The 61229-nt window shown below is 43.9% G+C and overlaps 1 protein-coding gene across 3 annotated transcripts; it reads left to right on the top strand.

The window, feature by feature from the left end:
- The first annotated feature begins 2333 nt into the window (after positions 1 to 2333).
- On the top strand, positions 2334 to 24988 carry LOC100554057 (carbonic anhydrase 15). Of its 3 annotated transcripts, XM_008117341.3 has the most exons (9): positions 2334 to 2515; positions 8137 to 8450; positions 14289 to 14324; positions 15868 to 16038; positions 17580 to 17740; positions 20521 to 20613; positions 20940 to 21006; positions 23080 to 23246; positions 24216 to 24988. In XM_008117341.3, the coding sequence occupies exons 2-9, from the start codon at positions 8399 to 8401 to the stop codon at positions 24423 to 24425; spliced, it is 957 nt and encodes a 318-aa protein (XP_008115548.1). In that variant the 5' UTR covers positions 2334 to 2515; positions 8137 to 8398; the 3' UTR covers positions 24426 to 24988. The 3 variants fall into 3 exon arrangements, with proteins under 3 accessions (XP_008115548.1, XP_062814519.1, XP_062814518.1); XM_062958449.1 differs by lacking the exon at positions 8137 to 8450 and having other exon boundaries at positions 2340 to 2515; XM_062958448.1 differs by lacking the exons at positions 2334 to 2515; positions 8137 to 8450 and adding an exon at positions 13702 to 13917.
- The last annotated feature ends 36241 nt before the right edge of the window (positions 24989 to 61229 follow it).

Genomic DNA, 61229 nt, shown 5'->3' with positions numbered 1-61229 from the left:
TTTAATAAATCAAACACAGAAATAATCCTTAGAACGAGCTCTTTAACTACCACTATTCACTTTTCCACGTAATCACCAGACAATTGGATAAATTTCTGCCGACAATGAACAAGTTTTCTGAAGCCGTCACGGAAGAAGTCGACACTCGGTTTCCGCAACCGGCGTCACACAGGACCCATCGTATTTTAACAACACAACTGTTCAATGCTAAGGCTTCCATACTTGACACTTTAACAACACAACCGTTCAATGCTAAGGCTTCCCCGTCTGCGCAGGGCTCCATACTTCGCACTTTAACAACACAACCGTTCAATGCTAAGGCTTCCCCGTCTGCGCAGGGTTCCATACTTTGCACTTTAACAACACAACCGTTCAATGCTAAGGCTTCTCCGTCTGCGCAGGGTTCCATACTTCGTACTTTAACAACACAACCGTTCAATGCTAAGGCTTCCCCGTCTGCGCAGGGTTCCATACTTCGCACTTTAACAACACAACCGTTCAATGCTAAGGCTTCCCCGTCTGCGCAGGGTTCCATACTCCGCACTTTAACAACACAACCGTTCAATGCTAAGGCTTCTCCGTCTGCGCGGGGTTCCATACTTCGCACGTTAACAACACAACCGTTCAATGCTAAGGCTTCCCCATTTGCACAGGGTTCCATACTTCGCTCTTTAACATCACAACGAGTTACAAAGGTGGAGGCATTACTTTTCATTCAACTCTCATATTTTTGACATACAATGACCCTTCTGACCATGTGTGTGAAATATCTCTGAAGCATCAGTCCATTGGGTGTCTAGACTTGGGTCCCATTTCTAAGAGATCTCACAACAAAGGTTCAAATATTCCAAAATAGCTCAAAATCTGAAATGCCAAACACTTCTGGACCCAAGCATTTCAGAGAAGGGAGACACAACTACTACTGACCGGGCCACAATCCGTCTCGCTTGAAAGCATTCCAAGGTGGGTCAACCATGTCTGTTGGTTGGAGGAAACCCAACAAGGCTTCCGGTAGCACTTGAAAAACTGTCACATTTAATTGAACTTTTGTGGACTTCATGCCTCTGAGGAAGCGGGCTGCAGTCTCGGAAAGTCCATGCCAAATGAAACCAATTACGATGTCACAAGGCTCGTTCTGATATTTCATTCATTTGGATGCTCTCCAAAGCCAAGGTACCAGCCGTTGCTTTTTTGTTGTTATCTGTGGGGAATTGGAAAGCACTGGAACGAGAAGGGCCAGAGCTCAGCAGGCAGTACAGAAGGCAGTGGTTTCAATCCTTGTCCTTAGAATCGTAGGATCACCAAGTTGGAAGGGTTCCCAACTCTGTCATTGCAGGACTCCACCGATGAAGCAACCCCGAGAGGTGATCACCAAACCTATGTTCACACATGGTTAAGGAAAGAGGGTCCTTGATCTCTAAGGAAGTCTACCTCATGTTGAACAACTGGAAGAGGAGAGTCTTGGAGATGGAAGAGGAGAGTCTTGGAGATGGAAGAGAAGAGTTTTGGAGATGGAAGATGAGAGTCTTGGAGATTGAAGAGGAAGGTCTTGGAGATAGAAAAGAAGAGTCTTGGAGAAGGAAGAGAAGAGTCTTGGAGATGGAAGGTGAGAGTCTTGGATATGGAAGAGGAGGGTCTTGGAGATGGAAGTGAAGAGTTTTGAAGATGGAAGAGGAGAGTCTTGGAAGAGGAGAGTCTTGGAGATGGAAGAGGAAGGTCTTGGAGATGGAAGAGGAGAGTCTTGGAGATGGAAGGGGAGAGTCTTGGAGATGGAAGGTGAGAGTCTTGGAAGGGGAGAGTCTTGGAGATGGAAGAGAAGAGTTTTGGAAATGGAAGATGAGAGTCTTGGAGATTGAAGAGGAAGGTCTTGGAGATGGAAGAGGAGAGTCTTGGAGATGGAAAAGAAGAGTCTTGGAGATGGAAGAGAAGAGTCTTGGAGGTGGAAGGTGAGAGTCTTGGATATGGAAGAGGAGGGTCTTGGAAATGGAAGTGAAGAGTTTTGAAGATGGAAGAGGAGAGTCTTGGAAGAGGAGAGTCTTGGAGATGGAAGAGGAAGGTCTTGGAGATGGAAAAGAAGAGTCTTGGAGATGGAAGGGGAGAGTCTTGGAGATGGAAGAGAAGAGTCTTGGAGGTGGAAGGTGAGAGTCTTGGAGATGGAAGGTGAGAGTCTTGGAGATGGAAGGGGAGAGTCTTGGAGATGGAAGGTGAGAGTCTTGGAGATGGAAGGGGAGAGTCTTGGAGATGGAAGGTGAGAGTCTTGGAGATGGAAGGTGAGAGTCTTGGAGATGGAAGGGGAGGGTCTTGGAGATAGAAGGGGAGAGTCTTGGAGATGTAAACAGACCCAAGGACCATCTAGCCCAGCCTTTGCCATGTAGTAAGAACACAGCAGAAGTGCTCCTATGAGATAGCCATCTAACTTGGGCTTTAAGACCTCCAAAGAAGGAGAGTCCACCAGTACCCAAGGCAGTCGGGAATCCACCACCAAAGTGCTGTTGAATTTTTTTCTAAGAGTCAGGTAGCGTCTAATTTTTTCCTAATTTGGAGCCGTTGGTTTGTGTCCCACTCTCTAGAGCAGCAAAAGATACTGAAAGGTGTTGGCCAGAACTCATGTTGAGATCTCTCAGCCTTCTCCAAGCTCAACCACCCGTAGATTGTGAGCCCAAGGGCAGGGACTAGTTTTTCTCGTTCTTGTAAAGTGCTGTGTTTGGTGAACACCGTATAAAAAAAACGAGGATGGTGGTGATAAACAGGCTGACTCTTCAGCTGTTCCTCACAGGACTTGGTTTCCAGCCCATCTTGAGTTGGAGACAATATTCCAGGTGAAGCTGGACCATAGCAGAATAGAGAGATACAAGGCTTTCCTTTGATCTAAATCAGTGGCTTCCAACTGTTGGTCCTCCAGGTGTTTTGGACTTCAGCTCCCAGAATTCCTGAGCATTGGACAAGCTGGACAGGACTTCTGGGAGTTGAAGGTCCAAAGGTTGGACATCATTGATGTAGATGCAACCGATTTAGTGATGTGGCCTGGAATTGGCTGGCCTTTTGGGTCACTGTGGCTCATTGTTGAACCCTGTTCAGTTCAAGGGTGGCTTGGGAGGATTTTTCAAATGACGCTAGTGACCCCATTGTATTGAAGCAAGAGAGATCAATTGGCGAGCTTTGAACTGGTTGGCTGTGGTCATCCCGGCCAGCTGAGAGGTGGGGTTCCAAGCTCTCAAAAGAAGGCTTTTGTCTCACTTTCTGGGCAGCTGCAAAAATGGCCAGCTTCCAACGCTGTGGGCACAAAAGAGCCTTTCATTGGCTGGGGATGATGAGAGCTGTAGTCTGACACATCTGGTGAGTGACTTGACAAAGAGGAGTTCTTGCATCCCTTTGGGAGATGAGTCTGAATTCAAAAGAAGTCATCCAAAGTTGAGGATATGTCTCAGCACCATGGAAAGCTCCTTCAAAATTTTGACCACGTTTTGGTCCTCCTGGTATTTTGAGCTTCAACTCCCAGAAGCCCTTGCCACCTTGGCCAATCATCAAGAATTCTGGGAAGTGAAGTCCAATATATATATATGTGGGACCAAAGTTTGGGATTTAGCCTAAAATCAAGAGCTGATTCACTGCTCTGCTAACATGAAATCCATCAGAAGGCTGGGATATTGGATGATGACCCTAGAAGACGAAGGTTTTGAGACAATGTCTTCAAAAGGCTATGGTTTTGGAGAAGGTCCCCAGATGATGGCTTCAAAAGGCCAGGGCTTCAGAGAAGGTTCTCAGACAATGGCTTCAGAAGGCTAGGGTTTCGGATAAGATCCTCTGAAGATGGCCTCAGAAGGCTTGGTTTTTGGAGAAGGTCCTCAGACGATGGCTTAAGAAGGCTAGGGTTTTGGAGAAGGTCCTCAGATGATGGCTTAAGAAGGCTAGGGTTTTGGAGAAGGTCCTCAGAACCTCCTCAGGCTTAAGAAGGCTGGGGTTTTGGAGAAGGTCCTCAGACGATGGCCTCAGAAGTCTATGTTTTTTGGGGAAAGTTCTCAGACGATGGCCTCAGAAGTCTACGGTTTTTGGGGAAGGTCCTCAGACAATGGCCTCAGAAGTCTAGAATTTTGAAGAAGGTCCTCAGGAGATGGTTTCAAAAGGTCCGGGCTTTGGAGAAGATCCTCAGACGATGGCCTCAGAAGTCTATGTTTTTTGGGGAAAGTTCTCAGACGATGGCCTCAGAAGTCTACGGTTTTTGGGGAAGGTCCTTAGACGATGGCCTCAGAAGGCTAGGGTTTTGTAGAAGATCCTCAGACGATGGCCTCAGAAGTCTAGAATTTTGAAGAAGGTCCTCAGGGATGGTTTCAAAAGGCCAGGGCTTTGGAGAAGATCCTCAGATGATGGCCTCAGAAGGCTAGGGTTTTGGAGAAGGTCTTCAGATGATGGCCTCAGAAGGCTAGGGCTTTGGAGAAGATCCTCAGATGATGGCCTCAGAAGACTAGGGTTTTGGAGAAGGTCTCAAGATGATGGCCTCAGAAGGCTAGGGTTTTGGAGAAGATCCTCAGAGGGCTGAAGCTTTGGAAGGTGGCCATGGAGGACTATTTCAGAAGCCTGGGCTTGTAGACATGGCTCTTAGATGATTCAGGCAGGGTTATGTAGGAACTGCTACTGGTTCTTACTGGTAGTAGTAGTGAGGCTGAAGTCATACTCTTTGGTCGCAATCTCTAGAGCAGAGCCGGTGCCGGCTGAGGACCACATACAGATCTCGGGTGGCCATGAATAGAAAATCCCCCTATATTTCGCCCCACCCTGTCCTTCCTCGAAATTGTTTTGTCTTGCTTTCGAGGAAGCTGTCGGGATTTTCCTCCACTTGTCAGACTTCACCGGATTATTCTAAGTCTGTATTTCCCAACACAACCCTCCGGGGCATCATTAGGAGGCTCTGGTTCTTATTTCAACTCCTTCTGCTTTTTGTAGCTTATTTAATAGCTTTGCTTCCAGTGGTTGCAAAACCGGGAAAGAAAGAAAACCCAACAGCCCCAAAGCAAAGAGAAACGGATTATTTCATTATCCACAGTGCGCCAGAAACGGAGAGAAGCGCCGGAGGATGGACACACTTTTCAAGGCAGCGCTCTCGCTCTTATTTTCCTCCCCAAGGCCTGGATATTCAGGGCCTGTAAATCCACTGTGTAAAAGGCATTATGTGTACTGTAATCTGCTCTGAGTCCTTCTGGGGAGATAAAGCGGAATATTAATAATAATAATAATAATAATAATAATAATAATAATAATAATTGCAGCCCAGGAGCAAGCCATCAGAACAAATGTAATTAAGGCCAAGATCGAAAAATCAGCTGATGACCCAAAATACAGATTGTGCAAGGAAACTGACGAAACCATGGATCATATCCTCAGCTGCTGTAAGAAAATCGCACAGACAGACTACAAACAGAGGCACAACTCTGTGGCCCAAATGATCCATTGGAACTTATGACTTAAGAACCACCTCCCAGCAGCAAAGAACTGGTGGGATCACAAACCTGCAAAAGTATTGGAGAACGAGCGCGCAAAGAGACTGTGCAAGAAAGTCGACGAAACCATTGATCATATCCTCAGCTGCGGTAAGAAAATCGCACAGACAGACTACAAACAGAGGCACAACTCTGTGGCCCAAATGATCCATTGGAACTTATGACTTAAGAACCACCTCCCAGCAGCAAAGAACTGGTGGGATCACAAACCTGCAAAAGTATTGGAGAACGAGCGCGCAAAGAGACTGTGCAAGAAAGTCGACGAAACCATTGATCATATCCTCAGCTGCGGTAAGAAAATCGCACAGACAGACTACAAACAGAGGCACAACTGTGGCCCAAATGATCCATCCGAACTTATGACTCAAGAACCACCTCCCAGCAGCAAAGAACTGGTGGGATCACGAACCTGCAAAAGTATTGGAAAATGAACATGCAAAGATACTGTGGGACTTCTGAATCCAGACTGACAAAGTTCTGGAACACAACACACCAGACATCACAGTTGTGGAAAAGGAAAAGGTTTGGATCATTGATGTTGCCATCCCAGGTGACAGTTGCATTGACGAAAAACAACAGGAAAAACTCAGCCGCTATCAGGACCTCAAGATTGAACTTCAAAGACTCTGGCAGAAACCAGTGCAGGTGGTCCCGGTGGTGATGGGCAGCAAAAGATCTCAGCCGGCATTTGGAAACAATAGACAGTGACAAAATTACGATCTGCCAACTGCAAAAGGCCACCCGACTGGGATCTGCGCACATCATCCGAAAACACATCACACAGACCTAGACACTTGGGAAGTGTTGGACTTGTGGTTTTGTGATACGAAATCCAGCATATCTATCTTGTTTGCTGTGTCATAATAATAATAATAATAATAATAATAATAATAATAATAATAATAATAATAATAATAATAATACACCTGTGTGGAATCATAGAATAATATTCTAAGAATCATAGAATAATAGAGTTGGAAGAGACCACACTGGCTATCTAGACCAACCCCCTGCCATACTGGAAAAGCACAATCAAAGTATTCCCGACAGATGGCCATCCAGCCTTGCCAAACTACGTCTCCCAGGATGTCACAGCAGTGAGTCATGGCAGCTCAAGTGACGTCCAGCTGAATTTATTCCAAAAATGCTCCGAGAATCAATGGTTTTAGCAAGTATCCCTGAGAGGGAAGTGCTATTAAGCAGCTAATTTCCAGATTGAGTTTCAAGCTAATGGCGTTTTTCCGGCACGCTTCCAAGGGCCGGCTAGGCCTTATAGGGGAGATGTAGTTCACCTAACCCCGGAGAGCACTGTGAATCCAAACAACTATGGATCGCGACCATATTTGGTACAAATACCTGATATTGTGAAATTTGAATACTGGTGGGGATTGATTTTGTCATTTGGAAGTTGTAGTTGCTGGGATATATAGTTCACCTACAATCAAAGAGCATTCTGAACTCCACCAATGATGGATGTGGACCAAACTTGGCACGAATACTCAATAGGCCCAAATGTGAACAATGGTGGAGTTTGGGCGAAATAGACCTTGACATTTGGGAGTTGTAGTTGCTGGGATTTATAGTTCACCCACAATCAAAGAGCATTCTGAACTCCACCAAACTCGAACCAAACTTGGCATAGGAACTCCCATGACAAGAATAGAAAATACTGGAGGGGTTAGGTGACATAAACCTTGAGTTCGGGAGTTGTAGTTCACCTACATCCAGAGAGTACTGTGGACTCAAACAATGCTGGATTTGGACCAAACTTTACACAAATACTCAATAGGCCCAAATGTAAACAATGGTGGAGTTTGGGCAAAATAGACCTTGACGTTTGGGAGTTGTAGTTGCTGGGATTTATAGTTCACCTACAATCAAAGAGCATTCTGAACTCCACCAATGATGGATCTGGACCAAACTTGGCACGAATACTCAATAGGTCCAAATGTGAACAATGGTGGAGTTTGGGGGAAATAGACCTTGACATTTGGGAGTTGTAGTTGCTGGGATTTATAGTTCACCCACAATCAAAGAGCATTCTGAACTCCACCAAACTCGGCACACAGAACTCCCATGATGGGAACAGAAAATACTGGAAGGGTTTGGAAGGCATAAACCTTGAGTTCGGGAGTTGTAGTTCACTTACATCCAGAGAGCATTGTGGACTCAAACAATGCTGGATTTGGACCAAATTTTACACGAATACTCAATAGGCCCAAATGTGAACAATGGTGGAGTTTGGGGGAAATAGACCTTGACATTTGGGAGTTGTAGTTGCTGGGATTTATAGTTGTGAACACTGGGTGAATTTGGGAATTTGGGAAAATAGACCTTGACATTATATGTGTTTTATGATGGTCTTTGACACCCTCCTCGTGACCCCCCAGGGGTCCCGACCCCCAGGTTGAGAAACGCTGGTTTAGTGTTTCCGGGTCTGGGACCTCCGAAAACTAGTGTTTTTTTAGGAAAGATCTCTGAACTTTCAGTGTCAGTGGATTCTGAGCACCGGAGTCCCAGAGAGGGACTTGTTTGTGTGGTCGAGGGGCAACAAGAGTGCCAGGTTTGTGGTATATGTATGTGTGGAAGCGGGAGAAAAATTCTCCCCTTGCCTAGCTTGTTCTGCTCGCTTTTGTTCCAGTGGCCTCTTCTCAGGAGAGAAGGAGTTAAAGACTCAATCCCGGTCTCCTTGTGATGAATATTTAACAGCAGCCAGCGCACGGTCTGGAGCTTTGGATTCTCCTCCGCTTGTCTTGACGGCAGTGGCTCCTCTGGTCGGAGGAAAGCGGAGGAGGAGGCGGTGGAGGAATCAGCAAGCCGTGGGGCATCTCTGCCTCCTGATGTAGGCAGAACCCTCCTTGGTGGATCTCCAGAGCAATCCGTGGCCGGTTGAATTGTCCCCGATGATGAGGATCCCGCTTCTTCTCGGGATAACTTTGCCGTTGGTCCTTGCAGGTGAGTGGGTCCGTGGAGTCAGGGATGTGAGGTTCAATTTATTTGGAGAATAAATGGGATGAACCCATTTAGACACCTGTTGGTCCAACACCCCGATTCACCCATTGGTTCTTAGCCAACTCATTGCCGGTTTCTTCTCACCGTAAGACGTCCATCTGCCCCACAAGTTTGGGTGCTGAATGGAAGGTCTTCTCATCCAGGACACACTCTTATTGCAATGAACCGGTTGTCCTCGCCGTTCTTGGCCGCATGGGTGTCAAATCTGATTAAGCACCGTGCTTTGGCGGGCACCGCAAGGAACAGTTCGGTTGCCAGAAGTTCCCAGAGGGGAAAAGTCTCGTCTGTGCCTCTGGGTGGTTTATTCAGTGGTGCCATCCTTGGAAAGACTTGGGTTCGAAATCACCAAGGTAGGACCTCCTGTGTCGGAGGTGTTCAACCCAATGTGAAAAACTTCGCAAACGCTTTCCAAAGGCTGCCTGAAGTCTGACAAATTTGCAAGTGTGCAGAATTACCAATCGTCCAGAGATACCGATCATCCAGAGATACTCGTAGTATTTTCGCGTGCCAGAATCTCCAACTCTTTTGTAGTTGAGCACAAGCTCTTTTGTCAATTTAATGGGTCTTAACTTAAAGAGAAAGAGCTCTTGTCTGTTGGAGGAAAGTGTGAATGTTGCCATTGGACACCTTGATTAGCATCGAATAGCCTTGCAGCTTCAACGCCTGGCTGCTTTGAAGCTGCAGTTTATTTATATCCCACTCTATCTCCCCAATGGGAAGGTGGTTAGTGCTTGGATGGGAGACCACCAACAAATACAGTAGAGTCTCACTTATCCAACATAAATGGGCCGGCAGAACGTTGGATAAGTGAATATCTTGGATAATAAGGAGGGATTAAGGAAAAGCCTCTTAAACGTCAAATTATGATTTTACAAATTAAGCACCAAAACATGTTTTACAACAAGGCTGCCACTTGTGTTGTTGTTGGGTGCGTTGGTCCACCGCGCCTAGAGAAACAGCTGTGGATCCAGGCGGGAGGCAATTGCGTTGGATAATACAGAACGTTGGATAAGTGAAGGTTGGATAAGCAAGACTCTATTGTACTGGGATCCGTAGGCTCTATTTCCGAGGAAGGAATGGACGAAACCAACTCTGGTCATCCCTTGCTCGAGAAAATTTTATAAAATCTGCGGGTTCACCAATGAAAGAGGAGAAAGAGACGCCGGCGCATGAACCGTGTGATATTCCTCCTCCACTACCATTTGAAGAGCATAAAGAATTCAGTGGGGCAGGGAGGAGGAACGCGCCAATGCTTTCGTTGTTAATATATCACGTAATATTACTAATAATATTACAGTATAGTGGCATAGTTCAATATAGTAATATATAATGCTATGCTAATAATATCATATATTGTATATACAGTAGAGTCTCACTTATCCAACATTTGCTTATCCAACGCATTTTTGTAGACAATATTTTCAATACATCGTGATATTTTGGTGCTAAATTCGTAAATCTGGTTATATCAGTATGCATCCCGTATTAGGTTGCTGTGAGTCTTCCGGGCTGTATGGCTAATCAAGGCCGTATATTGCTTCAAAAGTAACGAAAATAACGAATTAATAACGGGTAACGGGGAAATCGAATTATTTGAGCAAGCCTAATGGCTATGTTCCAGAAGCATTCTCTCCCAACGTTTCACTCACATCTGTGTCAGGCATCCTCAGGACTGTTGGAAACTAACAACAATACCTGTGGAAGGTCCAGGGTGGGAGAAAGAACTCTTGTCTGTTTGATTCTGGCCATGACAGAAACATCCGAATCTCGCAATTGCATCATTGCAATGTCATTAAACACAGTAAGTGTGACTTTTGCCAGTTTATTTGCAGGTGAGATGAATGGGGAAACGCCAGGCACGATTCTATGGTCAGTTTTCGGCGTTGTTCTGAGACAAGCTTTTTCTTGAAGTTCAGCATCAAAGGCCCACATGAAGCTGCTGGGTTATGCTGGCAGAAAATTGAGTTAAGTGGTAGGCACCACTGCTACCAGTTTCATTAAAACTAAACTAATTAGGATCTTAATGGCTCTTTTGAATACTGTCTTGCCTTTTCAAGGCATTCTGACCCCCTTAACTGGACTGCTTTCCCCCATCCTTTTTATCTGCCGTCTATAAATAATAGATCTGAAGAGCCTTTTATTGCGAGTTGAGAGAGCTGCTTGTTGTTCGGCATCCAATATTTGCTTTTCTCCTCTAATTATCCCTCAAAACTGCCTGCATTTATTTCCGCAGTCACGGGCTGAGAGCAGAAACCAGTAAGTTCTAGTACAGATGGAAAGAAAACATTGTTCATTTATGGATCATAGGCTGGACTCTAAGCAACATGTCAATCCAAATTGGAGAAAATTTCATCTCACGCATCAAAATCAGCCAACCCATGTCCAACTGCTCTCCAGTCTTTGTACCATTGGGTCATTTGAGTTTCACTCCAAAAAGACCAGACATGTAAGTAGGACCAAACTCCAAAAAAATGGGTCCTATCATCAGGATGGAATATGCAAACATATCTATATATATAAAAGGGTAATGACATTTCGGCCTAGGACAAAACAACAAAACTACACATCCCAGAAACACTAAACTTGGCAGCACAACCCCTCATCCATGCCTCTACGTTCATACAACAATAAGAAAAGAAAAACAAAGTCCTAATTAGAGGGAGAGGAATAATTGTTTTTATTCCAATTGCTGCCAGTTAGAAGGCTAAGCTCTGCCAACTTGGTCTCCTAACAACCCACTCAGCCCAGGGGACAGGCAGAGTTAGGCCTCATTTAGGCCTCTTCCACACTGCCTATAAAATACAGATGATCTGATTTTAACTGGATTATATGGCAGTGTAGACTCAAGGCCCTTCCACACAGCTATATAACCAATTTATAATGGACTTAATGTCAGGGGAAAGCCTTTACCCTTTACGTTAACTACCAACAATTCCTCAGTACTTTATTTCCCATACCACTATACTTTGCCACAGCAACGCGTGGCCGGGCACAGCTAGTACTTTATAAGAGACCTATTCCAGAAAATTAGAAACATCGGAGGTAAATTTCAGGCAAAAATGGGCATGATAAAAAAAGATGGCAAAGACCTAACAGAAGATGAAGAGATCAAGAGAAGGTGACGAGACCATACAGAAGATCTGTATAGGAAGGATAATAATATTCAGGAAAGCTTTAACAGTGTGGTGAGTGAATTAGAACCAGACATCCTGAGGACTGAGGTTGAATGGGCCTTAAGAAGCATTGCTAATAACAAGGCAGCAGGAGACGATGGGATCCCAGCTGAAGAAATCAAGAAAAGGTGGCAAGAATATACAGAAGATCTGTATAGGAAGGATAATAATATAGAGGATAGCTTTGACAGTGTGGTGAGTGAATTAGAACCAGACATCCTGAGGAGTGATGTTGAATGGGCCTTAAGAAGCATTGCTAATAACAAGGCAGCAGGAGACGATGGGATCCCAGCTGAAGAAATCAAGAAAAGGTGGCGAGAATATACAGAAGATCTGTATAGGAAGGATAATAATATAGAGGATAGCTTTGACAGTGTGGTGAGTGAATTAGAACCAGACATCCTGAGGAGTGAGGTTGAATGGGCCTTAAGAAGCATTGCTAATAACAAGGCAGAAGGAGACGACGGGATCCCAACTGTTTACAATCTCGAAAGAAGCTGCAGGTGGTTACGGCCAACAGGGAGCTCTGGCGTGGACTGGTTTAGGAGGTCACGAAGAGTCGGAAGCGATGGAATGAATAAACAAAAAAAAATTAACAATGTTCCTCTCTGAAGGATAATATATGACCACGTCAGCAAAATTACTCCATGTCCAATTGCAGAAGGACGCAATGGCTGAAGATATATGACCCAGACAAGATGGACAAATGGACCATTTTGATTCAGGCATTTAAGTAAGATTGGACACCATTCATTGCACATTTAAGAGACCGTTGTAGTAGGTCATCCATCACGGCCTTTGAAGGATGGTCAATATCCGTAGAAGGAAGCTTCTGTTAGCTAGTTGGAAGGTTACATAACAAAGCAATTATGTTTGTATTAACTAAGAGAACAAATAGTACCATCGTTCAGGTAGTTCTTCCATCCCCATTGTCTTCCATCCTCATTTTCTTGGCCGGATTGGTTCAATTGCTTTCCTCCGAGGCTGAGAGTTTGGGATTGACCCAAGCTCAGCCAATGGGTTTCCACGGCTAAGTGAGAACTCTAACCCTGGTCTCCAGAGTGTGACACTTAAACCAGTATGACGTGTTAAAACAACATATTTGTGGTAAATCCATGGTGCGTCCCCACTCTCTCTTCCTGCCTGAAAAGCTAATATTTCACAACGGATCGATCGGCAGAGAAGAGCGAAGAATTTTTATGAGCTCGGCTCTGTTATTCGTCCAGTGATTGGGATTCATTCCAGTCAATCATACTGATGGTAAGTCCTTCGATGCCAATTGTGCAGATTGAAGGAGGAGCCGACGGAGAGACGGCGAATCTTCCCCAAGCATGACGTGCAGCGATATATCTCTGCACTCTCTTGATATATCTCTGCACTGATCCACAGGGCCGGACCTAGGTAATTTTCAAGTGTAAGCGAACAGAATTTTGGTGCCCCACCACCCCAAACCAATCATTGAAAAATAAAAGCATTGGACACGCACGTGGGAGCACCTCAACTGCGCCCCCTAGAGGATGGCGCCACAGGCAACTGCCTAATTTGCCTCACGGTTGAACCGCCCCTGCTGATCCATCAGATTCCTAATCAATGACACACCGTTTCTTTTCTAACCTGATTTGAATTCTTATCGTCTCAGCTGGATTTGGTAGGAGCAGGCTTATATTTATGTTGGACATCAGTCTCAAAAAACCACCCTTATCTTGCCTTGATCATCTTATTAAAATGGACAGAGATATAACATTGTATGTATTTTAAAAAATGCATACAATATTATTCACAATTTTGTCAATGTCCGAACCACCAGGAAGCAAAGTATATCCCGATTTTGGATTTTGGAGTATTTCCGAATTCCGAATTCCGACTACAGGATGCTTGTAAGAGTGAATAAAAATACCGATTCCCGATTGGCTAGTTGACCTTCCATCTCCTCCTATGATTTGCGGTGCGTTGTTCTATGCTGTTGCTAGGGAGGATTCCTCGATGGTCCAGTGTGTCTTTGTTCCAGTGGCTCAATAGGAATGCTCACTTCTGGGACGACTGGCATTCCATCATGGAGTGAATGGTGGCCTTTGACTCACTGCGCTGCCGTTTTTGAATCCAAAACTGGGCAAATTTCCCAAATTTCCGACTCATGGGATTTGCAAGACCAGGCTCAAGTCTTCTATTTTTTCTCCTCTTTTTCTTGCCCCTTTCCTTTGTCTTTACATCTGATATAACTAAGCTAAAAGGCACAGGTACGATTTGGCGTGCTGGCTTGGTGACTTGTAGAAGTGTCCTTAATTCAAAGAGCCTACATTAGCTGGGACTACCAGTTGGATTTAGCCTTTATGTGGCCCTCCAGATAGTCTTGAACTGCAATACCCAGTGCTCTAGCCATCATAGACAGTGGTGAAGCATTCTGAGAGTTGCAGAACCAATCTGCAATCTTTGAGAGGTGTGGACTACAACTCCCATACTCTCCTCTCATAGGCGATGGTCAAGAATTATGGAGGATGAAGTCCTCAACATCTAGAAACATAGTTCCCCCCACCTCTGGTTTAACTGTTGATTCTTCTTGTCCTCTCTGCTCATATGTTGCCTTCCTTCATTTGTGTTCCCCTTCCAGGTCCTTGGTGCTACGATGGACAAGATTCTAAATGTGGTAAGTATTCGAAACAAGACTTTGAAAAGGTTCTTTCATACTTCTTGAGGTCCTTCAGGGACATCTTCTGGATTTAAGGTATAGCAGATATCTACTAAACAGCTGTAGGTTTGTGTGGGATCTTCCAGGACTGATGGATCATGTTCTTACGTTGGGTTGACCAAGCTTGGCTAGATTCAGAGTGAGGGAGGAAGCATTGCTCTCATTCCACGTTGGCTGGGGGACAGTATTGCATAGGCAAATCTGATTGGACTACCTTCTTACCTTGTGGTGGCTCATACAATGGCACGCAATGGTTTAAAGCAGTGGTTCCCAACCTTATTTTGATCAGGGACCACTCTCCAACATTAGTACCAAAATGGTTATGAATCAGTTTTTGGTCAACTTTCGATTCGGTTTGGTTATTTGGTGTGCTGATTCAGAAAACTGCATTGGATAGACCACATCCGCTCTAATTTTTGATACAGAACCTATGCCATCCAGTAGTCGCCATCTACTCACCCACAGAAAACCATATTTAATAATCTAGAGCTGATGTGGTCTATCCAATGCCATTTTCTGAACCAGGACCCCAAATAACCTCAGGAACAGACCTAAAAACGAAGACACCAAGGTGCTTCCAGGCGCCACGTGGACTGGCTCTGCTGAGGGAAAGGGAGGAGGAGGAGAAGCAGCAGTCAGGAGGCTTGTTGTTGCACCTTTCGTGGATAGTCAGCCTCTTCCCTCCCGACATCCCTGTTGCCTCGGCACTATACTTTTGCAAGACCATTCACTCTCATTGCAACGGTGTAGTAATGGTGAGACTGCAGACCATATTTTAGTTCTCGGGGACCACTGGTGGTGCACGGACAACAGGTTGGGAACCACTTGGCTTAAAGCATTGCCTGCCCTCCTGTGTTCCCTTTCAGAGTGAGTTTGGAAGCATTCCCCTTATTCCAAGTTAGCTTGGTCACATCATCATACAGACCCATCTGATTGACTCTGTGACATCGTGATGCGATAGCATCAAGGGTGTCCTCTTTCTAACAGACTTCCCAACAGACAGGCTTTCCCAGTGCTTGGAGGGGCAATAAATATAAACAGGATCAGAATAGAAGCCGCAGTTGATCTCCGGAGACTGCAAAAGCCCTCAGGACGGCTTGTTTTGTCTGTCAGACCAAATATAGACCCGGTGAGGAAACCCTGTTGAATTATTGATAAGAAAACCCCCGCTCGTGCTTATTAATGAAGGGCATCTCAGCAAGAGGGCATCTCCGCTTCACAGTAGGAACACCACTGGGCAGCTAATGAACATTTTGGCTGTACCACAGGCCTGCTGGCAGAGGTGTCGGTTTTTCCAGTATCCCTTAAGGAAAATAATCAATGTAAATGGTTTCAATTGAGTCAAAAAGAGGGGAAGTCAAGGACTTGATCAAAGCTGTCTTCAGAAGGAACAACGAAAGAGATCGGGTAAATGTAGACGGGCGATAGAGAGGGAGGATTGTGCCGAAACAGTGGTGGGCATGTTGTTTGAGTTACGCCTTGTTATTCCTACTCCCTTTAGGACCTTTACACTGGAAAGAAATCATGCCAGCCTGTGGAGGAGATAACCAGTCACCCATTAATATCGTCCGGAGGAAATCTCAGTGGGACAAGGACCTCGATGAGATCTTGTTTGAAGGGTATGACCAGGCCCCACCCGGCAGGTGGAGATTGCTGAATGATGGGCACACGGGTAAGCTTGGAAGGTTCACTAGATGCCACTTTGAGGTTGCCACCCATTCATCCATGTTTGCTTTAATGTGCATTTGGATATTAAATTCTTGCTGCTGTCGTCATATAGCGGAAGATTGCTCATCTAATAATCATAGTAATCCTGGATCTTCTCTCTTGTGCTCTTCTCTGTCCACTCTGCCCTTACGTGGAGATGATGACAAACCATCTCCCAAGCTGGGCTTAGACCAGTGATTCCCAAAGTGGGCGCTACCGCCCCCTGGTGGGCGCTGCAGCGATCCAGGGAGGCGGTGATGGCCACAGGTGCATTTGGGGGTGATGAATAACTGTAAGGGGGCAGTGAAAGCATAAAAGAAAGAAGAGAAGATTAAAAAAATGATTTATGTATGCCGCTCGTAGCGGGGCGTAGACAGGGTTGAACCTCTACCTCTCTCTTGAGGCACCTATTAGGACACAGGGGCGGGGCCAGGGGAGGGGCGGGGCCTCTTCCCAAGTGCCGGAGACAGGGCTGAGCTCCTGAGGTGCCTGTTAGGACACAGGGGGCGGAGCTAGAGGAGTGGGCGTGGCTTCTCCCCAAGAGCCCGAGACAGGGCTGAGCATCTATACCTCTCCTGAGGTTGGGACACAGAGGGCGGAGCTAGGGAAGGGGGCGGGGCCTCCTTCCAAGAGCCCAAGACAGGGCTGAGCCTCTATACTTTTCCTGAGAGGCCTTTTAGGACTAAAGGGCAGGGCTAGGGGTGTGGCTTCTTCCAAGAGCCCGAGACAGAGCTGAGCCTCTGTACTTCCCCTGAGGCACTTGTTAGAACACGGGGGCGGGGTATAGAGGCTCAGCCCTGTCATGCACTTGGGAAGAGGCCCCGCCTCCTCCTCTAGCCCCTCCCCCTGTGTCCTGGCAGGTGCCACAGGACAGGGATAGAAGCTCAGCCCTGCCTCAGTGCTCGTAACTCTGCCCATCCTAGTCCTGGCCCTGCCTACTTTCCCCTCCCAGCCCTGCATCTTGAACTAGGGGAGAGGCTCAGCCCCGCCCTCTTGAGCAGGAGCCACACCCAACCCTCTAAGCCATGCCCCCTTTCCAGGGGGCACTGAGTCATATTTTTTCTGGAAAGGGGGTGGTAGGCCAAATAAGTTTGGGAACCACTGGCTTAGACACAGCATTGGTGGCCTCATGGAAACGGATCTAAGAATATAAGGTCTATGCCGGTACAATCCAAAGGCCTATTTTGTCTAGCATTCTGTACCTGGATCACCAACTAGGTTCCCAATGGAAAGTCTAGAAGAGCAACATCTGTTTTGTGTTCCTCACCCAATGATGTACAGTGATACGTTGCCTCTGATGCTAGAGGTAATATAGGGTAATAGTAACCACTGAGAAGCCGCTTCTCCTTGGAATAGTCCAATCCCGTTCTAAGATCATCCAAGTTGATGGCCATCTTGATGTCTTGTATTTAGAAGGAGTCAAAGGCCTGAGCTCGCTAAAGTTGTCAGAGTTGGTGATGCATTTCTCTTGTCTTATTTTCTATATTTATCTGGCTTGCTTTGCAGTCGTGCTAAACCTGGGTGGGGCCCCTGCTGCAGAGCAGATCAACATCACCAAAGGAGGACTTCATGGCACGTACCAGGCCTTGCAGTTCCACTTCCATTGGGGGGATCTCAACCACAACGGATCAGAACATACCCTGGACGGGATCCAGTACCCCATGGAGGTCGGTTCCGCTTTCACGTGTTTTCCTTGCTTTTCTTTTCCCACCAATGATGGATCTAGACCTAACTTGGCACACAAGACCCCCATGACCAACTGAACATACTGGAAGGATTTGGTGGGATTTGGCCCTCCCATTTGGGAGTTGTGGGTACTGGGATGTATAGTTCACCTTCAGTCAAACAGCACTGTGATCCCCACCAATGATGGATCTAGACCTAACTTGGCACAGAAGACCCTCATGACCAACTGAACATACTGGAGAAGTTTGGTGGAAACTGACCCTCATTTCTGGGAGTTGTAGTTCACCTACATCCAAAGACCCTTTGTGAATTGTGAATATATGGCACGTCGCTTCTGGTGTGAGAGAATTGGCCGTCTACAGAGACGTTGCCCTGGGGATGCCGGGATGTGTTACTATCCTGTGGGAGACTTCTCTCATGTCCCCGTATTTATTTTTATGTATTTATTTACATCATTTATATTCCGCTCTTCTCACCCCGAAGGGGACTCAGGGCGGATCACATTACACATATTAGGCAAACATTCAATGCCTTTTTAACACAGGACAAAGACGAACAACATAGCTCCGAGCGGGCCTCGAACTTATGACCTCCTGGTCAGTGACTCATTGCTCTCCCGTCTGCGCCACAGCCCCGGGCTGGGGAAGCTGGGGCTGACAGACGGGAGCTCACCCCGTCTTATAGATTCGAACTGCCGATCTTCAGGTCAGCAGTTCAGCCGGCATAAGGGTGATGCAGTAATGACTTTTTTCAGATAACCTGGGCAACGCCGGGGACATAAGCTAGCATGTCATAAAACTTCAACCCCTTCTCTGTGTTTTGCACGAGAGGCTATTAATTAAGGGGAAATCCTCAACTAGATCAAGCCGAGGATGGACAATCCAGCTATTCATCATGGCAGGAAAGCAAAACCAAGACGACATGAAAGGGCTTTTGATGCCCCCGGGACAATCGAAAGAGGCCTGCCAGGTCTTCCCAATTATTTTAATTGTTGGATAAGGGACCTGGAAAACATTTCAGGCCAACTGATTGAAAATCTTTGCCTTTGAAGACCAATCAATCTTTTCAGGGGAGCGGCAGAGATATGACCCGCATTCCAACAATTGCACCCTTTGAGAAAAACGTAACTTTCCAGCAGATGTGAAATTGTGTGCAGATCAAAGTTCTCCCCCATGACTCCTATGTGAAGCGATCCCTAGAAAAACACACTCAAATCCTTTCCTTTGCCGGCCCTTTCAAAATGGCAACAGGGCTTTTGTATATACGAGGGTTGAATGAAAAGTAACGCCTCCACCTTCGTTACTTGGGTGTGGATAGGAATCTTTTAATAAATCAAATGCAGAAAGAATCCTCTTAACTACCACTATTCAGTTTTCCACATCATCACCAGACAAATGGATACATTTCTGCCAACGATGAACAAGTTTTCTGAAGCCGTCACGGAAGAAGTCGACACTCAGTTTCCGCAACCGACGTCTCACAGGACCCATCTTCCGATAGCCAAGCAAAGCAATAATGTGACCTACATGTTCTTGTGAAATGCCAATTATGCTTGAAATGTCTCTCCGAGTGATACGATGATCGTCCTGAATCAATCTGTCAACCTTTTGCTTGTGAAACTTGGTGGTTGCTGTCATGGGACGTCCAACTCTTTGTTTGTCATGCAAGTCAGATGTTCCCACCTCAACATCTTTAAACTTACTTGCACAATGACGCACAGGACTCACATCAACACAATCACCATAAACAGCTTGCATTCTCGGATGAATCTCCTTTGAGTTGACACCTCCTGCTGTCAAGAATTCAGTGACTGCTCGTTGCTTAAGTCGCATTGACCGACCGTTTGTGCAGGGTTCCATACTTGGCACTTTAACAACACAACCGTTCAATGCTAAGGCTTCCCCGTCTGCGCAGGGTTCCATACTTCGCACTTTAACAACACAAAACGTTCAATGCTAAGGCTTCCCCGTCTGCGCAGGGTTCCATACTTCGCACTTTAACAACACAACCGTTCAATGCTCAGGCTTCCCCGTCTGCGCAGGGTTCCAAACTTCGCACTTTAACAACACAACCGTTCAATGCTAAGGCTTCCCCGTCTGCGCAGGGTTCCATACTTCGCACTTTAACAACACAACCGTTCAATGCTAAGGCTTCCCCGTCTGCGCAGGGTTCCATACTTCGCACTTTAACAACACAACCATTCAATGCTAAGGCTTCTCCGTCTGCGCAGGGTTCCATACTTCGCACTTTAACAACACAACCGTTCAATGCTAAGGCTTCCCGCCCAATGGAACTGCAGAGGAGAGTCTACTGAACAAGCCTGTACCTGCCGCAGACCAGAACTGCCATCTGTTGAGGAGTTACGAAGGTGGAGGCATTACTTTTCATTCAACCCTCGTAAATATAAATATACCTTGTGGTATATTTTTGGTGGGTTCATGTGTTTGGCAGGGAGTGGCGCAACGTTTCGGGACAAAAATGGCCCGCAAAATTGTGGGGTTGGGTGGCTTTTGGGTTTCAGGGGTGCAAAAATGGAATCCAGGGGTCACATGTATTGTGTCCATGACAAAGATGGTTATTTTGAGGTTCGTCCTCTCCTTAGGATCTTTTAAATCCCAACATGAAGATGTGCACTTCAATTCTAATATCAACACATATACATAAACCAGACATCCTTGAATATATATGCTCTTAATATAATTATAGCTGGCCTGTAGACATCATCAAAGGCAAATACTATTTATGTTTTTTTCCCCCACAGTTGCACATCGTCCACATCAACTCCAAGTACAAAACCATCAGTGAAGCCAAAGGACATCCCAACGGACTCGCAGTCCTGGCCTTCCTATTTAAGGTATCTGATGCACATTCACGTTGAGTCAAACTACGTTCATCTAGAACCAGTGGTGTCACGGGAGAGGGTTGCGGACCATATCCGGTGACACCGTTGGAGGCAGTGACAGCAAAAAACTTTGTGTATTTCTTTTTTATTAAAATATCAGCGATAAATATAACCATGAAAATGTTTTCATGTATTGCGTTAATATACCTACAAGGCTAAAACTCTATCCAAATTTGCCCTTTCAACCTTCTAATGTACATATCCTCTGGTCGGAGCTGTTGTCATTAACCCAATGACAATGATATTTCAGATGACGTGGACTTTTCTTTGTGATGCAGGTATCTGATGCAGATAATACCAATTATAACACAATCGTAGCAGCTCTGAAAAACATTTCTCAAGCAGGTAAGTGCCATGTCTGAGTTATGCATCCGAAATGCTTTCCTTGCAGATACTAGTCTTGCCTTTTTCGGTTGTTAGTGTGGGTTCCAATTCTCTCCTTGTTTCCTACCAATCTGCAGGGGATGTTAGAGAATCATACACTGAGAAAATTGGACTGATAACCTAGTTGTCTCTGATCTGTTAGGAACAGAGATTATGCCAATGCACAAAATATAGCAAGTTCTATTCTTTTCACTGCCCCAAAACATCTTCATGCTCTCAAGAGACAAAGATAAAATAGGCTTCGTTAAAAGTAATGTATCTGGTTTACTCACAACCTTCATGTATTCATCATACAGGTACATAACTTGTCAATCCATAGTTTTGAAGTAGTTTTGAAGTACTGTATATACTCGAGTATAAGCCTAGTTTTTCAGCCCTTTTTTAGGACTGAAAAAAACCTCCTCAGCTTATACTCGAGTGTGGGTCTTGGTCGGTTATACTCGAGTATATATGGTACATTTATTATTTTTCTCTATTATTATTGGTATTATTACATGTATTATTTTACTCTATTATTGTTACTATTACATTTATTTTACTGTATTTTTATTATTATTAATACATTTATTATTTCACCCTGATATTATTATTGTTATTACATTTATTATTTTACATAATAATAATAATAATAATAATAATAATAATAATAATAATAAAAAATACATAAGGGCATTTACATCGAAGAAGATGAGAATAATGATTTAATCAGAGTCTTGTCTTAAATTAGAGTTTTATGTAAATATTCAAAAACCGATGCCTCAATTAATGTAATTGGTATCTACAGTAGAGTCTCACTTATCCAAGCTAAACAGGCCGGCAGAAGCTTGGATAAGCAAATATCTTGGATAATAAGGAGGGATTAAGAAAAAGCCTATTAAACATCAAATTAGGTTATGATTTTAGTACCAAAACATCATGTTATACAACAAATTTGACAGAAAAAGTAGTTCAATACGCAGTAATGTTATGTTGTAATTCCTGTATTTACGAATTTAGCACCAAAATATCACAATATATTAAAAACATTGACTACAAAAATGGCTTGGATAATCCAGAAGCTTGGATAAGTGAAGCTTGGTTAAGCGAGACTCTACTGTATTTTTATTTCTGAAATTTCAGCTTATACTCGAGTCAATGTTTTCTCAGTTTTCTTGTGGTAAAATTAGGTGCCTTGGCTTATATTCAGGTCGGCTTATACTCGAGTATATACGGTAGTTTCTCCGTGCAGATAACACAGGGTATCTTTCTTATAATCAGTAGCAACATGAGTTTGCTCTTAACAGTCCAAAGTTTAATAGCGTCTCTGTGTTTTAAAACGGGAGTCTGAGCTCTGAGCAGTCTCAGATCTGACCATGTGGTCTGCAGCCCCTCCCACAACCTCAAGAAACATAGAGCAAAGGGGAAGCTGCATACCAAAATATACATATACAATACAGTAAGTAAACAGAATCATCTGAGGTCGATATGACGTGAATCAAGGTGCACACGAAGGTGTTAGTGGACAAATTTAACTATACACACATTTTAATTTTTATAATTCATGGTTTAATAGAGTCTAATGAGAGTTTTAATTGATGCGGTACTGTTTTATTGTTTATTGATATGTCGTTGTTTTATCGAATGTATTTTGGGCAACGTAATTTGCCGACTGTTGTAAGCCGCCCTGAGTTCCTCCGGGTGAGAAGGGCAGGGTAAAAATGATGTAAATAAAATAAACAAACAAACAAACAAATAAATAAATCATATTACTAGTGGAGGCTTGAAGAAGGTTGCTATTTCCAAGCATACTATCGAGTTGTGCTGGAGGACCTAGAGGTTTTGTTGAGAGGTATCTTATTGCTCACCAATTCCTTTCGGAACAAAACTAGCAAAAAAATTACAACCCTACTTTGTATTTTTTGGGATGGACTAAGATACTGTCACACATGTTTAACATGAGGGATGTCTGTTGTGGTTTGACAAGTGCCCGTTCACCCACCTCTTCTGCATAAATTCTTCCTTTCTCGCCAACGATTTCTGTTGCTCACTGCCTAGACAATTACGTCGACTTGGCCTCCACGTTTCCTTTGAGCAACCTCCTGCCCGACATGCCCTTACTCTCCAAATACTACCGCTATAAGGGTTCCCTCACTACTCCAAACTGTGATGAAGTTGTCACCTGGACTGTGTTTGAAGAACTGATCCCACTCAGCAAGTCGCAGGTAATAAAAGCAACTCTTTCCACAATTTGCCAAAATGGCTTCCACCCTCAGCATCTAATTGCATCATCATCATCATCATCATCATCATCATTATTATTATTATTATTATTATTTCTATTTTATTATGACACAGCAAACAAGATAGATATGCTGGATTTCATATTATTATTATTATTATTATTATTATTATTATTATTATTATTATTATTATTATTTGATACAAAACAAGATGAGTCCACAGCAAACAAGATCACTATGCTGGCATTGGATCACACGTCGGACACTTCCCAAGTGTCTAGGACTATGTGATATATCGACGAACAATGTGTGCAGATTCGAGTAGGGTGGCCTTTTGCAGCTGACAGATGGTCATTTTGTTAGCGCTGATGGTTTTCAAGGTCTTGAGGCACTTCACCCAGTGTGCCGATCACTGGCTTGTGTCAGAGTTTTTGCAGTTCTATTATTATATCCAGGTTTATCTCTCCACATTCAAAGAGACTATTGGTATCTTCTTATGGATCTTTGGTGGAACTCCATCTTTATGTTCTGCCACAGGAACATTTGGTGGAGCCATGGAACAAGCACATTGTGGACAATGTGAAAAGCTGGTTAGGTTACCCACACTGTTCAAACAGACCCACCTTTAGATTAAAAATAAAGAGTCTATGCCTCTTGAAACTTGATTTTTGCAGTGACTCAAACAAGATGAACTGAGTTCTATAGTAATCGGCCTACAGCTGGTTAATTTTGGTGAAACCCTCTGTGGACTGGCGATCAAACAAATCAACCCGTAAGCAAAATCTAGACCTACAACTTATCTAAAAGAGACAGTTCCTTGGGATCCTTTGAGGTTCACTTTTAAGGGGCTTGGAAAGGGTGGTCGAGGAGTCCAGAGGGCCACGAGTCACAAAAATAACCTTGGGGGTCTACCACTGCTCTAATGATCTTCTCCCGTTTTTCTTTGTCCAGTTGGATGCCTTTAAGAAAATGCTTTACTTCAGAAAGATGGCTACCACATCTCGGATGACCAACAATTTCCGTCCCATCCAGCCTCTTCACAGCCGCAAAGTCTATGCGTCCAGAGATGCCACCATCAGCTCTTGCTCTCGGCTAGCTCCCAGTTTTGTTATTCCTCTGTTCTTGTATGTTTTGGTTGGTCTGTTCTCAGGCCCATCCTAACTATCTCCATGGACAATTGAGATCCACCACAATCGATTGATCTTTCACGGCATCTTCATAAACTATGCTTCTTCACTGTGATTTTTTTTGAGCCATTGTTTTGGGTCTAAACTCGATCCCGTAGACCCCTTGAAATCAGTATGACTTCCAAAAGTCACACTGTCCATCTCTCATTGATTTCAAGAGGTCTACCCGAAACGCGATTGAATCTGGATCCCCCCCACGGAGTTGGAAGACAACTGATCGCGGGGAGAATACGATGTCTAATTGCTCTCTTTCATTGATGTCCAAAGACTTGCTTTCATCCTTCTAAGACCCACCTGCTCTTTGTGTATGATTAGTCAATAGGTTTGCTGGAATCAAAGGAACCCCATGCTGCTGGTGTAGCATGATGGGACGGATGTGGGATGAGGGCTGTGCACATTTTCAACATGGCTGGTTCTGGGGATTTGTGGGGACCTGATGTATCCAAGCACCTTCCCATCAGAATGTGAAGCCAATGCTACAGTGGTGTAACCTGACACAAATAATGAATAAATTCAGAGTTCTTAATTTTTCCATGATCGGGGCCAATGCCGCAGTGTCAATGCCTTGCAAACCCAACTTCATCTTGTGAGCGAATATATTGTAGAACCTTGGGAAGAAGAGGAAAATCCCCCAGAAACCATACTCGTGGGCAATATCTCACCAAGGAACCTTCAGAACTTTTATGTTCCTCACTAGAACATGCCATGATTCTAGACTTCCAATAGTGGATTAGGAGATTCAAGGATGGGGACAACAAGAAGTCCTGATGGAAGTTCTGACCTACTGATATAGTCATTGCTTAGCCTCCCCACATAAAGTGGTATCTAAATTTCCTACTCGACAGATGCAACTGTCTTTCGGGTTGCTTAGGTCAACAATGAGCTAGGCTATTAAATGGTCGGGTGCTCAATCCGACCCGGGGTTGGTTTCAAACTCATGCCTTCTTGGTCAGTAGTGTTTAGTTCAGCTGGCTACTAACCAGCTGATCTGGACAATAGATTTTGCTTAATGACATCTATAATAGCACTGGCTTCTTTTTGTTGCTGCATGACACTCTTGGATTCAGTCAACTTTTGAGTGCCACCAAACTTTGTCACTCTGGATGTAAAGAGGCCAAAATAAAAACAGTGGGTGGGAGACGGGATGCAGTCGAACGAGATGGAAAAGCCAGCTCCTGTAGTTTCAAACAGCTGTGACGCAGGCCATACTGGGTATTATGCTGTAATTTAAGGCGCTCGACAACTGAAGCTGTCGGACTGGGACATGCTTCATATTAACCTTGCCTCTGCAAAATTGATGTCGTGAATCTATGAGTATCTCGCTGAATGTCAAGTTGAAACAGCCTATATAACACTTTCACAATTGAATCTTCTCCAGGGTGGATATGGGGATCGTACTCTGAGTGTATGTGAAAATCGGACAGCCAAAAAAGTGGGATGGCAAAGAGTTAATTGGAGGTATTCCTCCCAAATTGGGACAGTTGGAAGGGATGCTTTTCAAAGCTGCATTACAGTAGTTTGGATGACTGCGGTTGTATAGACGAGGGGGCCTCTTGGGACTTCTTTCTGGCCGCGTCAAGCCAAGAGATGATGAATCAGTGGTCCTTTAAAAAGAACTAATTACCAGTCCAAGGGGACTGCACAGCAATGCGAGCGTCGCCGTGAAAAATGGATGGAGTTGTCATTTCACAACCTACCCCAGGACAGAAGGGGGAAGGGGGAGAAAATACAATGATTTGTTTCCTTCAGTTCTCCTTTACTGTTGGAAGCAGCCTAGGAAAACAAGAAGGAGAAAATGTCCAAAAGGTCCAGCTGATTGCCGAGTAAGGATTGGTCCTTACTCAGCATTTGGCTGCAGGCCCTGCGAGGCTCGGGTGTGTAGGCCCTGTGAGGCTCGGGTGCGTAGGCCCTGCGAGGCTCAGGTATGTAGGCACTGCGAGGCTCGGGTGCGTAGGCCCTGCGAGGCTCAAGTATGTAGGCACTGCGAGGCTCGGGTGCGTAGGCCCTGCAAGGCTCGGGTGTGTAGGCCCTGTGAGGCTCGGGTGCGTAGGCCCTGCGAGGCTCAGGTATGTAGGCACTGCGAGGCTCGGGTGCGTAGGCCCTGCGAGGCTCAAGTATGTAGGCACTGCGAGGCTCGGGTGCGTAGGCCCTGCAAGGCTCGGGTGTGTAGGCCCTGCGAGGCTTGGGTGTGTAGGCCTTGTGAGGCTCGGGTGCGTAGGCCCTGCGAGGCTTGAGTGCCTAGGCCCAAAGCCTGCACCCATAAGCCCAGAAGCTTTGGGACTACACACCCGGTCCTTGCAGGGTCTACAGCTGATCGATCTGAAAGGCAGACTTGAAGCCGATATCGGCTCCCGACTGCTCTTTGTTTCGAGTCAGTTGTTGTTTCATTGTGGATCTTTATGTTTCGTGCCATCCGAATGGACGATACGAAACAGAACCACGAATGAAACAAATGAGACAAATACCGTGCACATCTCTACTACATACGACGTTGAGGGAGTGCAGAAATGAATCTTGTGGCCCGTACTGGGCTCACTGTTGTCTTCAAGGGTCACGGATTCTCCAAAGCCTTGTCTCAAGGTGTTCCTAATTGATATCTTCCGGAAATGCATGATCCACTGCACTGTATCACACACTATTATAGCTCTGCCTGTAAGACTGTTCGTTCCAATCTACAGAAGCCCAGCCAACGGAACAACAGACAAGCTGCCTGATTTATTGAGTCCGCATAGAGTGTTCTGTCAAGAGTGTCAGAAATTCCCCTGTGATCTATTACTCACCCAGTGGCACTCAGACACTTTTAACTGATGTAACAGAAACATATCGACAGTGGCACTGTGCCCGTAATTATGTGTTCTATGCCATGGTGACAGAACTGGTCTTGGCGGGCTGATGTGCAAACACACACTGGCACATTGGCATGGGAGAATAAATCTTCATTGATCTTGTTTTCAATGCCGGTTCTGCATAGCTATATGGGCTGTCGTTCCCATCCTGACCCCAACGACAATTTTGTGCCAATATGTTCAGCCTGGTAGAGCCCAGAAACTTATATTTTAATCAGAAATTAGAGTCATGGCAAGATCCTACGGTGAAGCTGTGCATTTACACTGCTTTATTTTTCCTCTAGATCGGGTACCCGGCGTTGCCCGGGTTATTTGGAAAAGTGTATTTTTACTTGTACATGTGGGTGAACTACAACTCACATCGTACCAGGTTAGCCCCAAAAAATTCCATCTGAATATAGACTAGCTGTGCCCGGCCATGCGTTGCTGTGGCTTATGGGAATACTTTATTGGCCAGGTGGAATAGCAGTGTATAGCCTTGCAGCCTCAAAAGCCTGAACCCTGGCTGTACCCCGGAGACATTGTGGCTGAAGGGGTTGCTAGGTGATGAAGTGGGCGGAGCCTAAAGGGGGCAGGGCCTACCCATCTGACCAGCAACCAGGGTTGAAAACGGCTCTTCCTCGTTCTCTAATTTGGACTTTATTTTCCAGGTTTTTTTGTTTGAAAGACATAGATTAGATGACTATGCCTTTTGTGGCCAAATTTGGTGTGATTTGGTTCAGTGGTTTTGTTGTTTACTCAGTCCTACAAATGTACATTACATCTATATATATAAAAGGATAATGAAATTTCGGCCTAGGACAAAACAACAAAACTACACATCCCAGAAACACTAAACTTGACAGCACAACCCCTCATCCATGCCTCTACGTTCATACAACAGAAAGAAAAGAAAAATAAAGTCCTAATTAGAGGGAGAGGAATAATTGTTTTTATCCAATGGCTGCCAGTTAAAAGGCTAAGCTCCGCCCACTTGGTTTCCTAGCAACCCACTCAACCCAGGGGACAGGCAGAGTTAGGCCTCACTTAGGCCTCTTCCCCACTGCCTATAAAATACAGATTATCAGATTTGAACTGGATTATATGGCAGTGTAGACTCAAGGCCCTTCCACACAGCTATATAACCCATTTATAATCTTATATTATCTGCTTTGAACTGGATTATCTTGACTCCACACTACCATATAATCCACTTCAGTGTGAAGTCGGACACAACTGGACTTAATGTCAGGAGAAAACCTTTATCCTTTACCTTAACTACCACCAATTCCTCAATACTTTATTTCCCATAACACCAGACTTCGCCACAGCAACGCGTGGCCGGCCGCAGCTATATATATAACTATATAATTTTACTTTTCTTTTTGTTGTATGAACGTAGAGGCATGGATGAGAGGTTGTGCTGTCAATTTTCAAGGTTGTGGGGCGTTTAGTTTAGTTGTTTTGTCTGGTGCCGTGATTCCATTACCCTTTTATATATATATATATATATATATATATATATATATATATATATATATATATAGATAGGCATCTGTGATTTTAAGACGCGCCCCATTTCTAGGGATGTCTATATAGGGAAAAAGAGTATCTTCAAATGGAAGAAACACCGTATTTCCATTGGTTCAGGACTCTTCCGAAAGAACACGGAATGCTCTTACGTTTCGCCGGCAGCTAACCATCCAGATGCAAAAACAACCTGAAGGTCTTTGAGAGGTACACAATTTTAAAGAGGCGAAAAGGATGCAGGAGGAAAAAAAATAAGCCAATTTTTCGCGTTATCGTTTGCCCTCCCAGGACAACGACAGCACAGATGGTTAAGCTGCGTGGCATTGCTATTTGGAAGAGCTGATCCCTCTGCAGGCAACGAGCCAAGCATGGCATCGACTCCTTCGAAACGGGCCCTTGCGTTGCCTTTTAAGTGCCTCGAGCTTGACAAACTCCAAAAGCTGGAAGAGATCACCCAAGGCTCGCAAGTGGGACTATTCAACCAGAGCCTGAAACAGCTGGCCACTCAAAAAGGCTGTCGCTTGGAGCTGGGAAATGGGGCAGACCGAAACACTACAGTTCAATTTCCATTTTTAACTAGAGCTTGGAAAGTTATTTTCAAAAAGCAATTAGTTGCGGTGGTAGTTCCGAACCCATAAATGGAGTTAGAGATAGCTAACTTTTTTTTTTGGTGGGATTCGACACCTTGCTCTTCTAGGGTTGCTGTGAGTTTTCCGGGCTTTCTGGCCATGTTCCAGATGTTTCGCCCACATCTATTGCAGGCATCCTCAGAGGTTGTGAGGTCTGTTGGAAACTAGGCAAGTGGGGTTCACATCCTTGTGGAATAATGTCCAGGGTTGGGGAAAGAACTCTTGGTGAAGTTGTTAGAGAACTGGATGAACATTTCGGTGAGGGCTGGAAATTGTTGCTGGATTGCAGGTCCCATCAGGCATAGCCAGCTTAACCATTTTTTTTTTCGTGTCAGGAGCAACCGGAGTTGCTTCTGGAGTGAGAGAATTGGCCGTCTGCAAGGACGTTGCCCAGGGGACGCCCAGATGTATTTGATGTTTTACCATCCTTGTGGGAGGCTTCTCTCATGTCCCCACATGGAGCTGGAGCTGAGAGAGGGAGCTCATCGGCGCTCTCCTCGGGTTGGATTCGAACTGGCAACCTGCAGGTCAGCAACCCAACCTTCAAGTTATGAGGCTTTTATCCCCTAGGCCTAGCTTAGGGGATAGCTTAGGGCTCCTAGCTTAATCAATGATGGAGGATGATGCCAGACCAGTGATGGTCAATCTCTGACACACGTGTCAGCACTGACACGCCTAGCCATTTTTGCTGCCACGCTGCCACATGCAAATTGAGTGGATGACTATGTCTTTTGTGGACAAATTTGGTGTGATTTGATCCAGTGGTTTTGTTGTTTACTCCATGGGAATTATGCACATTACATTTATATATATACTAGCTGTGCCCGGCCACGTGTTGCTGTGGCGAAGTCTGGTGGTATGGGAAATAAAGTATTGAGGAATTGGTGGTAGTTAAGGTAAAGGGTAAAGGTTTTCCCCTGACATTAAGTCCATTATAAATGGGTTATATAGCTGTGTGGAAGGGCCTTGAGTCTACACTGCCATATAATCCAGTTTAAATCAGATAATCTGTATTTTATAGGCAGTGTGGAAGAGGCCTAAGTGAGGCCTAACTCTGCCTGTCCCCTGGGCTGAGTGGGTTGCTAGGAGACCAAGTGGGTGGCGCTTAGCCTTTAACTGGCAGCAATTGGATAAAAACAATTCTTCCTCTCCCTCTAATTAGGACTTTATTTTTCTTTTCTTTTTGTTGTATGAACATAGAGGCATGGATGAGGGGTTGTGCTGCCAAGTTTAGTGTTTCTGGGATGTGTAGTTTTGTTGTTTTGTCCTAGGCTGAAATTTCATTACCCTTTTATATATATAGACTAGCTTTGCCCGGCCACGAGTTGCTGTGGCTTATGCGAATCCTTTGTTGGCCAGGTGGAATAGCAGTGAATAGCCTTGCAGTCTCAAAGCCTGGCCATTTTCTGGAGTAGCTGGAGCTTTTTGTTGTATGAACGTAGAGGCATGGATGAGGGGTTGTGCTGCCAAGTTTAGTGTTTCTGGGATGTGTAGTTTTGTTGTTTTGTCCTAGGCTGAAATTTCATTACCCTTTTATATATATAGACTAGCTTTGCCCGGCCACGAGTTGCTGTGGCTTATGCGAATCCTTTGTTGGCCAGGTGGAATAGCAGTGAATAGCCTTGCAGTCTCAAAGCCTGGCTGTTTTCTGGAGTAGCTGGAGCTTTTTGTTGTATGAACGTAGAGGCATGGATGAGGGGTTGTGCTGCCAAGTTTAGTGTTTCTGGGATGTGTAGTTTTGTTGTTTTGTCCTAGGCTGAAATTTCATTACCCTTTTATATATATAGACTAGCTTTGCCCGGCCACGAGTTGCTGTGGCTTATGCGAATCCTTTGTTGGCCAGGTGGAATAGCAGTGAATAGCCTTGCAGTCTCAAAGCCTGGCCATTTTCTGGAGTAGCTGGAGCTTTTTGTTGTATGAACGTAGAGGCATGGATGAGGGGTTGTGCTGCCAAGTTTAGTGTTTCTGGGATGTGTAGTTTTGTTGTTTTGTCCTAGGCTGAAATTTCATTACCCTTTTATATATATAGACTAGCTTTGCCCGGCCACGAGTTGCTGTGGCTTATGCGAATCCTTTGTTGGCCAGGTGGAATAGCAGTGAATAGCCTTGCAGTCTCAAAGCCTGGCCATTTTCTGGAGTAGCTGGAGCTTTTTGTTGTATGAACGTAGAGGCATGGATGAGGGGTTGTGCTGCCAAGTTTAGTGTTTCTGGGGTGTGTAGTTTTGTTGTTTTGTCCTAGGCCGAAATTTCATTACCCTTTTATATAGATAGATTATATCATTCTATTATTATTCTGTTATTATTATTGTAGTATATTATCATATGATTACCATTATATTATTATTATATTATTCATGACTACATTGAAACTAGAATAGAGAGAAATCAGCGTGGAAACTGCAAGAGGTACCATAGATTGTTGTACATGGAAATAATGGTAGTAAATAGTTTTTGATTTATTAAATTCAGTTATATATTGCAACTAGCGGTGCCCGGCCACGCGTTGCTGTGGCTAGGATTTAATTTTACTTTTCTTTTTGTTGTATGAACATTGAGGCGTGGATGAGAGGTTGTGCTGTCAATTTTCAAGGTTGTGGGGCGTTTAGTTTAGTTGTTTTGTCCGGTGCCGTGATTCCATTACCCTTTTATATATATAGACTAGCTGTGCCCGGCCACGCGTTGCTGTGGCGAAGTCTGGTGGTATGGGAAATAAAGTATTGAGGTATTGGTGGTAGTTAAGGTAAAGGGTAAAGGTTTTCCCCTGACGGAGCTTAGCCTTCTAACTGGCAGCAATTGGATAAAAACAATTATTCCTCTCCCTCTAATTAGGACTTTATTTTTCCTTTCTTTTTGTTGTATGAACGTAGAGGCATGGACGAGGGGTTGTGATGCCAAGTTTAGTGTTTCTGGGATGTGTAGTTTTGTTGTTTTGTCCTAGGCCGAAATTTCATTACCCTTTTATATATATAGATTATACATTTTTGTTATTTAAACTATACATATTGCGAAATTATGGGGTTTTTTTTTCTCAAAGTGACACACCACCCAAGTCATGCTAGGTTTTTTTTGGAGAATTTTGACACACCAAGTACAAAAGGTTGCCCATCATTGTGCCAGACGCTGCCCAAGAATATATGGAAGGTAATACAGTTCCCGTGCCCGGCTTTTGAGAGCAAGGTCAAAGTTCTCGTTCAACCAAGAAAGCTCACCGGGGGACTGCAGGGTAGTCAAGCTCACCGAGCCACAGCTAGGCTAGCAACGAGAAAATACAATTTCTTGCCAAAGGCGTTATTTAAAAAGTGCTGCCGTCTCCATTCTCTTTTATATTACAAATGTATCATTTTATATTACATTGGGATTTTTTTTGCCTTGCCGGATGAAATTGCAGTTGATCGGGGCTCTCTCTTATTTTATGTAGGTCCTCTCCTGGGCGCTCGGCTCATGCACGGAGCAATTATAAGCAAATAGCCTCCTGTACTCTTTGTGCAATGTTATGAGCCACAGTTCAAAATGTATGAAATGATGCAGCAAGAAGAAAGCTCCCAAAGGCCACGTTTCAAATATAAATTGGCAAGACGTTCCGCAAGGAAAGCTCTCCTCCTTCGCCCTCCTCCTCCCCACCGATGCCTCAGTTGCTATTGATCTGCGGAGGTCATGCGCATGTGGAGGTAAGCCTCCTTGAGGTCTTACATCGGGGTCATGTGGTGTAAATCTCCACATGTCGAGTTGGGCGGTCATGGTGCAAGGCAACCCTTAAGTTAAATGGCAGTGCCACACAACGAATAGAAGATCCACACTTGCCATTGCATGCACGCAAAGTTGGTTTTTGACTGTTTCAAGCTCTTTTGCTTGTGTTATGAAGCCAAGGTCATCAACGTATATAAAGCTCTTCGTGAGTGGTGGTTATGGCTGATCATTAGTAAACATCTTAAACAAGGCCTTGAGGTTGACCATTCCTTTGCCTCCTCCATCTCGTTTTCCTGCCCTGAAACTCCGCATAGAAGCTGCAGATTTCTAGAAGGGTCTGGATAATTTTTGTAAAATCATAGTCCCGGGTGATATGGTAGACTTTATGCATCAATTTCCTATGTTGCACCATGTCATAGGCTGCTATAAAGTCCACAAAAACTGTTCCAATAATGCAACCTTTCTCATAGCTTTCCTCAATATACAGTGTTCCCTCACTTATCGCGGGGGTTACGTTCCTGGACCACCCGCAATAAGTGAAAATCCGCAAAGTAGGGACACTATATTTATTTCAATATGTATATATTATTTTAGTAGTTATACACCATTTTAAGTCTTTATCAACCAATTATGTGTTGATAAATCACCTCCGTCTCCTCCTGTTGCCCCTTGAGCTCCTTTTCTCTCCCTTCGGCTTCTCCTTCCTCCCTTCCTTAGGCTGTAAATTGTAATTTTTTATGATCTATATATATAATAAAAGTCAGTGTTTGTATGTATGCGGGTATGTATGTATGTGGCGGTGTATGTGGCAACTTTCTGATTGGCCGCCACTTACACGGACAACTACAACCGCCACGAATGACGGATCTGGACCAAACTCGACACACTTAATCCCCATGATGCATTTTACGTCCTGGTGCCATTTGCGGGGCGATGGGCCATGGGTGATGGGATTTGTAGTACTTTCAATCACTACGACTCCCACAGGCCACTGCAACGCCCACCAGTGACGGAACTGGACTAAACTTGGCACACAGAATTCCCATGAACCCCTTTCCATCCTGGTGCAGATAGGGGGAGGATGGACCAAGGAGTTTCACTCACTTCTTGCTCTGGGAGTTGTAGTTCACCCTTATAAAGACAGCACTGAACCCAGCCGACGTCGGATCTGGACCAAACTTGGCACACTGCCTCATCATGCCCAACTGTGCATACAGACCTGCTTTCAGAGTGATAGACCTTTGCTCTAGGAGTTGTAGTTCACCCTTATACAGACAGCACTGAACCCAGCCGACGTCGGATCTGGACCAAACTTGGCACACTGCCTCATCATGCCCAACTGTGCATACAGACCTGCTTTCAGAGTGATAGACCTTTGCTCTAGGAGTTGTAGTTCACCCTTATACAGACAGCACTGAACCCAGCCAACTTCACATCGTGACCAAACTTGGCACACAAATTTCTCAAAATACCCGGGCACTGCCGGGTCCCCAAGCTAGTTTATAATATTCTTGAAAAACCACAAAACAGCGAATCCGTGAAAAGTGAACCACGAAGTAGTGAGGGAACACTGTACTCAATCAAGTTAAGAATTTGACCAGGGCTTCCCTGGTCTGAAGCCTGCTTGTTGTACAATAATATCTAAGTTACAAATTTGCAACTAGGTAAATGGTACCACCGCCCACCTTAAGAGCCAGTAGCAGAGGAAGTCTGTTCAGCTGAAAGGAGAAGGATGTTTCCAGATCCTTCCTACCAGCTGGTGAGCAGAAACAGGACCCCTGTCAACTTTCCCACTTGTTGCCAAAATGGGGCTGGAGATCTTCCTATTGCAGTGGCCTGTGGGAGTCGTAGCGATTGAAAGTACTACAAATCCCATCATCCATGGTCCATCGTCCCGCAAACGGCACCAGGATGTAAAGTGCATCATGGGGATTATTTGGTCCAGATCCGTCATTCGTGGCGGTTGTAGTTGTCCTTTTTATTCCCTGATTCGCAGCTGAAAGACTTCCTTTGCCTAACACAGCTGCTGGCTCTTAAGGTGGGGTTATGGGTCGAGCCAGGAGAACTTGCTTATCCATGTCTATGTAACTAAATAGCAAGTCGAGACTACTGGCAAATGTTGATGTCGTAAATAAACATCTTCTGAAGTCGGCAGTTGGTTGTACATCCAAAAAACCCAAGTGTAAAAAATAAAATAAAATAAAGGACAACAGAGTAAAATATTCCAGCTCTTCACTGATCCATAGATCCTTGGCACTGTTGGCGGCGAGAAGGAGAAAAGAGAAATGAATAGAAACAACAAGCAAGATTAGGCTCCAGGGAATGTGTAGCGATGATGCTCCTTTTCATATTTATGCATCGGCTTGCTGTTCCAAAATCAAAATATATGTGCCTCATTGAACAATGCATAAATGCATACTAATAAGGTCAGGCCTTCATTCATCCATCTCGATATCCCGCAATCCCTGTAGTTTATCTTTAACAAGCCCTGGGTTTCAACCTCGCCGCTTGGCTCTCTTCCTCCGCGTGCATCTGACACCCGAGACCCAAGCTTTCCAAATCTGCTCCCTCCTGCCCTTCCTTTTTTCGCAAATTGCCAGTAAAGAACTCATTAATTTAGGGACGGGTGGGTTTTTTTTTTTTGCCTGCTCCTTTTCAATATTTTACAGCCATTAAGTGTAGATTCACGGCGCTAAGGGGCGGATTTGGAAACTATCTATTATGGCATGAAGATCCCTGACAGCCAATTTGTTTGGCTTTGAAAAAAAAGAGAAAGAGAGAGAGAAGAAAGCAAGCTGAAAGCCAAAAAGGGAGGCTGCTTTTTTCCTGCTTTAGTTCTCGAAGTTCAGTGGAGGTTTCGCTAACACCTGGAAGGTCTAAAGATGCTCGATCCTTTTGCTTTTGGGGCTACAGAAACTTTGATACGACCCAGTTTGAGTTGACCCAGTTCTTAAATACTTTCTGAAAGGCCAACGGCTAGTGAGACAGGCCTAAATGAGAAAGTTCTTGTTCTGTTCTAAGTGGCAAAGGGAGCTCTTGAAGTCTCTTTGTTCAAAATTAACAGCCATCACACTTTTGCTTTCTTCCCAAAAGCAATTATTATTATTATTATTTTATTATGACACAGCAAACAAGATAGATATGCTGGATTTCGTATCACAAAATCACAAGTCGAACACTTCCCAAGTGTCTAGGACTCTGTGATGTATTATTATTATTATTATTATTATTATTACTATTATTATTATTATTTTATTGTATGACACAGCAAACAAGATAGATATGCTGGATTTCATATCACAAAATCACAAGTCGAACACTTCCCAAGTGTCTAGGACTGTGTGATGTATTATTATTATTATTATTATTATTATTATTATTATTATTATTATTATTATTTTATGACTCAGCAAACAAGATAGATATGCTGGATTTCGTATCACAAAATCACAAGTCGAACACTTCCCAAGTGTCTAGGACTGTGTGATGTATTATTATTATTATTATTATTATTATTATTATTATTATTATTATTATTATTATTATTATTTTATTATGACTCAGCAAACAAGATAGATATGCTGGATTTCATATCACAAAATCACAAGTCGAACACTTCCCAAGTGTCTAGGACTGTGTGATGTATTTTCGGATGATGCGTGCAGATCCCAGTCGGGTGACCTTTTGCAGTTGGCAGATCGTAATTTTGTCAATGTCTATTGTTTCCAAATGCCGTCTGAGATCTTTTGGCACGGCACCCAATGTGCCCATCACCTGGTTTCTGCCAGAGTCTTTGAAGTTCAATCTTGAGGTCCTGATAGCGGCTGAGTTTTTCCTGTTGTTTTTCATCAATGCGACTGTCACCTGGGATGGCAACATCAATGATCCAAACCTTTTTCTTTTCCACAACTGTGATGTCTGGTGTGTTGTGTTCCAGAACTTTGTCAGTCTGGATTCGGAAGTCCCACAGTATCTTTGCGTGCTCATTTTCCAATACTTTTGCAGGTTTGTGATCCCACCAGTTCTTTGCTGCTGGGAGGTGGTACTTGAGGCATGAGTTCCAATGAATCATTTGGGCCACATAGTTGTGCCTCTGTTTGTAGTCTGTCTGTGTGATTTTCTTACAGCAGCTGAGGATATGATCAATGGTTTCTTCGGTTTCCTTGCACAGTCTGCACTTTGGGTCATCAGCTGATTTTTCGATCTCTGCCTGAATTGCCTTTGTCCTGATGTCTTGCTCCTGGGCTGCAAGGATCAGGCCTTCTGTCTCCTTCTTCAGTGTCCCAACCATAGCCAGGTCTTCTTATCAGCTTTTCCTTTAATTTTGTCAAGGAACTTTTCATGCAATGTTTTGTTGTGCCAGCTGTCAGCTCTAGTTTGTAGTGCGGTTTTCTTGTACTGGTTTTTTGTCTGCTGTGCTTTGAGGAGTTTCTGATTTTTGACTTCAATCAAAGCAGGTTCTTCACTTTGCTTTACATATTCTGCCAGGGCATGTTCTTCTGCTTTGACTGCTTGTTTTACTTGTAGGAGTCCTCTGCCCCCTGATCTTCTAGGCAGATATAGCCGGTCAACATCACTGCGAGGGTGCAGTGAATGATGAATGGTCATGAGATGATGATGATGATGATGATGATGATGATGATGATGATGATGATACCCATGGAAGGGTGTCCTGGAACTCAACGCCAATGGAACCAAGAGCACACTGTATGTGGACAAAGGTGGTCCTCCCCAAAGTGCATTTACTTTTCATCAGATTGAAGTCATTGTGATTTGTCATCAAATGCTGTCATGATTTTGGGACACATAACCAAGGCCATGGGCTTCTTGGCATGTTGGGGTGGGGTTGACTCAATAGGTTGGTAGCGGAATGTCTATAGACCAGCCTTCATCCCTTGGGCTCTTTTCCCAGTGCTAAAATTCACCATGGTAACCCAGCTCAAAGGCAACAAAGGAAGAGAACCCAAAGAAGAAGAATAGAAACACTGGATTAGGTCAAAGGTTAATACAGTCTAGTATCCTTTTTCCCACAGTAGACGTCCAGATGTTTCTGGAAAGCTCCCAAGCAAGGTTCAAAGGGGATAGTTCTCCCTACACATCACCAAATCCCCGGCAACCAGCACTGAGTTGCTTATTATATCTGCATATAAAGGTCAGCGTTCTTTGCTCGTTCAGCTCGCTCTTGGCTTATGTCTTGCTCAGCATTTCCAAATGGGCTCAGGCAATAATTTTCAAAACAAAAATGGAAAATCTTTAGCTTCCTCCAAGTGTTGTCCAAAAGACCATACATCCACCTGCAGACAGTGTTAGTATGTTGCCAACCTCATTGGTTGCCTTAGGCATTCAGTACAGCTTGAACGCAAAGCCAATTCAAAGCAAGTGCAACATCTCCCACTTTTGCGTCGATGGAAGAACTTTTTTTTTTGCTTTCCCTCCATAGTGACCTATTCAATTCGCTACTTTGAACGGTCACTGAGAAATGGAGTTGCGAGTTGTACAGCTTGTGTTGTACAGGATGTTCCATCCTGCCCATGCTGGTTTCCGAGGCACCTGCTGCCCCCCTCCCGGCCACTCCACCCTGGCGCTGGGCCATGAATTTTCTCTTGAGGTTAAAGTCGATAATTACCCACCTCCAGATTACCTTAAAGGCCATGTTGATGGATTTTGTGGAAATGAGAAGAGGTAAGAGAAGGGCATTTTCATGCTTGATCTTTCCTTAACGATTCCATTAAGGCAAGAATGGCGAGTCCTACATTCCACTCAACTTAATTGTTCAGGTTGAAAAATATGTCATTAAATAAAGGACCTTATAATGACAGAGATGCCAGGGAGACCTGGACCGACCCTAGGAGGTCAAGAAAACCAACGCTTGACTGTTCTTTGCTCTGCAACTGAGAAGAAACCACCAAGGAATCCCCAGTAATGGTTTTTGGAGGAGATAGTCACGGATGTCCTCTTGAGGAGATGGTTGGAATGAATGCAACACAAATACCATTAGATGTTCCTTCAGCATTGCAGACTAATACATTATACGATCCCTGTATTCCATGGAGAAGATGTTTCAAGACCCCGCCAAGAATCCTTTTCCAGTTCTAAGGGGTTTCTCCATTCCTCATCACCATGACAGGTTAGCTTAGAGCAGTGGTTCTCAACCTGTGGGTCCCCAGGTGTACATGGGAAAAGAGCTGGGTTTAGTAAAAACCATGATGTAGAGGTCACAAAGCTCTCCTCCAAACTGAATTTCCATGCTTCTTTGGGGGAGGCCAAACCACTGGTAGCTAACTCAGTCCATGGCTCTCTGGGTATCCCACAGAGTAACAGCTGCTCCTATTGCCTCCCATCGTGGAGCCTGAGAAAGCTGAGAAATAACAAACAGTTCCTTCCAAAGGAGGAGGAGGGGGAGAGAAAAGAACAGAAAAGAAAAAGAGGAAAAAGCTGAGGAGCAAATTAATGGAAAGAAAAAAAAAAACAACCACCCGAAGGTGGGCCAAAGGCTAAGTAGCAAAGGGACTTTGTGAGCAGACGGGACAATTAAAGAGAAAATTGCTCAGATGTAATTTCGTTGAGATGAGGGCTAAGGTATAACTCCAAGCCCGAGGGCGCTTGGAGAAGTTGACTTGTTTGGTATGCAAATAGCTGCCCTTTCAAGAAAAGGCTAGGAAACCTCTTTGTCTCAATCACATTCCAGTTCAAGGATGGAGAGAAGGTAGGTTGGGCTCCATCCATGGAATTTGAAGGGATTGTCAGTTGCTTGACAAGGTTTCCTGACCAACGTTGGTGTCGGGAGTGAAGGACGAGATGGCATCTCATAGGGTTGCAAAAAAAAAAAAAAAAGGAATTAGATTTCAACACTTGGGAAGGATCCTATAAAGTTTGGACTAAAAACTGGAGTAGATTGACTATCATGATGATGTGGAAGTTCTCAGCAGTGATTCTGCCAAGCATATAGAAGGTTTCCAGGGAACGTCTCGCTCACTTGCACAGCCTCCTTTCTACGTCCTGTCAAGCTTGGTAGCTAAACATTTGATAGAGGGAAGAAAAAACAAGGGGTGGAGTTGAGGTGGTTCAATATCTCACAGCCGTTGAGTTTTCTATGAGATAATTTTCACGTTTTCACCGAGGCAAGAGAGGGAATTCCAACCTTTGTTCTGGCAGATGGCTCCGGGGAGTTGATCTTTGGCCTTTTCATATTTAACTCAGGTATGATTTATTGGTTTATAAGCAACCAGGACAGGTTGTCCCAGTAGGCAGATAGCTTCTCAGGAAGCTAATGAAGCGTCCGTTGACCTCTAGAGACCCTGCTTATGAAGCCGGCAGAATAGATCTTCAGTACATTATGACCCCTGTATCTGTGGGGCAAATGTTCCCTCATTCACCACATTTAGGAAAAATTGCAGATAATAGCAAATCACGATGAAGGAACAATGTCTGGCAGAAGCATACCATAGAATCATCCCGGAGGGCCTACTAAATGCCTAGAGATGACAGGTCCATAGAATCACACTTTGGAAATGTGTACAGATGACACCAAGCAAGTTTCTGCTATGTCCTTCAGGGCAACTTTATCATCATCTTCTGGCAGAAGTTTATCAAAGAATCACTCTTGAGGACCTAGGAAATGTCTAGAGAGGATGCCTTTCTAGGTATTGCTGTGTCTTCCAGTGTGATTCAGTGGTCAACTTCAAGCACAAGCATATTGTAAAAGCATGCTGGAGGACATATTTAATCAGATGTGGATCAATACAAGTAATAGTCGCATGGATACTGGGAACATACTGTATTTTGATCCTGATGCATTCATGGAACGACTTGAAATGAGATCCCTCCTGTCTTCCAAGTACAGGCATATCATAGGAGCATGCTGGAGGACATATTTGGTCAGATGTTGATCAATACAAGTAGTGGTCACATGGATACTGCGGACATACTGTATGTTGACCCCAATGCGTTCATAAGAAGCACCTAAATGAGATCCTTCCTTTCTTCTAATATGGATCCAATTTAGGGTTGAGAGTTAGGTGAGTTATGAAACTCACCACCATCACTCTATTGAGCAAGGCTGTATCTACACTTCCAACATACAGCCATTTGACATCACATTAACTGCCATGGCTCAATGCTATGGAATTCTGGGATGTGTAGTTTGGCGAGAGGTTGATCCTTCTCTGTTGAGTTGCTCAGGTGTCTCAACAAACTACCATTGCATGCATTGCGGTGAAAGTAGTGTTGAACTGCTATAATTCGGCCATCTGGATGATCTCTCCAGCAGGCTTTGATCCCCAGAGAAACTCGCCCTAAAATGTCACAACATCAATATACACCATTATTATGACAGTTTATTAATGAAGACCATGTCTAGGGGACAATCGAATAAAGCTGCTGAACTGTCGGTAATGAGACCCCCAGGGAGAGACGAGCCTGCTCCTATATCTTCAGCAGCGTGACAGCGACCGCGGCGGTCTCTTGCACTAATTGATGTCTCCACAGAATAAACGAGCTCCCGAATTGAAAAAGTGGAATGAGAGAGGATGAATGCAGGCTAGGATACGAGACTGGGGAAACCCTTTTCATGTATGGCACCACACAAAAATGTGTCAGAGTCCTTTTGGCATCATCCCTTCTTAAGGAAGCGCTTGGTGCAGTCCGAACTCCCTGCACCCTTGCTTGTTCAGCACCTCCCGCACCCTTTGCACCCATTGGATCCCAGTACTTCTCACTCTCCACTCCCCTGAAGCTCCAGCAACCCCTCATCTCTAGTACCTCCTACATTCCCTGCACCCCGACTCCCACACATGTACCCTACATCTCCTTACTATTTACAACTCCTGCACTCCCTGCATCCTTGTATGTCCAGCACCTCCCGCACCCTTTGCACCCATTGGATCCCAGTACTTCTCACTCTCTACTCCCCTGAAGCTCCAGCAACCCCTCAACTCTAGTACCTCCTACATTCCCTGCACCCCGACTCCCACACATGTACCCTACATCTCCTTACTATTTACAACTCCTGCACTCCCTGCATCCTTGTATGTCCAGCACCTCCCGCACCCTTTGCACCCATTGGATCCCAGTACTTCTCACTCTCTACTCCCCTGAAGCTCCAGCAACCCCTCAACTCTAGTACCTCCTACATTCCCTGCACCCCGACTCCCACACATGTACCCTACATCTCCTTACTATTTACAACTCCTGCACTCCCTGCATCCTTGTATGTCCAGCACCTCCCGCACCCTTTGCACCCATTGGATCCCAGTACTTCTCACTCTCCACTCCCCTGAAGCTCCAGCAACCCCTCATCTCTAGTACCTCCTACATTCCCTGCACCCCGACTCCCACACATGTACCCTACATCTCCTTACTATTTACAACTCCTGCACTCCCTGCATCCTTGTATGTCCAGCACCTCCCGCACCCTTTGCACCCATTGGATCCCAGTACTTCTCACTCTCTACTCCCCTGAAGCTCCAGCAACCCCTCAACTCTAGTACCTCCTACATTCCCTGCACCCCGACTCCCACACATGTACCCTACATCTCCTTACTATTTACAACTCCTGCACTCCCTGCATCCTTGTATGTCCAGCACCTCCCGCACCCTTTGAACCCATTGGATCCCAGTACTTCTCACTCTCCATTCCCCTGAAGCTCCAGCAACCCCTCAACTCTAGTACCTCCTACATTCCCTGCACCCCGACTCCCACACATGTACCCTACATCTCCTTACTATTTACAACTCCTGCACTCCCTGCATCCTTGTATGTCCAGCACCTCCCGCACCCTTTGCACCCATTGGATCCCAGTACTTCTCACTCTCTACTCCCCTGAAGCTCCAGCAACCCCTCATCTCTAGTACCTCCTACATTCCCTGCACCCCGACTCCCACACATGTACCCTACTTCTCCTTACACTACATATTTACACTAAATAACCCCAGTGTCTGATCTCAACCGTCTGAGTCACGTATTTCAATGCAGTTTCAATCATTGTTAAAATCCCACCTGAGCAGAAAACCTTTATGAAAAGATGGTTTAGAATTCATCCTGCATCGCTGCTTAGGATCTTCCTCGCCTTCATTAATCCAGGCAGGCCGATGAATATATCTATATCTCTTCGCCATTTCCCACCCAGGCCCTCTCTGATTCATTCTAAAAGGCCCGTGGCTAAGAAAAGAAATCAGATATTCCCAGAGATTCGTCTTCAATTAATTGTGCCTATCCAAAGAAAACAGAGCACTTTGGAGTTGATCGCGCAGCCATGTATTATTCATTGATTAGTCATTCGGAAAATTGTCATTTCAAAACCCTCATCGAGCAAACCTTTTAATCAATAATTAGTGAGGTTTCCTCCTCCTGAAGCGAAACAGAAAGTTAAAAGAGCTGGAATCCAACTTTAGTCGGTTCCCGCGATTGCGCCAGGAAATGAGGAGTAAAACGACCAGACGGAAGACTTAATTCTTATTCAGCTGCAACTACGGGGATGTTACTTTCTCCTAGATCAGGGGAAAACAATTTTGTGGGGTTCAGGGGTCCATTTCCACCCCAGAACTCGACAACAAACCCAAATATTTCCATTTGACTCTGCTGTCCTTCTCAAAATGGCAGCCAGAAATGACGTTGCATTACATCTTGGTTCCATTTTGAGAAGGACTGCAGAGGAAAAGCAATGGCATTTGAGGATTAAGTATTGGGGATCCTAGTCACGCTTATCATAGCCTGACCTGTCTATTTTGGATGAGAATTATATTTTCTGATCATTGGATGAGCACTCTCTTCGCCTCCATATCTCATATAACCCCTGGTTCTGCGAATGGACAGAATATTGTATTTTTTTTAAAGTTATTGATTGATTGATTTGATTTATATGCCACTTTTCACCCAAGAATGAGCCTCCTTCTTTCCTCAAAAGCGTCACAGAAGCCGGGAAGCCAAGCGGATGAACGGTGGAGTCCAGTAACGCATTATTTATCTGAGATTGCCCATTAAATTATCACCTCTGGCAATCAATAATGAGCGGGACGCTTGCTTAAAATGAGGTAATAGGACATGCGGCTGGGATCACCATCATTTCCACCTTCTTGTTTCATGGATTTGCCCCAAATTGAAGATTTCCCTGCAATGAATGAAAGCAGAACTGGTTGAGATTCCACTAAAAAAGGACAAAGAAACAGAGTTCCATCTAAGGACGGATGTGTAATGAAGCACGAATTTTTGGTTTACAGATGTTATGTTTAATTGTGTGTTTGTGTTTTAAAAGGGTAAGTATTACAGTTATTGCATCTCAGCACTCAGAGGCTGGTTGCCATGGAGAAGTAGGTGGAGCCAACTGCCATTTAGTTGAAGAAGTGCAGAGTTTAAAAAAGAGATTCAGTCTGTGTTCTGATGAGGCACAGGGAAGATTGATCCCAGGTTGAGGAGATCGAGGAGACTCAATTGTTCATTTTGAGTCGGTTTAAAATAAGTTTGGTGACTTATTTTAAGTAGTCTGTGTCCTGGTAAGGAACAGAGAATCTGTGATTGAATATCACAGGGGTGACTGTGGTTTAAAAGTGGCAGAGGAAGAAGTTCTAACTATGTTAAGTAAAAGAAGTGACACTTTAGGGAGTTTGACTCACCTCATTCTAGTATTGTAACTGTTAATAAAAGTGCCTCTAAGTGAGAAAAAAAACTGTAACCACTAAGCTCTGTGCCTGAATAAACTTGTTATTGTTCCTCCAACATCTAAGCATCTGTCGCATATATTATAAACCAAGTCTTTCGTGGTTGCATCTTCGCAAATGGCTATCATGTTAACTCTCATCCTTCTTTTCTCTAAGCTGAACATATTCATTTCCCTAAACCATTCTTCATAGAGCTTGGCTTCCAGACCTTTGACCGTTTTGGTGGCCCTTCTCTGGATGACTTCCATCTTGTCCATCTCCTTCTTGAATTGCTTTGCCCAGATCTGGACACAGTCTTGTTCCAGGTGAGGTCTGACCAAAGCAGAAGAGAGTGGGACTGTTACTTCCCTTGCCAGATGAAAGTGGTAGTTTTCGATTCTCTATCGAAACCCAGGCGTGCTGCTTGGTTGCTTTTGGGGAGGCAAACGGGCCGGGAGATGGCAGAAGAGGCCAAGAGATGCCAACCAGAATGTGTTGTCAAAGACGTAGCTCTGTTTGTCACCTGAAGCATACAAAGAGGAAAGGAAACAGGGCAGCATCATATCAAGTCAACCCCCTGAAACTCCATCAGTACTTACTTTGTCATGTTGGGCAAGTTTGCTCGGTGAGGTTCATTGTGCTCTCTGGCTGTTGAGTAAACTACAACTCCCACCATGGTGAGTCAGTCCTCTCAAACCCCTACTGTAGGTTCAGTTGATCATGGGGTTCTGTGTGTCAAATTTGGTCCTGGTCTATTGTCGGTGGGGGTCACAGTGCTCTCTGGATGTAGAGAGGTCAGTTCCCCCCAAACCTGGTCATGTGTGCCAAATGTGGTCCAGGTCCATTGTCAGTTAGGGTCACAGTGCTGTGTCTTGATGCAGGGTGAACTACAACTTCCATTATGTTGAATCAGTCCCCTAAATCTCTCGATTATGTTCAGTTGCTGATGCGTTCCTCTGAGAATAATAGGAAAGGGTTATGGGAGAGGAAGTGGGCGGGATCATGCAAATTCCACTCCAATGGAGAGAGTAAGAAACACTGGGATGTCCGTGGTGGAGGAAAAACAGAAAGTCTAGGATGAAATTGTCCCTGTATGAAAGCCTTCACTTGGGTGGTGGGCAGTATGGTGTTTGTGGATGACATTGGATGGTTTAACGACACTCGCTATAACTTGGAATGGTATTGGAGGGAGGGCCATTGGTGTCTCCTGAGTAGTGGGAGTTATATTTCTTTGTGGAGCTAAGAGCTATAAGAGCTTGTCCGGGTCAGTGCGCACCCCAGCCACACACAGACATATACATATTTTCACTTTTATTATGTGTATAGATTATTTACTGTATTTACGAAGGAGGACTCAGGTTGGCTTTCCCCTTCTCTGCCCAAAAGTGTGGATGACTCACCAAACTACAACTCCCAGTATTCTTTAGCATAGTCTCCTTTCAAAATACTGTAAGTTAGCACCCTGCCATTTATGCATGAACGAAAAGCTCATACGTTTGTGCCTTCTTGACGTTTTGCATGTAGAGCATTGACCACTATGTGGCACTCAAGGGTTCTTCTCAACCACTGAATTCATGAATCAATGGAAGTACTCACACTGTCAAATTAATGCAGTTTGACCCCACTTGAAGTGCCATGGCTCAATGCTATGCAACCTCAGGAGGTGCCGTCTGACAAAGTGTTTCACCTTCTCCGACACTGCCATATACAATCCAGAATATCTGATTTGAACTGGATTATATGGCAGTGTAGACTCATATAATCCAGTTCAAGGCAGACAATGTGGATTATTTGTTTTGAAAATCTGGATTATATGGCAGTTTAGAAGGGGCCAAAGAGGGCAGATGCCTCCTCAAATTACTTCTCCCAGGATTCCATAACACTGCGCTATGGCAGTTCAAATTGAAGTGTAGATGCATCCAATGTGAAGATAAATCCCATTGTTGGAATGTATCTACTTTTTAGTTGGGATATCTTGTGTTTAAACTGGAAACAATAGGCCACACTCTGTATCAGAAAGCACTCTTGGAAATATCATACGCCTGTACACTAATCGCTGACCCAATGACCCTCCCCATTAGAGTTGTGCGTGGATCCGTTTTCCTTCGTAACATCCATTTTTTCATTACTTTCGTTACCTTCGGGAGCACGTAACGAGAAGCCCCCTCCCGGTACGAAAATCAGCTCGACACAAAAGCAAGTGGGAGCCGATTCCGGATCCTCACCTGATTTTCGTGAGCAGCCTCCTTGCCTTAGAAAGAGAGTGTGTGTGGCGTGCAGGCCCAGAAAGCGTGCCTGCCTGCCTGCAGCTGAGCACCTTCTCTGGAGTAAGAGAACTTGCTTCCTTTGCCTTGGAAAGTACATGTGGCGTGCAGGCCCAAAAAGTGTGCTCCTGCCTGCAATCGAGCACCTCCTCTGAAGTAAACTTGCCTCAGTTGGAAAGTGTGTGTGGCATGCAGGCCCAGAGAGTACATGTGCTTGCCTGCAGCTGAGCGCCTCCTCTGCTGTAAACTTGCCTCAGTTGGAAAGTGCGTGTGGCGTGTAGGCCTAGAAAGTGTGCTCCTGCCTGCAATCGAGCACCTCCTCTGAAGTAAACTTGCCTCAATTGGAAAGTGTGTGTGGCGTGTAGGCCTAGAAAGTGCATGTGCTTGCCTGCAGCCGAGCGCCTCCTCTGCAGTAAACTTGCCTCAATTGGAAAGTGCGTGTGGCATGTAGGCCTAGAAAGTGCATGTGTTAGCCTGCAGCTGGGCGCCTCCTCTGCTGTAAACTTGCCTCAATTGGAAAATGCGTGTGGCGTGTAGGCCTAGAAAGTCATCCAGTGCTACTCTATGATATGCTTCTGCTTGGCGATGGTTGTAGAGTCGCACTGGAGGACTTAGCAATGCCTAAAGAAGTCCTCACTAAGCATTTCTTGGTTCCTCCAGCATGACTTTATGGCACATCTTTATTCAATAGGGACCGCTATTGCCCTCGGTTTAGTCCTGGAACATATCCCTTTGGGAAAGGGGAGTTGTATTCTAGGGTGAAGACTTAAGGCATAAAGATGTTTGATTTAGAAGCTAGCCCGGAGTTAGTTGAAAAAACACACCACAGCAGCCCAAACTCATGCTTTGCTCTAGTGCTAAAGCAAGGACCACAGCGGGTGCTTGATGGAGTAAACAACTCTGCAACTGACAAAATAGGATCTTGAGACGGATGCTCTTCGGTGACCTATTTTTAGGGTCCATCTGGTGGCAATGATCTCTGCCACTTACGGTAAGAAAACTCAAAAACAAAACCCAGGCAGAGGTGAGATTCAGAACTGCAGTTGCAACGCCCCTAGAACAGGATTCAGGTCCAAGAATGACACGTCCCTCTTAGCTCATTCCCAGTGCCCATTTTTGTCCAGTTTCGGGTCACAGCCATAGGTTTGGGTTGATGTGACTTCCTGAAAAATACATTTCTACATTTTGTTGTTCCCGACTTCTGGCGGCTCCAAGGGGAGCCTATCCTGGGATTTTCTTGAGCTGAGAGTGTGTGACTTGCCCACAGACCTCCAGTGAGTTTCCATGGCTGAACCCTACTCTCCGGTGTCTTAAGGTGCATCTACACTACAGAATAGTTCAATGCTATGCATCAGGGGTTCTCAAACTTTTTAAATATAATATAATACTTATACCTTCGGGGTGAGAGAGGGTGGGGTATAAATGTAGTAAATAAATAAATACTACCATACAATGCAATGCAATGCAATGCAATACGAATACGAATACGAATACGAATACGAATACGAATACGAATACGAATACGAATACGAATACAAATATAATATAATATAATATAATATAATATAATATAATATAATATAATATAATATAATATAATATAACTAGCCTGGGGACCCAGCGTTCCCCATGTTATTTGAAAAAGTCAATTGTTTTATTGAGTGAACTACAACTCACATAATGTCAAGTTAACCCCTTAAAATTCCATCAGTACTTAATTTGCCATGCTGGGCAATTTTGCTCTAGATGCATCATCGGTGGGGTTCATTGGAGTCTCTGACTGTTGGGTAAACTACAACTCCCACCATGATGTGTCAGTTCTCTCAAACCCCCTACTGCAGGTCCAGTTGTTCATGGGGTTCTGTGTGCCGAGTTTCGTCCCGGTCTATTGTCGATGAGGGTCACAGTGTCTCTGGATGTAGGTGAACTACAACTCCCAAATGTCAAGGTCACTTCATCCCAAACCCTTCCAGTATTCAAATTTGGGCGTATCGGGAATGTGTGCGAAGTGTGGTCCAGATCCATCGTTGTTTGGGTTCACAGTGCTCTCTAGATGTAGGTGAACTACAACTCCTATAGATCAATTCCCCCCAAACCTGGTCATGGGGGTTCTGTGGGCCAAATGTGGTCCAGGTCCATTGTCAGTGAAAGTCACAGTGCTGCGTCTTGATGCAGGGTGAACTACAACTTCCATCATGTTAAGTCAGTCTCCTAAACCCCTCCAATATATTCAGTTGCTGATCAGTTCCTCTGAAAATAATAGGAAAGGGTTATGGGAGATACAGTGGGCGGGATCATGCAAATTCCACTCCAATGGAGAGAGTAAGAAACACTGGGATGTCCGTGGTGTAGGAAAAACAGAAAATCTAGGATGAAATTGTCCTGGTATGAAAGCTTTTACATGGCTGGCGGGTAGTATGATGTTTGTGGAGAACATTGGCAGAGCTCTTGGAGATGTTCATGGTGCTCGCTATAATCTGGAATGTAACTGAAGAGAGATTGGTGTCTCCTGAGTAGTGGGAGTTATATCTCCCACTACACACACATACACACATATTTCACTTTTATTGTGTGTCTACAGCTAGGAAAATATTACAATCTCCTCTCCCATTCTCTCATTTCTTTTCATGGCTTTCAACCCTGGCAGGATATAAATGCATACGAAACACACCTACACAAAAATCTCAAGGGACCAAACTACACATCATGGTTGTTTTGAGGCTAAACAGAACTTATTTCACTTGGTTGGCCAACGGAGAAGCGTCGCCGTTACGGCCTTCGACTTCCCCAATTCTCAGCAACTGTCAACAGTTCTTCGAGATTTGGAGAGGAACAAACAATTGTGAACCAACACAATAACACCGATCGCAACCGAAGACTGAAACGGATGCTTCATTTATTGGCATTTCAAAAATATTTAACTCGAGATGGATCAGTGATGTTACATGTTTGTTCCTTCATGACCCAATGCTTATGATGACACTGTATCTCAATATGTTGGGAAGAGATCTAGTCATGCTTTGAGGACATTCATCGAAATCCATGAATGTTAGATCAGTCTAAGTGTGACTATGGTCCCATGCTATATAATTCAGTTTCTGAATCCACATTGAAGTGTATTATATGGCAATGTAGACTCATATAATCCAGTTTAAAGCAAATCATCTAGATTCAGGAACTGGATTATGTGGCGGTGTAGATCCAGCCTATATTTGGAGCCCACTGCAACAGTGGAAAGTCCCCTGGTGATATGGTTGCCCACAAAGACAACCAGGAGTGGTGGAACCTGTCTTCTGGCCACCAAAATGGGTAACAAAATGGTGACAAAATTGTGTCTTTTGGCTCTACAGTATGGTCACCCCTCTACTATGATGATACTCCCTGAAGATATGCTTGGCTTGGAGAAGCGATGCTTAAGGTGAAAGCTACTTTTGATATTTGGCCATCAATAGATGCTTCAAAGGCAGTATTTGAACTTATTAGTGACTGTCCATATCTACTGGATGATACGGCAATGTGGACTCAGATAACCCAATTCAAAGTAGATATTGTGGATTATCTGCCTTGATATTCTGGGTTATATGGCTGTGTGGAAGGTCCCTGAGATGTTCACCAGGAGAACAGACTGCTTGGAAAGTGGTGGACTGTCCTTTATTCATGGCATCCAGATAGAGATTGGATAGTCTATGAAGACTACTCTAGTAGTAGCCCATCTCCTTGTCTAGATCTGTGCATCTCACTCTTTAGTCCTCCAGATATTTTGGACTTCAGCCAGGAGAGGACTCTGGAAATTGGATCCTAAACATCTGAGGGACCAAAGATTGAGAAGCATTGGAGTGGGTAGTCTTTGAGATCCTTTCCAACTTGGGCCTATTGCACAGGTCTTACATCATGGTGGGTTAACACCATCAAGGAAATGCACCCAACCTTCTCCACTACTCCATAGCCCCGAAGTCACATACAGCATGATCCTCCACGTCTACAAGGAATACATTCCTGGATTTCACGTGGACACTTGAAACCATGGATAATAGTGAACCCTAGTCAAATGGCCCAAGAATATCACACTGGAAGATCTAGACCAGTGGTTCCCAATGTTTGGTCCTCCAGGTGTTTTGGACTTCAACTCCCAGAAATCCAAGCCAGTTTATGAGCTGTTAGGGTTTGTGGGAGCCAAAGTCCAAAACATATGGAGGACCAAAGGTTGTGAACCATTGATCTAGATAATGACCTAAGGAGGACATATTTTGTCAGATGTGGATAAATGAAACCTCATATGCGAGGGATTACTTTTTAAGTTCAATGCCATGGTTCAATGCCATGGTTCAATGCCATGGTTCAATGCTATCGTTCAATGCTATGGTTCAATGCCATGGTTCAGTGCCATGATTCAATGCTATGGTTCAATGCTATCGTTCAATGCTATGGTTCAATGCCATGGTTCAGTGCCATGATTCAATGCTATGGTTCAATGCTATGGTTTAATGCCATGGTTTAATGCCATGGTTCAATGCCATGGTTCAATGACATGGTTCAACGCCATGGTTCAATGACATGGTTCAACGACATGATTCAATGACATGATTCAATGCCATGGTTCAACACCATGGTACAATGCCATGGTTCAATGCCATGGTTCAATGCCATGGTTCAATGACATGATTCAATGACATGGTTCAATGAGTTGGTTCAATGCCATGGTTCAATGCTATGGTTCAATGCTATGATTCAATGCTATGGTTAAATGCCATGGTTCAGTGCCATGATTCAATGCTATGGTTCAATGCTATGGTTTAATGCCATGGTTCAATGCCATGGTTCAACGACATGATTCAATGACATGATTCAATGCCATGGTTCAACACCATGGTACAATGTCATGGTTCAATGCCATGGTTCAATGACATGATTCAATGACATGATTCAATGACATGGTTCAATGACTTGGTTCAATGCCATGGTTCAATGCTATGGTTCAATGCCATGGTTCAATGCCATGATTCAATGCTATGGTTCAATGCTATGGTTTAATGCCATGGTTCAATGCCATGGTTCAACGACATGATTCAATGACATGATTCAATGCCATGGTTCAACGCCATGGTTCAATGCCATGGTTCAATGCCATGGTTCAATGACATGATTCAATGACATGATTCAATGCCATGGTTCAATGCTATGCTTCAACGCCATGGTTTAATGCCATGGTTAAACGCTATGGTTCAATGCCACAGTTCAATACTATGGTTCAACACCATGGTTTAATGCCATGGTGCAATGCCATGATTCAACACCATGGTTCAATACTATGGTTCAATGCTATGGTTCAACACTATGGTTTAATGCCATGGTTCAATTATATGGTTCAATGCCATGGTTCAATGCTATGGTTCAACGCCATGGTTTAATGCCATGGTTCAACGCTATGGTTCAATACTATGGTTTAATGCCATGGTTCAACGCTATGGTTCAATACTATGGTTTAATGCCATGGTTCAATGATATGGTTCAATGCCATGGTTTATTGACATGGTTCAATGCAATGGTTCAAGGCCATGGTTCAATACTATGGTTCAATGCTATGAATTCCTGGGAGTTGTAGTTTGAAGACCAGGTGACTGACGCGATCAAACTACAGATCCCAGGATTCCATACCATTGAGCCAGGGCAGTTCAAGTGGTGTCAAATGGCATGTTCCACAGTGTAGCTGCACCCTTTTTGTAGAATGGTGTGTTATTCCGTAACTAAACCCAATCGATTCAGTGGATCTCATCAGTATGGTTAGATTGAGTCCATAAAGTGGCATCCTTGTTTTCCTGAAAAGATCGACCCGTTTCTTTTTTAATTTTCTCGCAAAATATTGTTTTCAATAAGAGCCAATTTCATTCCAAAGTTATAGCTGCAGTATTTCATCATGTCTCAACGAAATCTTTCTTTTGTTCTTTCTTTTGCATGGTTTCAGGCAGCTGTGCCTTTCGGCTCCTCAGGTGTCAAGCTTGTGCGTTCTAATTTTGACACAGATATGCAAACGTATTTTTCGCTGAAAGAAGCATTTGCGCTGAACTTTGTGATGCTTGAAAGGAATGTGAGTCATCAATCCAAAACATCGACTATTCAATGTATGGCTTGCGTGTCCCAATGTAACAGCCTTCCAGCACCAAGTACAGTCGGCACCCCAGCATTTGCTAGGATTGGGGGCACAGGGCCCCCATGAGCATAGGAAAACCACAAATAAAATAACCACTGGGTTTTTAACACAAGAGAATACCTCTTTAAGGCAGTGGTTCCCAACCTTTTTTTGACTAGGGACCACTCTCCAACATTAGTACCAAAAGGGTTATGAATCAGTTTGTGGTCAACTTTCAATTCGGTTTGGTTATTTGGGGTCCTGATTCAGAAAATCAGAAAAGCAGCAGTCAGGAGGCTTGTTGGGCCATTCGTGGATAGCCAGCCTCTTCCCTCCCGACATCCCCGTTGCCTCGGCACTATAAGAGGGTTTCACGAGATCGGTCACTCTTGTTGCAACGATGTAGTAATGACGAGACTGCTGACCATACTTTAGTTCTTGGGGACCACTGGTGTTCCATGGACCACAGGTTGGGAACCACTGCTTTAAGGAATCTCTAGGTCCTCCAGCACAACTCCATGGTCAATGTCTATCTTCTAGATCTTCTATCCATCTCTTCATTCTTCTGTCTTTCATCTATCTATGCATCCATCCATCCATTCCTCTATCTATCTGTCTTCATCAATTCTTGCATCTGATACATGTTGCCATTCATTCTTCTTTCTATCTCTTCATTCTTCTATCTATCTATCTATCTATCTATCTATCTATCTATCTATCTATCTATCTATCATCTATCTATTATCTCTATCTATCTATCTATCTATCTATCTATCTATCTATCTATCTATCTATCAATTCCTCTATCTATCTGTCTTCATCAGTTCTTCCATCTGATATATGTTGCCATTCATTCTTCTTTCTATCTCTTCATTCTTCTATCTTTTATCTATCTATCTATCTATCTATCTATCTATCTATCTATTATCTATCTATCTATCTATCTATTCCTCTATCTATCTGTCTTCATCAGTTCTTCCATCTGATATATGTTGCCATTTATTCTTCTTTCTATCTCTTCATTCTTCTATCTTTCATCTATCTATCTATCTGTCTCTCTATCTCTATCTCTATCTCTATCTCTATCTATCTATCTCTATCTATCTATCTATCTATCTATCTATCTCTATCTATCTATCTATCTATCTATCTATCTATCTATCTATCTATCTATCTATCTATCTATCCATTCCTCTATCTATCTGTCTTCATCAATTCTTCCATCTGATATATGTTGCCATTCATTCTTCTTTCTATCTCTTCATTCTTCTATCTATCTATCATCTATCTATCTATTTATCATCTATCTGACATCTATCCATCCATGTCTTCATACATCCATCTCTATCTATCTATCTATCTATCTATCTATCTATCTATCTATCTATCTATCTATCTATCTATCTATCTTTTATCTATATCTGTCTGTCTGTCTGTCTGTCTGTCTGTCTATCTTTTATCTCTATCTATCATCTATCTATCTATCTATCTATCTATCTATCTATCTATCTATCTATCTATCTATTGGAACCTGAAGGTAGGCCTCTCTTAGGCCCATCACTCTATCATATATCTATCTATCTAAGTACCGAGAAAGATAATTTTACTCCAATTCACAAATAATCAAATTTACAAATGTCAAACCCATGAAAGTGGGAGAAGACAGAGGCCAAGGACATTTCAACAACTGCTGGGAAAAATGGGATGATGGTGAAGGAATGAAGATTGTCCCGGTCAAATTATGCAGACTTTTTAGTGCTGGGCCCACTAACAAGAGTCTCCTGAGCACATTCTCCCTCGGGCTGTTATTCCTTGCTTTGAGATGGATTTCAAGTTGTTTTATTTCAGTAAGCACTTGTCCTTTCATGTTTTAATAGCTAAACATTCCAGAAGAATAACCATTTTAGTCAGTAGCAACAAAACCAACTAGGGCTGGATCTACACTGCCCTATATCCAAGGATCTGATCCCAGGTGATCTACTTTGAACTGGATTATATGAGTCTGATATCTATAACCCAGGAACAAAAATCGTGTTATATTGTGTTATTGATGCTGTATGCCTTCCAGACGTTTCTGACTTGTGGAGACCCTACAGTGATCCTATCCTGGGGCCTTCTGGAAATTGACATAAAATACATAGGAGACTCATCTTTAAGATTGTGTATGTTCATATTTTCAAGAAACAGTGACGAGGTGAAAGAAAAGAATCCATTTCCATTTCAAGACATTGATAATTTAGAAATGTGTTTTTTTTACATTTTTCTAGCACTGTTTGCTCCATTTTTTTGTCTTCTTTCTTTCATGAGTCAGTGGTCCCTTAAGCACAGTTTCACTTCCTTTTTTGGATGGTGTTTGTCCCATTCTTTCTACTTTCTGATTGGCCGTTCATGAGAGAGAAGGAGTAATTTTAGTCTCTGGGAGTTTCCCCCTGCTGCACTGAAACCCAGGTGGGGTGTCGACGTGGCACTATCCTCTTTACTTTTGTAGATGATGCAGTCCTCATAACTCTCTAAACATTGTTTGATACATTATTATGGATTAAACCCAGTGTTAAGTAGCGACCAGAACCATACTTTTGAGTGGTGGCATCAAGAAATACGACCCTTGTAGCCATGAGGAATATGTTCCCAAACTTCATGTAGATACACCAAGTAGCAAATCCTATTTAAATGACAGACATCTGACCTGAGAATCCATAGAGTTGTGTTGGAGGATCTAGACCAGTGTGTCCAACCTGTGGTCCTTCACATGTTTTGGACTTCAGCTCTGAGAATTCCTCACCATTGGACAAGTCAAATACCTGGAGGACCAAGACATTGACCTAGACATTGCCTACAAAGGACATATATTGTTGGATGTGGATAAATGTATAGGCCAGTCCTGTGGATACAGGGACTGTATTGCATTAGGGAAGCACAGAAGGGGGCAAAGCTTCATCTCAGAGAAGACACGGAATAATCCTAGAATGTTAAGAGACTCCAAGGCAGTGGTTCTCAAGCTGTGGGTCTCCAGATGTTTTGGCCTTCAACTCCCAGAAATTCTAATGGCTGGTAAACTCGCTGGGATTTCTGGGAGTTGTAGGCCAAAACACCTGGGGACCCATAGGTTGAGAACCACTGCTACAAGGGATATTTAATCCACCCCCTGTCGTGCGGGAATACACAGCTAAAGATGGCGCCAAAAAAGTCCACTGAGATAGTCTCGTCCACTGTAGAATGCCTCTTACCACCAAAGAATTCTTCTCAATATATAGGTGGAATCTCATTTCTTGTTATTTGAATCCATTGGAGCTATGTTTTATAGAAGAAATATAATGGCCTAAATCCTATCATTATTCTCAACGAGAGTATTAAATCTATGGATTTATCTACATGTTGGCTCACTAGTCAACAAATGGTTCTATGGGTCTACTTGAACTGGGACTAACCAATAAAAATCCATTTTGCTCTTCCATATACCTTTATTTGGATCTAGTCCTTTGTGTTAACTTTTAAGGAAGTATTACTAGAACTGCATGACTCCGCTTGAAGACCCATGGACTATGTGACAAATATCTTTCCTCCCCTTAAGATTAACAATACAAGGGGATAATATGTTATTTTTCCTTTCCTTCCGCCTCCAAGACACGATGAACCTATTTATTTATAGTCGGGGATTCCTTTAATGATATATTAAAGTCTGCTCACTTTGTCAAGGACGGTTACAAATAAAATCTGAGCCAATCAGTTGCAAATAAAAATCTGAGCCAATCCTTGGTATTCGGCCATCTTTGGAGTAAGCTATTATTCCAATGCTTCTTCTTCAACTTGGTGAGATATCTTGATTGGGGAACATTGGGGTAGCTTGTCTCACCAGGCACACGGATCCACAGTATCCACTTAATGGGACTCGGTATCCGCGCTTTGGGTTTCGGTATTTGCAAGGCGGGTCTCACTATCTGTGGCCGGTTCAAATTGCTCTATTTCATAAACCCATAGAATATGGAAGGATGACTATATACATTTTAAATAGAGTCCTCATGCATAACATTGTGGTAGATATTGTTGGGGCTTTGGTGGCCAATTTGCACACTGTGACTACCAGGAAGTCTATTTTGAGCTGTTGCGCTGGCACGGTAGTTGTTTATTGAAAAGGGGGATCTTGTCTGCCTGGTGTTTGCACATGCTAGGTATAAACCCTATAAGAAATAAAAATCAACCATGAAGGACAGCAAAACACCAGAACAGAGCAGTAAATTAAGACAATTACAGAACAACAATATCCACAAAATGGGCTGGCGACTTGGAGAAAGCATTTTTGGCACAGAAAATGTGTTTTTTTGCGCAAAAAACAAATGTGTAGAGAAATTCTTCGGAACATTTGAGTAACGGGGGAAACTGTGTAAAAGTCTCCCTGTTTGATTATTCGTTCCTATAGGGTTTTCCAACTGTTGGTAACTCCACGTTTTTCAATGGGAAAGTGCTTTCTTTACAGCAAATGAGGACCAGCCTCCTTGACTATGTTCTAAGTTGGACATAAGACATTGCGACGATCAGGATCCTTGTTTTACTGACATTACGCCACTGCGATGACCAAAAGTGCTACCCAAAACTCTGTAGCTAGGCAGAAACTTAATGTAAAGTTTTTGAAGGAGCTGGAGTGTGGGGGCACTTATAGATTCTATTCTATAGAATAAAACCTGAATGCAGATTATCACTGATTGAAAACAACACTTTGTTCCACTATCTATGAAAGATTTTACATGTGTTGTCGAAGGCTTTCATGGCCGGAATCACAGGGCTGTTGTGGGCGAAACGGGTGAAAAGTCAGGAGAGAATGCTTCTGGCACATGGCCATACAGCCCGGAAAACGCACAACAACCCAAAGATTTTACAGTTCACTGATTACATCCTTGAATTGTTTGAACTAAATAACAAAAACCCTACCACTAGACGAAGACTATAAGTAGTTGAAAATGGTTGTGGATCAGGGGTCTATTCATCCTTTACGAAGAATCAAGAAAATGAACAAGAAAGTTTACTACATTGTGAATGCAACTACCATTCGTCATACTGTGAATACAACAATTTGATAGTGATTTGTAACCACTTATCTGACATTTATATTCATTTATTGTACACAATACAATGTTTTATTGTCCATTTCTACCGGCACATTCTGTTCTGGACTTTATGAATTAGTCTCCTGTTTTAATATTGTATGTTTTTTGTATGCTTTTTGCTGATTTTAACGATTGTTTTATTGCTATTGATGTTTTACTGGTATAACTGTTTTATAGTCGTGCTATTGATATTGATTGTCTTATCGGGCTAGGCCGCATGTAAGCCGCCCTGAGTCCCTTCGGGGAGATGGGGCGGGGTATAAAAATAAAATTATTATTATTATTATTATTATTATTATTATTATTATTATTATTATTGACACAACGACATTGTATGACACAGCAAACAAGATAGATATGCTGGATTTCGTTTCACAAAATCACAAGTCGAACACTTCCCAAGTGTCTAGGACTGTGTGATGTATTTTCGGATGATGCTGCAGATCCCAGTAAGGTGGCCTTTTGCAGTTGGCAGATCGTAATTTTGTCAATGTTTATTGTCTCCAAATGCTGGCTGAGCTCTTTTGGCACGGCACCCAGTGTGCCCATCACCACCGGGTCCACCTGCACTGGTTTCTGCCAGAGTCTTTGAAGTTCAATCTTGAGGTCCTGATAGCGGCTGAGTTTTTCCTGTTGTTTTTCTTCAATGCGACTGTCACCTGGGATGGCAACATCAATGTTCCAAACCTTGTTCTTTTCCACAACTGTGATGTCTGGTGTGTTGTGTTCCAGAACTTTGTCAGTCTGGATTCGGAAGTCCCACAGTATCTTTGCGTGTTCATTTTCCACAACCTTTGCAGGTTTGTGGTCCCACCAGTTCTTAACTGCAGGGAGGTGATACTTGAGGCATAGGTTCCAATGAATCATTTGGGCCACATAGTTGTGCCTCTGTTTGTAGTCTGTCTGTGCAATTTTCTTACAGCAGCTGAGGATATGATCAATGGTTTCATCGGTTTCCTTGCACAGTCTGCACTTTGGGTCATCAGCTGATTTTTCGATCTTGGCCTTGATTGCATTTGTTCTGATGGCTTGCTCCTGGGCTGCAAGGATCAGGCCTTCTGTCTCCTTCTTCAGGGTCCCATTTGTGAGCCAGAGCCAGGTCTTCTCTTTATCAGCTTTTCCTTCAATTTTGTCAAGGAACTTTCCATGCAGTGTTTATTATTATTATTATTATTATTATTATTATTATTATTATTATTATCTGTAATACATTGTCATTATTCCATTAGTGGATACTTATCAGTTAAACCCTTAGGAACCCATTTTTTCTTATAGTACTTATAGATGACCCATCCAGTTCTCTCATTTTTTTTTATTTCTGACAAACAGTAGTAGGGATGACAGTGGGGTTCTGTCATAGCTTATTGTATTGAACCCACTGCGGGAAGCATTATTGATCAGTGTCCCACTGTCCATCACTTAGGACTTCTTTCTGTTCCGAATCTACCTAGCTTCAAAGTTTATCGCCACCTCCTTCTAGAGATAGGATCTCAGCCATGTCTGTTTTTGTACAATAAATGTAGTTTGTCTTTTTGGCCACACGCACCACGGCCATGTGTCCCAGGAGGGTGCCTGAGCAAGTCAACCCTTGGGACTTGTGAGAACAGTCACACAACGATTGTTGCAATCAGGACCGAGGCGTTTCAAGCATGCCTCCTATTAGGGGTGGATGAACCTGTCCGTTTTGTTTTCATCTCATCCAGTGCTTTTTTTTTGGAAAAACCTCACGTTCCTTCCATCTTGTTTGCCAGTGAAGCGTTGGGTATTGATCTTGACTTAAACTGCGTGAGATTCTCCCCTCGAACTCCTCTCTGTTTTTATCTGTGAACCGTGAGTGACAATATCATTGCCATAAACGCTGGGACTGAGCTGGGAGCTTCGGAAACGTCATCTTGGTGAATTGAACAAAATCGACGAAGCTTATGAAAAGTTTCCTTTTCAAAATAGCCTGCCAGCTGCATCGAGAGAGTGATGCACCCGGCTAAAAATTCTCTATAATGTCCCCCACCTCACCCACCACCTCTTTCTTCCTGCTGAACCTACAACAGCCTCCTTTCATGGTCTCTCCTGGATCTCTTTCTTCTCATGATTGCTCTCTTTCTCTTGACTGCTCCTGGATGAGGCTATTCTCAGAATCAAACATTGCAGTTCTCTTCCATTTTCCACTCTGAAGTACTCATGTGTGTCACATGAACCCAACCAAAAACCTCTGAAGCTAACTGTCAATTAAGATACTTTCTGAAGCTGGGCCTGACACGTCAGCTCTTACCGATGGCTCATTGTTAACCCTAATGAGTTAGGTGGGACACGTCAGCAACCACCAGAGAAGCAGAGTTGATAATAGGCATGTTTTCTGAGTGAGCTTATGGGGGTAGGTGTAACGCAGCAGCAACTGCTTTGAAGTTGTAATGAGCCATCAGCAATGATACTGTCTACTGAGCCGAGGATGTTCCTCAAACTGTTTCAGTGGAATCATTGGGGGAAATGCCAAGTTGTTAGTTCTCTAGTAAATCAGTGAAGTGAACTCATTGGTTCATTTACCAAGGACCTCATTACATTAATGGTAGGACATGGCAAATCTGACGGGGCCCAGTGTGGGGCGTGGGAAACCTGCCACCCCATATCTCACATTGCCTGGCTTCCCCTTACTCCATCCCATGGGGGAAAGTATCCACCACCTGTCTTCCACCCCCCACCCCCCATAAAACACTCCCTCTCCACTTACGCCATGGACCCCACCAGAAGTAGATCTATATCATGGGATGGGAGTCAACGGGCTCCATGACACAAGTGAAGAGGAAACATTGTACAATGGGCAATATTGTCCATGTGATGAAGTCGTAGCTTTTCTCTAGGACGAGATCCAACCCATAGCCAACATTAGCAATTCTTTCTGACTGAACTGAACACGATACATCAGCCATGGCGACTTGTTGAGTATCTTCAACTCATTTCGGCTGACTCTTTCATGTGGTTTTCT

This window comes from Anolis carolinensis, chromosome X (assembly GCF_035594765.1).
Source record: "Anolis carolinensis isolate JA03-04 chromosome X, rAnoCar3.1.pri, whole genome shotgun sequence".
Classification (NCBI taxonomy): Eukaryota; Metazoa; Chordata; class Lepidosauria; order Squamata; family Dactyloidae; genus Anolis; species Anolis carolinensis.
This window is presented reverse-complemented; position numbering and strand designations above follow the sequence as displayed.

Coding starts and splice junctions, on each gene's coding strand:
- LOC100554057 (XM_062958448.1), top strand. CDS start 13,815: ATGGGATTTGCAAGACCAGGCTCAAGTCTTCTATTTTTTCTCCTCTTT. Junction 17,741..20,520: donor GGATCCAGTACCCCATGGAG/GTCGGTTCCGCT, acceptor TTTCCCCCACAG/TTGCACATCGTCCACATCAA. Junction 20,614..20,939: donor TCCTGGCCTTCCTATTTAAG/GTATCTGATGCA, acceptor TTTGTGATGCAG/GTATCTGATGCAGATAATAC.